General features: G+C 39.3%; 6 protein-coding genes and 1 pseudogene across 9 annotated transcripts; 4 read left to right on the top strand and 3 right to left on the bottom strand.

Moving 5' to 3' along the window:
* Positions 1 to 6,348: 6,348 nt before the first annotated feature.
* LOC18012459 lies at positions 6,349 to 9,192 on the top strand. 3 transcript variants are annotated; one of them, XM_024151708.1, is made up of 5 exons: positions 6,349 to 6,548; positions 6,669 to 7,887; positions 7,999 to 8,191; positions 8,305 to 8,377; positions 8,753 to 9,192. In XM_024151708.1, the coding sequence occupies exons 1-5, from the start codon at positions 6,495 to 6,497 to the stop codon at positions 8,963 to 8,965; spliced, it is 1,752 nt and encodes a 583-aa protein (XP_024007476.1). In that variant the 5' UTR covers positions 6,349 to 6,494; the 3' UTR covers positions 8,966 to 9,192. The 3 variants fall into 3 exon arrangements, with proteins under 3 accessions (XP_024007476.1, XP_024007477.1, XP_006395961.1); XM_024151709.1 differs by having other exon boundaries at positions 8,023 to 8,191; XM_006395899.2 differs by having other exon boundaries at positions 6,669 to 8,191.
* Positions 9,193 to 9,485: 293 nt separating this feature from the next.
* On the top strand, positions 9,486 to 12,323 carry LOC18012460 (uncharacterized membrane protein At3g27390). 2 transcript variants are annotated; one of them, XM_024151641.1, is made up of 6 exons: positions 9,486 to 9,599; positions 10,316 to 10,424; positions 10,509 to 10,838; positions 10,916 to 11,204; positions 11,556 to 11,662; positions 11,784 to 12,323. In XM_024151641.1, the coding sequence occupies exons 1-6, from the start codon at positions 9,506 to 9,508 to the stop codon at positions 11,797 to 11,799; spliced, it is 945 nt and encodes a 314-aa protein (XP_024007409.1). In that variant the 5' UTR covers positions 9,486 to 9,505; the 3' UTR covers positions 11,800 to 12,323. The 2 variants fall into 2 exon arrangements, with proteins under 2 accessions (XP_024007409.1, XP_024007408.1); XM_024151640.1 differs by having other exon boundaries at positions 11,788 to 12,323.
* Positions 12,324 to 23,631: 11,308 nt separating this feature from the next.
* Positions 23,632 to 23,732, bottom strand: LOC112083722 (annotated as a pseudogene).
* Positions 23,733 to 33,958: 10,226 nt separating this feature from the next.
* LOC18012455 (serine/threonine-protein kinase RIPK) lies at positions 33,959 to 35,996 on the bottom strand. Its single transcript, XM_006395901.2, has 4 exons — positions 35,589 to 35,996; positions 35,363 to 35,498; positions 35,146 to 35,282; positions 33,959 to 34,763 (listed from the first exon to the last, which is right to left on the bottom strand). Exons 1-4 carry the CDS (start codon positions 35,994 to 35,996, stop codon positions 34,098 to 34,100), a joined length of 1,347 nt encoding a protein of 448 aa, XP_006395963.1. The 3' UTR covers positions 33,959 to 34,097.
* Positions 35,997 to 38,143: 2,147 nt separating this feature from the next.
* LOC112083462 lies at positions 38,144 to 38,893 on the bottom strand. The gene has a single exon (XM_024151490.1). It carries the CDS (start codon positions 38,891 to 38,893, stop codon positions 38,144 to 38,146), a length of 750 nt encoding a protein of 249 aa, XP_024007258.1.
* A 6,099-nt stretch (positions 38,894 to 44,992) lies between these two features.
* On the top strand, positions 44,993 to 47,081 carry LOC112083464 (uncharacterized protein At3g43530-like). Its single transcript, XM_024151491.1, has 4 exons — positions 44,993 to 45,886; positions 45,962 to 46,409; positions 46,558 to 46,884; positions 46,984 to 47,081. The coding sequence occupies exons 1-4, from the start codon at positions 44,993 to 44,995 to the stop codon at positions 47,079 to 47,081; spliced, it is 1,767 nt and encodes a 588-aa protein (XP_024007259.1).
* A 3,062-nt stretch (positions 47,082 to 50,143) lies between these two features.
* LOC18012563 (ubiquitin-conjugating enzyme E2 11) lies at positions 50,144 to 50,467 on the top strand. Its single transcript, XM_006395902.2, has one exon. The coding sequence runs from the start codon at positions 50,144 to 50,146 to the stop codon at positions 50,465 to 50,467; it is 324 nt and encodes a 107-aa protein (XP_006395964.2).
* Positions 50,468 to 71,569: the final 21,102 nt, after the last annotated feature.

Below are 71,569 nucleotides of genomic sequence, written 5' to 3' on the forward strand. Positions count from 1 at the left end.
CCGCGTCTTCCATCCGCTACTCGTCACTGCTACCTGGAGGGTTGGAACGATGGTGAAGGAACTCCTCCAAGCGTTCCATGACATGCTGCTTCACCCTAAGGTGGAGGAAGAGGACAACTACCTCGCAGACGTCGCACGCATGTGTGTCTTGGAACTGGAGAGGTTCAAGAAGGAGGCCCGCTTGATGACCGAGGCACACGCCATGAATTATATCATGGCGCTTTCACAATAAAATAATAAATTTTATGTTTTATTATTTTTCCATTATAAAATATTTTATTGTTAAAAATTATGCCTGTAATATATTTATTTACAAAAAAAAATATTATTAAAACTACATGTATTATTCTATCCACTATATTATCTCAGTCAATACATAAAAAAACCCTAATAGACCTATGTTATTCTATCCACTATATTTTTGGGAAACTGAAACTATGTAATACTCAGTATCATTTGGTGTAACAAAATGTTTTCGGAAAATTGAAAATATGTGATACTCAGTATCATTTGGTGTAACAAAATGTTTTCGGAAAATTGAAAATATGTAATACTCAGTATTATTTGGTGTAACCACATATTTTTCCAGAAATTGAAAATATGTAATACTCGGTATCATTTGGTGTAACCACATGTTTTTCCGAGAATCAAAAATATGTAATACTCGGTATCATTGGTGTAACCACATGGTTTTCCGAAAATTGAAAATATGTAATACTCGGTATCATTTGGTGTAACCACATGTTTTCCAGAAAATCGGTGAAACCACATGTTTTTCGAAAAATTGAGTAAGTCTTGGGTAGAACCATGAATCGTAACTACTAAAAGAAACCGAGGCCACCTCAAGAACAGATAGAACAACCATGTCCTTAACTTCCTTAAATATCCTAGTTCGTCGCCTCTGTTCCAATTCTCTATCCATTTCCTTTAAAACCCAGTCACAAACCACCTCATAAAGGAGAGCATGAGACCTCTTTGCCTCAACCATTTCCTCTTTCAGGTTGTTTACCGATTCCTGTAGTTGGGAAATCTCCGTCGAGTGAATCCGGTTCATGGTTCTAGTCCAACCACTCCGGCCTTGCATCTTGGTCAAATCATGTCGAACATCTGCAATCTCTTCTAGCATCGCCTCATCACACCACTTGAAGAGATGATATCCAAGATTCTACAGGACACAAACCGTATAAATATTTTTCGTACAAAATTAAAAGATTAACAGCTGAAACTTGCCTTACATATTCCTTATTGCAAGTGAAGAATCTTCTTCCCGGATCCAAAACGGTGTGGGAAGTTTTGATGATTGGTTTACGATGACAATAACAGAATCGCGAGATTCGAGAATCTTCGTACAATTTGGGTGGAGGGCTCCCGCTTGAAATCTTTGAGTCGGACGACGAGCCGAAACTTGGCATTCTTGCAAGAAATTGTTATTTTGCAAAAATTGAGTGTTCGTGTTTTGGTTGTTTTGTGCTTAAACCCATATATTTTATTGAATTTTGATGTTGGAGGGGAACTCAAATTTGGAAATTTTTTTTTTGGGGGGGGGGGGGAACTCAAAATTGGAAATGTCTGTATTGGGGGGGGGGGAAACAAATTTGAGTTTCGTAGATAAACCCGGGAAATAATAAATAATTGTAATGGGGTCTACTTGTTCCACCCAATAAGACACGTGTTCAAGTGAAAACACATGTCGTTTATTGTAACTGTGAATTTAAAACGTAGTTGTACCTTGTTTTTCAGTTATACTCATCGTCCACATAGTTGTACTTTTGGTGGATATACCGTATTCGCAGTAATACTGAATTTGAAAGAATATATTCCGGTTATACGATTCATTATTGGTTATAAAATCAAATTATCAACTTGTTCATCAAACAAAATACGAGGAAAAGTATGCTACGTATTCTTTCCATCATTGATGGCATAATCTTGACAATGTGACTATAGAAGGAGATTGACACTTAAGTGTCGGGTGTGGTGAGATTCGTATTATTTCTTCATTATTTTTAGTATTTTGAAACCCTGTTTACTAGTCTCTGAAAGTGTTAGCATAAAAACGACCATATTTTAAAATACTGATTATTATCGTGATTGTATTTTGCCATCTCCAAATTATGAAATCGGTTTAAATTAGTCTATTGGTGGTTAAGGGCTGGTTAACCTATTCAAAACGACGTCACTTGGAAATGGGTCTCCTTTTAATCTTACTTCCTATTATTAAAATAATATTCTACCTGACACATAGACATGTGTTCATATAAAAACACATATCGTAACTCACGTGTGGTTGACATAATTTATTTTATTATGGACACATATCGTTTATTGTAACTGGGAATTTAAAACGTAGTTGTGCCTTGTTTTCCAGTTATACTCATCGTCCACATAGTTGTACTTTTGGTGGATATACCGTATTCGCAGTAATATTGAATTTGAAAGAATATATTCCGGTTATACGATTCATTATTGGTTATAAAATCAAATTATCATCTTGTTCATCAAACCAAATTCGAGGAAAAGTATGATACGTATTCTTTCCATCATTGATGGCATAAGCTTGACAATGTGACTATAGAAGGAGATTGACACTTAAGTGTCGGGTGTGGTGAGATTCGTATTATTTCTTCATTATTTTTAGTATTTTGAAACCCTGTTTACTAGTCTCTGAAAGTGTTAGCATAAAAACGACCATATTTTAAAATACTGATTATTATCGTGATCGTATTTTGTCATCTCCAAATTATGAAATCGGTTTAAATTGGTCTATTGGTGGTTAAGGGTTGGTTAACCTTTTCAAAACGACGTCACCTGGAAACGGGTTTCCTTTAATCTTATTTCCTATTATTATAATAATATTCTACCTGACACATGATCACCTTTCTCTTCTTCCGACGAACATTCCATCGGGTTTTTAACTTTTACACGACATTCTCTGACCTTAAAGTACTACTTTCACTTTTTTTTTACACAACTTTTTCGCTCTTGCTTCTCCTCCCCAATTCACAATTATTTGTGTTCGGCAACAAATGTCCATACTAAACATTATAACTGGAGCGTAGTTATACAAAGTTTTTCTGACCAAAACTAAACATTTACATTGTTGATACACTTAAAAGCACCACATCATTCAATTTTATTTTTTAGCATTGTTTACAAATTGTCTTATAGAAAATAAATAGTATAGTTAACATCAAACACTTCGATTTTCCATTGAAATTCTGAGAACATCGATTTGATCTCCAATTAAAGGAGTTCAGAGTAACTAAACCACGTTATCACCTGCAGTACTTTCAGAGGCACATGCAGTACTTTCAGAGGCACCTGCAGCATTTTCAGCTCCAACATTTTGACCTGCAGTAAAATAGGAATTAATTCCATAAGATTCAGGGCAACGCTTATTATTCGTCTTCGCCTTCTTAGACTTCGGTCGACGCTCTCCAACGGATGGATGCCTTTTCTGCTGTTTTGCCCCCCACTTTTTCTCGTGTTCCGGGGGCAAAGCACTCAATTGCTTTATATCATCGGGGACAACCCAATGTGACTTGTGTGGGACTGGATAGATCGTTAAGTTATAAGCAAAAGCCCACTGCTCGGTTAAATAATACTTTGAACACAAGTCCTCTACGTATATATCCTCTTCTCTGTCTGGCCGCTTCATGTAATGCTCAAGTGCGGCTAAGGCATGCACACAAGGATATTTGTCTATATCAAACCACTTACACGAGTAAGTTTTACTTTTCAAGTTCACCGAGTAATTCATCCCATCGCTTTTGATTACACTGTATTCAATTTGACTGATGTTTAACTCGGTGACATTTAGCCTATTCCCTTCAGCACATCTACTGTGAAATATATTCTCAACATCCTGGTGGCGTAGAAGCATCCTCATTCCTATGCTTGTTAAACCACTCACACAACTTCGCAAAAATCTTATCCACCATAGGTAATAAGCATAGCCTCCTTGCATCGTTAAGTACACTATTCAAGGACTCCACAACGTTACTAGTCTCTAGGTTGTACCTATCTCCTGAAAAATAGCACCTGGCATATTTTGATACTTCTACACGCCTTTCTAGATACTCGGTCACTTTAGGATACTTTAATGCCATCCTTCTATAATGATCAAGAAACTCGGCCTCCGTATACTGTCTTGCGCACTCCATGAATGTCTCTCCAACTATTTATCTATCACATGAAACTTGCAATTTCACATTCTGGCTCAGATGCCAGATGCAATACCCATGTTTAGCTTCCGGGTAAACCTCAGCTACTGCATTGATGAGGCTTACATTTCTGTCAGAAACAATAACTAATTCAGGACTATCGGGTATAACAGTTTTCAACTCCCTGAAAAACCAGCCATAACTGTCATTTTTTTCTGCATCAATTACTCCAAAAGCAATCAGATAATGGGGACGATTACCATCCTGACAAGCAGCAAAGACTAGCTGACAATCCATTCCGGCTTTCAAAAAAGTTGCATCAACATTACCACTTTCCTCATTGCTACAAACCCGTCAATGCAAGCTCCCAAAGTGACAAATAAGAACTTGAATCTTTGTTGTCCGTCCAGTAACACATTGTGTTTTGTACCTGGATTCACCTGCTCTAGCATGTACAAATACGAGTACAGATCTCTATACTTGTCTTCAAGATAACCAGGAATCAGAGATTTAGCTTTCTGTATTCCTTTCCATGCGGTAGAGTATGACACACTCACAGAAGCATTATTTTTAACCATAACCATGACATCGTGAGGAGTTAGTCTATCTAATCGACCTGGATACGCTTCCTTAACAACAGATGCTACTAATCCTGGTGTTCCTTTCCTTTGTTTGCTGTTTGTACTCGCACTGGCCCGAGAAAACCTATGCATCTTCCGGTATACTATTACAAAAAAACAGGGTGTATTCGCATCCTTCCAAGCTCGTAAATACCAATAACACCCCGTTTCACCGTATTTCACCATGTATCGCTTCTTATTTGAATTCTTTATATTCAGAACAAAACAATTCAGATGTGAAGCTTTATACAATAAATCTATCAAATCTTGTTTACATGCAAATTGTTGTCCTACTCTCAGATTCATACCATCATCCCATTCAAAATGTTGTGTTTCTACTTCAGCACGGGGACCATCATCAAAATCAAATCGTCTGTATTCTTCCTCCTTGTTATCAAACTTCGCTTTATCATCATCTACTCCATTGCCATCATCTACTCCATTGTCACGTGATACATCATCACCACCTTCTTCATTGTCACGTGTTACATCATCACCATCTTTTCCCTCGTCAACATCATCATCATCAGCTTCCTCTATCACCGAGACATTCTGTTGATGTTGTTATGCTGAACAGTTGCCTATGTAAATAGCAAGTACACCATTATTTAATCCACCATTACCTAAACGCAACCCCCCTAATTGATACCAACTAAACTTACCCTCTCAACTCTTGAAAATTTCTCTCCAACTTCAACACCTTTGATGACCTTTACATGAATAATACTTTTGCGTCTCTCTTTATCCAATGAGGTCAGGAACAAAGCTAGGTCATCGTCATTCGAAATATAGAATTGTTTATGAGTTTGCACTAGTACCGGAATGTAACTCAGTTTCAGCTTACTCGAAGATTCGACAATCCTAACCTTCGTGCATATTTTATCCACTAAACCAGAATAAGTAATCTCCTCCAAAGTTGATGACTTAAACATTATACCATACATGGAAGCTGGTGCTGAAATCCATTTATCCTCCGAAGTTGAATAATATCCCTCGTAATCGAAAAAATAAAGCTAGTCAAAGATGGTTTAAAGATGGTCCACAAAGCCCCTGTTACTAATCTCTTCCTGATTGGATAAATTTTTAACGTTTAATATTTTTCTACACCTTTATGATTGGTCAATTTTTTAGACGCTCGTTTTTGATTGGCTAATTGTGCTTATATCTCATTGGCCGAAATTTGGTAAACCGCTTTTCATTAGTTTATTAACGCTTAATTATCATTGGTCGAATTTTTATTTCTAATTTTTTTCTATAGAAAATTACAAGGATTATTTTGACATTTCCAAACTCATTAAAAGGTGAGGGATTCGCGAGGGATATGAAAAATGAAGAAATGTACGTCTAAATAAATAATTTTTTAAAGGAATGTTTCATGTTAGTCCTCAAAATTTGTGCACGGGTCCATAATAGTTTTATTGAAAGGAAAGGGTTTGAGAGAATAAAATGGATGGAGCAGAGTTATTATGAATTTGAAGAGCAGGCTAGAAATTCGCTATTCGCAAAAGAGCGTTAAACTTTCGTATATTACAATAAAATCCCTCAAGTTGTAACAAATTCAGTTCTCATCCCAAATAGAAAAACAAACCTTTTTTTTTGAAATTCGAACGTACGAACTAAAACCTAACACACTAATCTCGCCGATCTCTTCAGCCTCATCTTCCCCTTTCCGTTGAATTCGTGAGTTTTTTTTTTCTGGAGAACAAGAAGTATGACTATTGTCAACAAGAAAAGGGTTCGAATTTCATCTCCTGCCTCCGATTCGGTAAAAGGCATTTTGATTTTAGATACCCACTTGGGAAACCATCGAAATTTTCTGCTTCTTGTTGAAATTGGATACTTTTGAAAGATTAATCGACGGTTTAGTAACTATTTTTCTACACAGGACGACGAAGATGAAGGAAACCCCAAAACTCATGAGAATGGTATTATTGGAGGAAAGCGGCGAATGATAGGATACAATAAGGCTGGTGATACTGAGAATAGGCTAAAGTCTAATACTTGTTACGTGTGTGATGGAAATGACGACTGGCTTTTGGTATGTCACGGAGAGGAATGTCCTATAGCCATTCATCAAAGCTGTACATCTGATGAGCCTGATTTTGATGAATTCCGAAATTTTTATTGTCCTTACTGTTGCTATAAGCGTGTAATTGCGAAGTCTGTGAATCTAAGAGAGAAGCTTTTGGTGATTGAGAAGTCTAGGAAAGGTAGAGAGACTTTAGGAGGAATAGATTTGGGGTCAATGATGGATGAAGTTAGTGAAAATATAGAGAATGTAGTTGAGGTAAATGTTTCAGGAAGTAGAAGAGTAACAAGTGTTGATCTTAGTGGGAATAGAAGGGAGAGTGATGAATCATACGAGAAATTCATGGCGATGGAGAAGGAACAGCGAATGAAAGAAGTTGCGGCTGAAACTCAGTCTCGGGAATCTTCTGAGACTGGTGATGATGATGATGTGGAAGAGGGAAGACTGCAGCGAGGTAGATTTAGTGAGAGCAATGAAGAGACTTCAGAGATGTGCATTACTTATGCCGGTGAGGAAAGAAAGGAAAGGGCAAGAGGTTGTGAGAAAATCAATGAAGAAGTACGAATGCAGAATTCTGGTGTAGATGATGAAACAAAGAAGCAGAGACGATGTGATGTAAACCATGAAACAGCGCAACCACGCAGTTTTGTTGCTGGTGTCGATACAAGAAAGCAGAGGATATACAGTGAGAAGAGCCAGCAAAACAAAAGACTTGCAGGAACTGATGAGAAGGACGTCTTTATCAATGATGAAGAAACACAAGCGCGCAATTCAGATATGGGTGAGGGAACAGGCAGGCAAGGATGTTGCCATGAGAATAACCAGCAAAAGAATGCGTCAGCTACTGAAAGTTGTGAGCAGGAAGTCCGTAGGCCTGATAAAAGATTGTCGCACGGTTCTGGATTTGGCAACATGAGATTTCGGCAGGGAAAACATATTGAAAAGAACCAGCATAACGAAACTGAAACTCAGGAGAAGGAAGTTTTTAAGGATGGGAAGAGAAAGCGGGAAGGAACAGTAGTGAGAGATGGAGATGAGTTTGACTTGGCGGAGAATCAATACAACCAATTGCAAGGTAATATGAGAAATGATGATGCGACCTTCAACAAGGAAAATAATGGTTTCGGAAAGGAAGAGCAAATAGAGCGTAACTCTACATCGTCTATATTATCTCCTATCTCTACAGACAATGTTAACGACTCTAATGCAGCTTCCCAAGAGTTAGCTTTGATCATCCACCCTGGTGTACAAGAACGACCAATCGAAGCACAACCTTTTCGCTCCGCAGCTCCAAAGAAACCGTCTTTTCAACATGAAAAATACGGACACAAAAGTTACCTGGAGAAGAATGGATCTGCATCTGATGATCCCAGACACAGGTTCCCATTCTTTTGGAAATTCGTTGAATTTAAATTGTCTTTTAGCTTAATCGAGGTTTTTTCGTAAGAAAACTAAGCAGCAGCTAAGAAACTTGCTTTCCTTTGACGCGCAGGAAGTTTGTTTCATGCAGTGACAAAAAACGTAAAAGACTGTTTTGGACGCAGGCAGAAGAAGAAATGCTTAGGGTATGAAACTACCAAATTTCTTCCCATCACACGTATATTTCAAATTTCTCTTTCTTGCTGCAGACGTCCTGATTATTTTTTTTTTTGTAATTTGGATTTTACACATTCTCTGTCTCTTTGAGCTCCTCATGAATGTTTATTACCGGTTAAGTTTTATCAGCTTTCCAACAACACCCAAGGATAGCTAGTCTTGTATAATTTTTCTAATCTTGAATGAGCTCTCTAGCTTCTCCTCAGAGGCTGTTTTTCTTTTTCCGTCATAATGCAATTGTTTTGTAGACCAAATGAAAGTGTAAATAGCCAAGGGTTAACATGAGCTTATAGTCTTCCTGTGTAGTGCATAATTGTGATATGATGACTCTTCTTGTCCTTTAGGTTGGTGTGCAGAATTTTCCAGGCTTCCGGAATATTCCTTGGCGGAAGATCTTGGAATTTGGTAGGGATGTGTTTCACGACGACCGGGTTCCAAGCGACCTCAAGGACAAGTGGAAGAACATGAACAAAATGTCATTTCAGACCGGAAAATGGGTAACCCTCTCAACTGAAAGGCAACCAAATCACCTTGTCTCTGAAGCTTGTTCTGAATGAGAAATATTCCAGTAGCCTTAGACTTTAGACTAGTAGAGGAAGAAAATCAACGCCCCATCGCTTTGCAGTTTTTGTACAACCTTGTTGGCTTTTGTCCATAAGACTACGAGTGATGATTTGTTGACACTTGTAAAAAAATGTGAATTCTAAAACCCTACACCAATGCTCCTTTAATGTCTCGAAGTTGTAGTAGATAAGATTCTGTTGTGCATGTCAAATGATAGCTCTTTTAATGTGGGAACATCGGCAATTGCAAGGTACAGTTGTGGGAATAAACACAGCGTTCCAATTACTAACCAAACCACTAATAACTCCAGATTGAGCTTAACCGGAGTTTTTTAGTTTACCTTTACCATTACTGTGGAGAAAACAAACATTGTTCTCCACATCCAAGAGCGTAAAGGTAGTGGGTGGGTCCCACGATAAACCTTCTAGTCGCCACGTGTTAAGGGGAGTGCCACGTACACCCACCGACCTCCATTTTCGGCTTATTTATGTCGCATTTTTGGCTGGTCACTGAATCGCCAAAAAACGAAAGTAATGGAGGTTCCAATAGGGTTCCTGGAGAAACTGTGGAGTTTCGTCTCTTTCCTTCCCTTCTTCTTCCTCTTGCTGCTTCTCGGCCTCGCCAAGGGTACGTCATGACTACCCTTGATGATCATATTGATACCAATCGGTCGTTCCATATGATCGCAACTTGAAGCAAGTTTTAACGATCTATATTAAGTCTCTGGAGTTAGGTCCAGAGTAGTTGCAACTCAAGTTTTCCATTTCATGTTCAGATTATAGTTTTTTGGAAATTTCCATGGCCAAATGAGATAGTTGCTGTTTTGAATTTAGACTTTCTTTTTTTTTTTTTGACGTCATTTAGACTTATCATCCTGTTAATCTTTTTATTGGAACTAGTATTAGAGGATGGCTTTGATTTGGATGGAGGTTTAGTATGATTAAGATTTTTAAATGCGAGAGGAAGTTCTCATAAATGTGAAGTAAATATCATTGTGTAAAAGAGAATATGCAGTAGACATTGAAATTCTTTCTTATTATTTGCAAAAATCAGATGGGAAAATCGTTAATAAGTAGGTTTTTGTCAAGTGTGTTATATTTGAATTAACATGGATTTCGTACGTTTTTTTCGTTTTTTTATCAAAAATATCATGTTACTTTTTTCCGATAAAACGCTATTTCACATGACATATCATGATCTGATTAACTCGCAACTCGCAAGCGAGAAAACGCACCCCTTTAATCCAATGACAATAAGCCCTTTTTTTCATGGTATTTAAGCAGCACTGGAAGTTTGTATTCGTTGTAAAGTTCTCACTCTTCTTTTGATTTGTGTTTTCACAGCTCTGATTGTTGGTCCGATCTCATCTGCTATAATTCTGATTGGCAATTCATCAGTGATCATTGGTCTTTGGCCAGCACATTTCGTTTGGACCTACTACTGTTTAGCAAGGTTTAAATCCATCAAATTCAAAACCAATTTTCCTCGTATCTTCTCTGTATTTTCCACTAATAATCTTGTTTCTGTAACCTCTAGAACCAAGAGAATCGGAGTGGTTTTGAAGACCGTGGCATTAATATTGTTTCCAGTGCCTTTGCTCCTCTGGCCTGTTGCTGGTATAGCAGGAAGTCTCTTAGGTGGAATCGCTTACGGGTTTTTCACGCCCCTTATGGCTACATTCGAGGCTGTAGGAGAGTCTGTTACTAGCAAATGCTACCATTGCTTTGTTGATGGTTCATTCTCCACTATTAAAGGTAGTTGTACTGCGGTTACGGACTTCACGGATTTTTGCTTCCATTCTTACTTCTCCTATATGGATGAGTTAAGAGAAATGGTTTCCGCCGATGCTAAACCGTTAGAGATAAGGTTAGATATTCACTTTCATTGTTTTTAAAAAATTGGTTACAGTTTATAGCGACGGGGTAATCTCATATTTCTTCCAGGTTGTCTCGGGTACCAAGTTGTCTTCTTGCTAGTCTCATTGGTGTGGTTGTAGATGTCGTTCTGATAACAGCTGTTGCTCTTTACAAAAGTCCGTATATGTTACTCAAAGGATGGAAGAGACTATTAGAAGACCTTGTTGGAAGAGAAGGCCCATTCTTGGAGACTGTATGTGTTCCATTTGCAGGTCTTGCTATATTGCTATGGCCACTAGCTGTCGTGGGAGCTGTAATAGCTTCGGTTTTCTCCAGTTTCTTTCTAGGAATGTACAGTGGAGTCGTCGTTCATCAGGTTCGCAGCTACTACTAAAGTTTATTCAGTGGTTTCATAGCTTACAGAGTTGGTTATTAGGGATGTCCTTTGGATTTTGGGTGAATCTATGGCAAACTGAATTATTCCTTGACTCCATCTGGTTGTGATTTTGCAGATCTTTATGATTTAGTTTCTGTACAATAAGCCCTGGCTTCTTTATGTTAGTTTAGTTGAAGCTTAGCCATGAAAGCTCTTAAGACTTTTCATTACTTGGATATTGAAAATGTCTCGCTTGTAGATATTGGATTTTCTTTATAGTTTGCTAGACATTGATAATTTCAGATCCGTTAGGATGTTCTATATTGTTTAATCGTTTGAGAATCTTTTCAGGAGGACTCATTCAGAATGGGACTTAACTATATAATTGCTGCGGTCTCACTGTTTGACGAATACGTAAATGATTTACTCTATATAAGAGAAGGAACTTGCCTGCTAAGGTACATAGTGGGCGCTCTGTTCCATTGGTGTCTCATTTCCATGACATAAGCCTTCTGTGTCTCTATTCAGCATTGGTCAGTTACAAACTTATGACTGTAAAGTACATGCTAATTGTGGCAGCCAGGCCTTGCTATAGGACGAATACAGACGCTGTTCATGTGAAGAGAATATTAGGAGAGAAGACAAACGTTGATCTCAAGAGCAGAAGAAGCAGTTCCTTGGGTTCAAGGCTATATTCTCTCGTATTTACGTAAAAATGTCATGAATGGGTTCCCACATGCTGATTCAGACAATTTCTTTTAAGAAACTGAGGCTTTTAGAGCAAAGTTTCCGATTACCCTTTACGTGATTATGTTGGAGAATGATATCACTGAGGCAAGTGCTGTTGTTTTCATGGAAGGCTGCAGGGAATGGTAGCATCAATGTCAAGAATACCGACATTTCGGCGCAGATTCATGAACTTGGTCAAAGTGTTGTACATAGAAGCTCTTGAAATGGGCGCGTCGGGTAACCGAGCGGGTGGGATCCTCAAACCCGAGAGCGACCAAACGCGAAAGCTGGATCGTACTGAACCAACGGATGTCGATGTTGTATAAATAGCTAACGGATCTCATATTTTTCTTTTGTTTTTTCCCTTCAATAAGTTTTAGTATTTTCTGTAGGACCAAAATAAATTGAACACTATAAAATAGCGATTGAAATACTATAAAATAGTGATTGAAATATGAGATTAAATAAAAACATTAAAAATAAAAAAAATGAGTGGAGGCGAGATTATGATTTTTTTAATTGATTGTCAAATGGGTTTTTGTGATTTAAGAATCACATGATAAAACTAAACTTATCCGTTTTCAGAGTACACGGATATAAACCAATTAGTTCTACTACATTTTTGCGGTAGAAGATTTACGAAAAATAAAAAAAGATTGTTGCAAAAATTTCTGAGAAAAAAATGAGAGGTGTAAGGTGTGAAAAATGAGAGGAGAAGTGTGTATATATAGTGGAGAAAGAGACTTGAAGAGTCTTCAAAATTCCACTAGAACACGAATCGCGACCATAAGCGAAGTCAAAGGTGAAAAATCAACAATCTGTGATTAATCATAATCTGTTACGTTTTTTTGGGGATAATGAATATCTAATATTCTTTTGACTGAATAAAAAAATATATACAAAAAGTCAACATAAAAACGTTGACCAAATGCTCATAAAACTATGGCCCAAAAAGAATATCAGCCTGGCACGAAGGCCCATTTGACCAACACGATCAGCGTCCGCGTCCGGTTCAGCCCGGTTTGGCTTGGTGGAGGCAGCGGCGGCAATGCGCGCGTGGGACTTCCTCTTTTCTCTCACATGTTATTCAAACATGTATGAAAACTCTTAATATATAGTAGAGCTTTTCACCCTTAATGGTCGATATGGGACAAATCTCATTTCCTCTTCACTATTTCCTTTTTATCCTTACTGGGCTTAAAAAAATTTCGGCCCAACAGTTCCCCTATATGAAGAGAAATGACTCTAAACATATGAAGACACAACTGACTCGATAAAACTTAACTCGACTAGACTAGACACGACTCTGACTAGACTAGACAGACTTTCGAGAGTATGCAAAAATGCAACTGTATCTGAGAGGTAGCATTTTTCAGCTTTGAACCAATCATTTTTAATATTTGTCGGATTTACTCGGCCAGGAGGTGTACATGATGTCTTGAACCACTCAGACTTTGATGTAAACCGAGACAACAGTTATCGCGCAACAACATTTTCTTGTAGAACTTGAGTTCTGTATTGTGTTCATTTTGGCCTTGAACATCCTGGTTTCATGAGTGAACTTGGAAAATATAACTTTCTTTTCATTCTCCTAGAAACAGCCCCATTTCACACTCATTAGGTGATCTCCTATTAGTTTTGTTTTGAAGAAGTAACATGTAATACTTCACGAATATCTCAAAACTATGGAATCATTAAAAGCGACAGCTTAACCTTAACACTCACAGGTAGCACTGTTTATCATCTTAGGAACTGGAACAAACATAGTTTCACAGTGCTCACTTCTGAATCCGCTTGATTTCATTTTCCCTTTGAATCTAGATCTTAGGATCTCCAGTCACATAGGTAGGATTATTATCAGGCGTCACTTTTATCTATAGGCTTTAAACCCATTCCTCTTAATGATTTAACAACTTGATCTCGCGCCAGACTTTCCGTAAACGGGTCTGCTAGATTTTCAGCTGATTTGATGTAGTCTATCGTGAGTACACCAGTCGAGATCAAATGTCTAATGGTTTTATGTCGTCTTCTAATATGACGAGATTTACTATTATATAGCTTATTCAGTGCCCGAGATATAGCTGACTGACTATCATAGTGTACACGTAATGTTGGCACTAGCTTTTCCCACATTGGGATATCTTCCAAAAAATTCTGAAGCCATTTTGCATCCTCTGCGTCTTTGTCTAGCGCTATAAACTCAGATTCCATGGTTGATCTGGCCAACAGATTCTGTTTGGAAGATTTCCAGGATACTGCTGCACTACCAAGTGTAAAGACATATCCACTTGTTGATTTCGAATTCTTAGAATCTGAGTTCCAATTGGCATCACTATAACTTTTTAAGACTGATGATTCTTTACCGTAGTGCAACCCATAACTTTTGGCGTATCGAAGATAATTCAATACTCTAGTTATGACTTTTCAGTGATTATGACTTGGATTACTTGTATAGCGACTAAGTACAATTACTGAGTGCGCTAAATCGGGTCTCGTACAGTTTGTTAAGTACATAAGACTTCCGATCACCTTTGCATATTCCACTTGTGACATTGGTTCACCCGAATTTTTTTTCAAGTGAAAATGAGGGTCAGCTGGAGTTTTTGCAACTCCATTTGAGTAGTTTTTATCCCATGTCCTTCATATCAAATTTACTACTTAGCAAATGTTTAGTTCGATTGATCATGTCATTATTGCTCCCAATAATGAGCATGTCATCAACGTATAAGCAGAGGAAAACATACCCGTGAGGAGTTTTTTTATGTATATACATTTATTACATTCATTAATACTGAAACCATTTGACATCATTACATTGTCAAATTTTTCATGCCATTGTTTTGGATCTTGTTTAAGTCCATACAATGATTTAACAAGTCTACAGACTTTGTTTTCTTGTCCTGGGACAACAAACCCTTCAGGTTGTTTCATGTAAATTTCCTCTTCTAAATCACCATTTAGAAATGCAGTTTTCACATCCATTTGATGAATTTCTAGATCTCTCAGTGCTGCAATTTCAATCAGCATTCTTATTGAAGTTATTCTCGTTACCGGAGAATAGGTGTCAAAAAAATCTGAACCTTCTTTTTGTCGATATCCTTGCACTACAAGCCTAGCCTTGTACTTGTCTATCGATCCATCGGTTTTCAACTTCGTTTTGAAAATCCATCTACACCCTAGAGCTTTAAACCCTTGTGGTAGATCGGTTATCTCGTAAGTGTGACTCTGTCTAATTGAGTCTATCTCACTATTGACAGCTTCCTTCCAAAGAGGACCATCTGGCGTTGACATTGCTTCTGTTAATGTTCTTGGTTCATTTTCAGCTAGGAAAAGTACTAAGAACTCAGAACCAAATGTTTTTTCCTTACGAGTTCTTTTACTCCGTTTAGGTTCTTCTTCTTTTTTTCTCGTCATTAATAGCAGTGCCCGAAGTGCTTGCTTTATTTCCGGAAGTAGAGGCATCTCGTTGATCACGAGATCATTTATTGCTTTCTTTATCCTTGCATGGAAACACATTTTCAAAAAATGAAGCATTTCTTGACTCCATTATTGTATTCACATGAATATATGGTATATCTGATTTATGTACCAGAAATCGATAGGCACTACTATTATGAGCATATCCGATGAAAATGCAATCTACCGTTTTAGGTCCAATTCTGATCTTTTTTGGAGGTGGAGCTGCAACTTTTTCTAGACACCCCATACTTTTAGTTATTTATACGAAGGTATTCTACCTTTCTAAAGTTCATACAGAGTTTTTCTCGTAAGTTTATGCGTTATTTTGTTCAGGATATAATTTATGGTAAGCAAAGCTTCCCCCCCCCCCCCACATGTTCTGGGGTAACCCAGATTCCTGCAACATTGTATTCATCATTTTTTTTAGAGTTCTATTTTTTCGTTTTGCAATTCCGTTAGACTCTGGTGAATAAGGAGCTGTAGTTTGATGAATAATGGCATGTTCCCTACAGAACACATTAAAAGGTTCATCATATTCTCCTCTTCTATCACTTCGAACTATTTTAATAGTTTTATTAAGTTGGTTTTCTACTTCCAACTTATATTCTTTAAATTGCTCCAAAACTTTATTTTTACTGCTTAGTAGATATACATAACAGTATCTTGTGCAATCATCTATGAAGGTTACAAAATACTTCTTCCCACCTCCACTTTTCACATATTAAGTCACATAAATCAGTGTGAACTAAACTTAGAGGTTCAGTTGTTCTTTCCACGTTATGTGATGGTGTTTTAGTGAGTTTAGCTTGAACACAAATCTCACATTTGTCTTTACTTATTTTGTGTTTAGGAATCATATTCATGTTCATGAATCTACTCATAGTTTTGAAGTTAACATGTCCTAAACGTTCATGCCATAAAGTTAAATACTCAGACAAATAAGCAACTGGTTTCTTATTCTCATTCTTCTTCGAGGTGGAAGCCTCGGTTACAACATCGCTGCAAATAACAGTTTCAACACACATCTTAAAAAGACCATCAGTAACAAACCCTTTACCCAGATACATCACATTCTTGGATAGCACCAGCTTATCCGCATCTAATTTAATAGTAATTCCATGCTTACTCATGAGAGATCCAGAGATCAAATTCTTGCGCATGTCCGGCACATGGACTACGTTTGTCAGGGTGAGCTCACGTCCAGAGGTAAGCTTCAGAACAACTTTCCCATAACCTTCAATCTTTGATGTCGCAGAGTTTCCCATAAAGAGTTTTTTCGTCTCTCTTATTCTTGGTGTAGGAAGAAAACATTGACCTGTCCAAGCAGATGTGCCTGGTTGCACCAGTATCGAACCACCAAGTCTTTGGATGGCTCTCAGCAACATTTGCCTCAGTGATCATCGCGCACATTTCTGGATAGGCCATATTTGCTTCATTCTTCTTTTGAGCCTTTTTGCTGCGGCACTCAAAGGATTTGTGGCCTGTTTTGCCACAATTGTGACATGTTCCAGCGAACTTTTGTGAGCTTTCACCACCACCAAATTTCTTCTTTTTGAACTTCTGTGAGTTCTGTGGTGGTACTTTGCCCTATCCTTTGTCTTGGCGTCCTTTGTTCTGGCGCCCTTTGTGTTGGTGTTCCACCACATTCGCATTGGATTCGCAAATTTCCACACCTACTCCACGGAGCTTCATGATTAGGTCTTCAAGACTCATCCACTTCTTCTTCAGCTTCAGATAGTTTTTGAAGACCGTCCAATTAGGTGGAAGCTTCTCAATGATGCATGCAACCTGATAGGTCTCACACAGCCTCATCCCCTCAGCATGGATTTCATGGAGAAGAGTTTGTACCTCTCCCACTTGATCCATTATTGGTCTGGAATCCACCATTTTATAATCTAGAAATTTCCCCACAGCATATTTCTGAGATCCAGCATCTTCCGTGCGATACTTTTTGTCTAGAGAATCCCATAGTTCCTTAGACGTCTCAACATTGCTATACACGTTGAATAGTGCATCAGCAAGACGACTCTGAATGTATCCTTTGCACAAGAAGTCTCCGTGTTCCCATGCTAACTTGCTCGCAAGTGCATAAGCATCATCATTATCTGATGAGAGAATAGGTTTCTCTTCACGGGTGTACTTCAATTCTCCAGCTACTGCAGAACATCTTCTTCTGCCACATCTTAAAGTTGCTTCCATCGAAATTTTCGGGAAGGACAGCTACTGGAGTTACAGCTGGCATCTGAACCGATTGATATTGTCCAGTGACCGCAGTTTGGACAGTAGAAGAGATCGGAGGCGGAATAACCACAGTCACTAATGGGAAAGTCCCAAACTGGATATGTTCAGTCCCAAACTGAATATGTTCAGTCCCAACAGTGGTAGTCTGATCAACTGAGGAGACATTGAGAGTTTTGTTTTCCATTTCTGAAAAGAAACACAATCCGCAGATTAGAAACGATTTTAAGAAGTATACAAAACACAATCCGCAGATATAATATGTTTACTCAACACAATTTTCAGATTAAAAACGAGTTTAAAAGTATACAATTTAAAATATTATATGTATACTATTTATAAAATCCAACTCAAATCGCTATCAAATAAGATCGATAAGCACCACAACCATGCGTTTATTATTTCAAACCTCCAATGAGAGTTCGATCACAGGTGGGTTACAATTAGAGATGGAGAGTAATAAAAAAACGTTTAAAGAAAATACTCGTATCCAATCCGTTCAATGTTTATATAGCAAGAACGGATTCAAAGAGTTAAGAGTGTAGGACCAAAATAGATTGAACACTACAAAATAGCGATTGAAATACGAGATTAAATAAAAACGTTAAGATAAATAGAAACGAGTGGAGGCAAGACTATGATCTCTTTCCTTAACTCTTTGAATCGCCCGTAGTGCGACGAGTTTCTGTGATCCAATAGTCGCATGATACAACCAATCTTATCCGTTTTCAGCAGCACTAAGAAACACGGATATAAACGAACTAGTTCTACTATACTCTCGGCAGAGGACTTACGAAAAATAAAGAAAGAGAGGGGAGAGATTGTTGCAAAAATTTCTGAGAAGAAAATGAGAGGTGTAAGCTGTGAAAAATGAGAGAAAAAGTCATGTATATATAGCGGAGGAAGAGACTTGAGGAGTCTTCAAAATCCCACAGAATCTGCGAGTCAAACACGAATCTCGGCCATAAATTTAGCGAAGTCAAAGGTGAAAAATCAACAATCTGGATATTCTTTTGACTGAATCAAAAACATATGCAGAAAATCAACATAAAAACGTTGACCAAACACTCATAAAAATATGCCCAAAAAGAATACCCGCCTTAGGTCCGAAGGCCCATTCGACCAATACGACCAACACGACATGCACCAGCGCCCCGCCTGGCCCAGCCCTACCCGGCGGCGGCGGCACGCGCGTGGGGCTTCCTCTTTTCTCTCACATATTATTCAAACATGTATGAAACAACTCTTAATATATAGTAGAGCTTTTCACTTTTAATGGTCGATGTGGGACAAATCCCATTTCCTCTTCACCTTTACTGGGCTTAAAAAATTTCGGCCCAACACTTCCTTTGTATACCTGAGTTTCAATGGTAGTTTACTATTTGCTGTACATTATGAGTTGCTTTCTCTAGCTTTTGGTGTTTGGTGTTTATATTCCGACTCCAGCGATGAATTGGTTCATACTCAGAGTTAGGCATGGCCATTCGTGAGCATCGATTCGGTAAGGTTTGGTATTTTGATAATTCGTTTTGTTCGAATTAAATAGTTTAGTTCGGTTTGGTTTATGTTAAATTTATTGGTACCAAAATGAAACCAAAAAATCAGGTTTGGTTTTTTTGGTTAATTTCTTGTTTTTATTTCAGTGATTTGGGTATATATATTTTTTTATTATTGGAAGTATAGTTTTGTTCATTTGGTTCGCTTCAGAAGTTCAGTTTAAGCCAAAAAACAAAAATGTTTTCTAAGTAAATTGAAAACAATTATGAAACTTTTTTTGAAAAAAAGAGATTGCACTCTATAACAAAGAAAGATGTCATAATTGGCAAAGTAACAAAAAAATATTTTACTGTTGATATTTTCAAATTTTAATCATGTTTATAAAGTATGTTATATTATAGGTGAGTATGTAATGTATGTTGATATGTATATATTTTATATCTGTATACTTATTTGTGTAATGATTTGCTGATATGTCGTGTTCACAGCGAGTTTCACATTGTTTCGCTTATATGTCATCGCCATAATGAGTTTCGACTGCAAAAATATATTTTTACCTCATTTTGCTATTACATGTCATTTTTTGATTGGTTCTTATGTGATAATGTGTTTAAATAACTTAAAACAAACCGCTATAAATTATTATGGTTTAATACTTAATTTTGCTGTCAAAATCAAACCGTTTTAAAAATTTTATAAAACCGAAATTGAAAAAAAATCTAACAAAAAGTGTAAAAAGAAATCTATATATCTAACTAATCTATATGCTTATTTGTGTAGTGATTTTCTGATGTGTCGTGCTCACAGCGAGTTTCACATTGTTTCGCTTACATGTCATCGCCTGAATGAGTTTCGGCTGCAAAAAGATATTTTTACCTCATTTTGCTATTACATGTCATTTTTTTATTGTTTCTTATGTGATGATGTGTTAAAAATAACTTAAACTAAATTGCTATGAATTATCATGGTTTAATGCTTAATTTCGCTGTCAAATCAAACCGTTTTAAAAATTTTATAAAAACGAAATTTAAAAAAAATCTAACAAAAAAGTAAAAATAAAGGAATCTATATATCTAACTAACCGTTATGAAACTTAAAAACTTTTTTCTCTAGACTTTTGTGTTTATGTTTATTCTCTACATATTTTTCTCTAAACTTTTGGATTTGGTATTTATATTTGTTCTAATCAGACATTGTTTTCTAATCTTTTAGATTTGGCGTTTATGAATCATTGTCTATAGAACAAAGAAAAAAGCAAAACCAAAAAATATGTTAAGTCTATGACCAATGGACACCCATGGACAGCCCATATGGACATGGTCTTTAATGGACATGATCTTTAATGGACATGGTCTTTAATAGTCATGGTCATTATTTGTCCATAATCAAAATGGTCAGTATTGGACAGGTCAAAATGGACATGGACAGCCGCTGGAGTTAGGAGTTCTTGTGAAGGTTGACACTTGAGTTTGGTTCACTTGGTGATGAGCATGGCTAGTTTTTATGAATATACCAGTTTGCATTGCAATTTAGACTTAGTAACTAGGACCATGAGTTTAATTCTTTTGATGATTACTCTCTCTCTTTAAGAAATATGAAATCCCAAAACACCATCCCTCTCTCATGTTTTGTTCTTTTTTTCTTGAGGACAAGCAAAGAACAAGTGTGGGGGAGTTGATGTTCATAAAATGCATCATTTAGCTTGCATAATTCTGTCCAAATCATGTCTTATTTCATGCATTTTAGGTCTTTAGGCATTGTTTTAGGACTTAGGAGTTTGCATTAGGTCCAAGTGAGTCTTTGCATGGTTTGGAGTCTTAAACAGGTACTTTGGGGGCTTTTGGAGTGGAAGAGGTGAAATCAAGTGTTGAAATGGTGGAAAAAGGATCAGAAATGGTGAAAATGAAGATTTGGAATCCATCGGCAAAACTGTGTACCGCAGGAAGGAAATCGTCGGCCAAAAATGCTTACCGGGTGGATCTTCTCGGCCAAAATGTTATATGATAACATCGGATTTTGACCATTTTTATGGAACACTTTAATGTCTTTTACAGGTGTTTTTACTCCATTTTCAAAGGTTTTCAAAGGATTTCTATGTTTTCGGATTTTAAAAGACTTTTCAGATAATTTGGGATAAAGAGGCACAAATTGGAACAAAAAGACTCTTTTGGATAAATACAGACCATCAGAACTCTCATGGAGAGACAAAGACCTTCTCACCGTGTGATCACCCTCAAAATTGGAAAACTTATAGAAGAATCAACCAGCTTTCAAATGCACTTGGTTTGGAGACATTCCAACGGTAGGATCTCAAGATATTCCATTTGCCCCGGAGACACTCGAAGATGGCCAACAAGTCACGCGACCGCGGCCACCAGCCTAATTCCCGCGGTCACAAGCTTCACGACTGCGGCCAAGCCTCTATTTCCCACGGTCACGTTACTCCCAACCGCGGTCGGCCAACTCCGATTAAAAGCCCATATTTCTGAAGCCCAAAGTCATTTCTCAGGCTCAATTCTGGAAGCCTAGAGAGACCATGGAGTATTAAACACTATAAATACTTGTCATTTAGGTAATTTTTAGACACCAACCTTCATACTTTTACAGAAACCCTTTTCCTTTAGCCGTTTTATGCGATTTGTAGAGAAGATTGTTCGACTCTGAGTTCTTCAATAGTGAAGCTTTCTTTCATCTCTTTTCTCTACTGTTTTTGATTACTTTTATTAAAACCAATGATGATGTCGATCTCAGCCATGTCTGAGTAGATCCCGAGTTGGGCTTAGGGTTCCCGAAAGGGGCTCTCATAATCGATTAAGACATCTAGGTTTATAGATCTGGGATTTTAACTTTGTTCTCTGTTTATTCTCGTTCTTATTGCATGTATGCTTGATTGATCACCTAGTATCTGATCTAGATAGTTAGTGTTGCAAAATTTTTCATTAAGTATCAGACCTAGAATGAAACAGGCGATTTTTCCGTAGGAGTGGAAACCTACCTGCGGCGAGATCGTGAGTACTGACGAGTTTTGTGCAGCTCTTGCGTTCTCTCCCTTCCAGGGCCAGAGTGGAAACCTACTGGTCAGGGTTGCGAAAAACAGTTGGTTATGACCACGACAATGACGTAGTCATACCGCCGTACTCTAGCTTTAGAACCCTATAATTCGATTTCCGTCAATCCCAATCTATAATCCCTAGTATTAAAACCGATTATGATCCCTGTAGAGTTCCCCAAAGCTCAGCGTTTTTAGCCATAGTTTACAAACCAATCGATTTTTACTTGCTTATTTAGATCTGCATTCATTTGCTTTAGTTCGATATTTCGCTTGCTTCGTTTGCTTTCCATTCGATTTTTCTACTTGTTCTTTAGGATAGATTTATTTTCTTTCTTTAGTTTTAGTAAACTCTGTGACAAATAACCAACCCCTAAAACCAATATAGTCTAGACATAAAGTTAGAAACTGTAAAAGAATACCAGGCACACAAATCTATGTGGATTCGATCCCTAATTACTACAATTGATTAGCTGCGCACTTGCGGCTTTAATTTTGTTTTTATTAAGGGTAAAACTTGTTCCCTCACGTAGTAGACACACATCAAGTTTTTGGCACCGTTGCCGGGGATTTGTTTCGCTGCCTTTGTTATTTTTCTTGTTCTAATTTCTGTTCTAGACACCTGATCTCTAGTTCTTTCTTAAAGTTTTCTGAATTATCTTTCCCTTCTTTTGTTTTTCTCTGAATTGCATGAATACCAGGCGCAGACCTGTAGAAAACATTCTAATTCTAGACGAGATAGACAGACACGAAAAAGAACTTCGAAGACTTAGACAAACGCAAGGAATGGCCAACGACGACCAGCCTGGATATCCTGTTAACTGAGCTTTAAACATGGACCAAGACGGGTCTGAACATGGAGAAAATGAAGAGAACGATCACAGAGAAGGTGATCATGCTCGACAAGATGGCGAAGAGGATGAAGTTCCTCCAAGAAACCATCAAAACCGTGAGAGAGAAGAACTTGAAGACCTTGATGCACCTATCAATGCAGCCGATGGTGACCACCAGGGGATGAAGCCGAATGGACGCGTTAACCGCCCTGTTCATCAAGCAAATCAACACCGAAGACAAGCTAGGGACCATCGCATAGCTGATTTCGATGCACCTACTCAGAATTTTCAGAACCGATCCGCAATTCAAGTACCATTTCCGAACCGGAATGAGTTTGACGTCAAGCCTCAAATCATCTCATTGGTGAAACAAAACCAACTCCATGGAGTTCCTTCTGAACATCCAATGGATCATATCGAGCTCTTTGAAGAAATCTGCAGCATGATGAGAACAAACCAAGTTCCAGCAGACTATTTAAAATGTAATTTGTTCCCTTTTTCATTAGCAGACAAAGCTCACTGTTGGTTGAAATCTTTGCCTGCAGGATTGATTACTAATTGGGAAGAATGTAAAACTGCTTTCCTAAACCACTTCTATACTAAGTCAAGGTCGAACTTGTTGAGAACCAAGATCTCAAGTTTTCAGCAAGGACCGACTGAACCTTTCTATGAAGCCTGGGAACATTTTAAGGAGTATGAACGTGATTGCCCTCACCATGGATTTCCCGGATCAAGCCTGCTGAGCACATTTTACCGAGGTTTGCAACCAAAATACAAACTTTCGCTTGATACAGCTAGCAATGGAGATTTTGGACAAAAGACGATAGCACAAGGAAGAGCCCTCATCGAGAATTTGGCTCAAGCCAATAGCAATGATTGTCCTGAATACGATCGCTCGACAAAGAAAACCGGAGCAGACAACAAGGAGATAACCGAGATGAAGAACATGATGAGCCAGCTTTTGAAAAGCAACAATCGCCCAATCCATGCTTGTGAGACCAACAATGGCGCAGAAGACGAAGGACCTAGTGATATCGATCACATTAATCCAGCCTTTCAAGAAGAAGAAGAAGTGAACTATGTAGGAGCACAAGCACCATATCCAAATCGCTTCAACAATGGCTTCAACAACAACTTCCTGAATGCAAACTACAACAATCTCTCTTACCGCAATCCAAATGTGGAGAATCCTCAAGATCAGTACTACCCACCACAGCAAAAATCCTTCCAAAACAAGTTCCAAGGTGGAAATTTCGGAGGGACATGAGCTTATCAACCACGACAGCCATATAACTATTAAGGTACGAGTTTTAACAATCAATTTGTACAACAGCAAGGAGTCACAACGAACCAGCTAGCTTCACAAATCGGAAGACTTGAACAGTCCATCCAACAGCTTGTTATGACAAACGAGAAAGCATCTAAAGACATGAACGTGAAGGTTGACTGCATGTACAATGACTTGAACGGGAAGTTTGAAGCTTTATCTTTGCACGTCAAAAAGCTAGACGTACAAGTTGCCCAAACAGCCGACTCTATGAAGAGGCAAAGTGGAGGTCTTCCCAGAAGAGTAAAGGATAACCCCAAGAGATATTGCAATGCCATAACCACGCTGCCCGAAGAAGAAGCCAGAGCCGATGGAAAAGATGAAGAAACCCCAATCTTTGTACCACTTTACAAGGATGTCGATGCCAAGCGGCCACCATTCAAGGTACCTCAACGTTCACCGTTTCAAAGGCTTACAAAAGCTGACGATCCGGGACGTTTTGTTTTCCAATGTTTCATTTCAGGAATCAAGTTCATAGACTGTCTATGCGATTCCGGAGCCAATGTCAACATCATGTCAAAGACATTTGCCGAAAAATTGGGCATACAAACCTTAAGGACATCGATGGTCAAGGTTATCTTTGGAGTTTCATCTGAAAAAGATATTGAAGGGGCAATTCATGATCTACAAGTTCTAGTTGGGGACAAGATTGTTCCAGCAGATTTCCAAGTCCTGGAAATGGATCAAGACAAGGATAGACCACTCATATTCGGGAGACCATTTCTAGCTACTGTAGGAGCAGTAATCGATCACGCGAACCGGCATGCTGTCTTCCTCAATATAGATCGCCGAAGGTTTTATCCGACTGTCCTGGATGATTTTCCAAGCAAAGGAAACCAGACAAAAGAGAAAGAGAAGGAGAAGCCGAGAGCTTTTGCAAAGATCAAGATCATCATTCCACCAGATGCGACAGAGACTAGTGAGGACCAAATCCAGGAGCTGATCGAAAACACAAAAAGAGTTTTAAACAACGTTAAAGTCCGAAAGAAGAGTAAAGGAAAGAAGACGGCCCCTCAAGGAGAAGAAGTTAAACCTCCAGTGACCGGAAATGATAAAGGCACATCAAGTGGAGTGCCATTTAAATCAGCCTGATTTTTCATGCCTACGTCAAGCTAAATGACTTAAAACAAAAGCGCTTAATGGGAGGCAACCCATTTAGGTACTCTTTCTTTTAGTTTTCTTTTCCTTTTTACAATTTATGTTTTCTTTTTCTTTTAAGTTTCAGGTATTCTTATAAAACAAAAACACAAAAAATCAGAAAATTAGAAAAACCGAGAAAAAAGGAGAGGTTTTTAGCTGCTCGGCCTGGCAGAAACCTGAAAGTTGGACGAAGGCTGCAGGAAAAAGGGCCGCGGTCGCGACCAACCAACCCACGACCAAAGCATCATCGACCGCGGCACCGTGAATGTGACCGCGGCCGAGCTTATGATCACCGCGGTCGCGCGTGTCCTGACCTTGGCCGTTGGTCGTGGAGACGGGAACTCGAACTTTCGCCACTTTTCAAAAGTTCCCATTGTTACCCGGTGTTTCCCGGCGATTCCTGGTATTTCCCGGTGATTCCCGGCGATTTTCGGTGATTCCCGGTGTTTCCCGGAACATTCCCGGTGATTTCCGGTGTTTTCCGGAATATTCCTGGTGATTTCCTGTGATTCCCGGAACATTCCCGGAAAAGCCTGTTAAGATTTTTCGTAAGTTTTAAACCCCTGTTGCGTATAAGACAAGAAATCAAGGAAAAATGGAACAAACCAGATCCCGAAGAAGCCGTCGCGCTGGTGACATCTTTGAGGACATCCTCGATGATAGTACTCTTGGAGAGTACATGCTCAACCAAGCCAGACCGAGAATAAGAAACTACGTCATGAGGCTGCTCCAGCACTCAAGAGAAACACGAGCAATTCCCGAGCCACCACAGATCTGATACATTGGGAAAGAGACCAACCCGAGAGTGGACTATGCAAGACGTTTCAAGAAGCTGAACATCAAACTGACGCCAAGCATTGATTACCATACACTCGAGATGCTTGGGATTAGAGAAGATGTGATCCGGTACATCGATGCACTTAATCTGAGACCCTACATGGAGCTGAACCTTCCAAATTATCCCGAGCTAGTCCGCGAGTTCTTAGCAACTGTCACCCTCCACCACACGAAGAGGAGGAACCCCAGAGCATCTAACAGCGCCTTGTCGTTCTCTATTCGCAGACAGACTTACTCGCTCACCATTTCTTCACTTTGTGAAGCTCTTAACCTTCCATACACTGATGGCATTCACCTTGAAGAAGAACCCGATTTTGACTTATGGAAAGAGATGGGTCATGGCGTCTATGATAGCGGGAGATCCAAGTCAGCCATTTTTACTCATCCTGCAGTGAGAGTTGTGCACAAACTCTTAGCACACACGATTTTTTCTAGAGCCAACATGGGATGTGTTTTGAAGACCGAGCTCATTACACTTCAGATGCCATTTATGGACGACCCATGACTTGCCTGCTTTGCCTGAATCATTGCACATAACATGGTGAAGGTGAAGCATGATTTACATGGTTGCGAGGACGCTACTCCAGCTTATGGGAGCGCTATTACAGCGATACAACAGGTTGTAGGATTCGATTTCTCATCTGATGATCCACTTCCCGACGTCTGGTATGACCTACTCTATCTCTCTCGCGATCACACTATCTCTCATGCCGCTTTCGATCCAGACAAGTTCGGTTACAAATATTTCACTGGCACCGAGGAGCACTGAGTCTTCTTACCTTCAGCATCAGTCCCGAGATTGTGTAATGGAGAACGTCCGCAATGAACTCCGGAGCCTGATGAGTTTTTACCATCTGTGCCTCGTCTACCACTCACCATCCGCCAATACATAGTGGCAGAGACAAAGCGCGATGCAGCTGCAGCCCGTGCTCACTTTCAGCCATATGTTTCGACCGGCCACACTTCATCATCGACATTGTCACTCACACATTCTGCTCTGGAGCACAGAATTGAGAGACAAGGACGACGCTTTGAGCGCGTTGTCACCTTCCTACAGGAGCAGCGCCAGTTCGAAGTAGACACATCGGAGGATGAGTGATTGATCAGCACTTCACTGTCATTTGACAGCCATCACGGTTCTATCATCATTTTCTTTTCTTCTATCTTATTTTATTCTCGCTTTTATTCACCATCTTCTCACCAACTTTTTCACACTGGGGACAATGTGATTTAAATCTGGGGGAGGATGTCTATCCATACTAATCATTTTCTTGATTTTGCTTTTAAAATTTCAAGTACTTTTTAAATTTTTATGTAACCTATTCGACCTTAAGAATTTTCAGGAATGTTTGACACAAAACTATGATGATTTAGACCTGCAAGCTTCTACACTACGCATGATAGCTCATTTGTGGTTAGCACTAGACTAGGCGGTAGCTAGAGTACTTGCACTACGAACTCCCACCAGAGAACTTCTATTCATAGAGATTCTTTCTGACAGGATATACTAGCTCATTTTATTTGACCTTAATATTGATATCTAATTTTCACATCATTGATTTTAGGCAGGCATCGAGATATACATCTAGGACATCTTTTACCCTCATTTTTACTACTCTTTGTCATCCTAGATGGCCAGTTCATCTTTATCTAGTACCATACCCTAAATCCAAAACCCTTGTTTTCAAACCTCATGCATTCTCTCTTTAGTTTATATCAGCAGATATGTGCAAAAACGTCGGAGAGAAGAGGAGCGACGCACTTTTCAGTCACTCACAAGGAAGACTGAATGGAATTGGGAAGGAAGAGTATCAAAAACCTTATTAAGTTTTACAAAACTGATTTTAATTGGTAATTCCGTGCTCTCTATGGCTATATATCTAAAGGTGTTCTCTCTTTCTTTCAAAAAAAAAAAAAGAGAGAGAAAAGAATAAAAGAAAGGGAAACAAAAAGCCTAATGAGTCCTAGATTGTCAAAAATTTTGGAGCAAGAAGCAACCACTATTCGTTTGAAGAGCTATGGTTTGAAAGATTTACAAAAATCTAAGTCTGGGGGAGTAAAGAGAGAACGTGAGGAAGAAGACCAGGAATCTATGGCAAGAAGAAAGTGACTGAAAACTGTGGATACCAACAGCTTCACTCTCTCTTGCGGTTTTTCATAATATCTTGCATCCTCCAGATCTTCAGGTAACCCATAAACACTTTAAGCCTTACCCCTAGAATAACTCTTTTCACACCTAGCCTAGATTGCCTTGCTTAATCTTTCTTTGATGAGAACCACCGAAATTTTTAATGAATGTTAAGAGCTAGTTGACTGGAAGTTAGATCTTAGTGAAATAGATTTCCGCATGACGGATTAATGGACTAGTTATGCCCGTATTGCTAGTGAGAATTTTCTAGGCTATTCCCGATTGATGCATAATGATTGATATTGGTCTAGAAGCTTGGTCTCTGAGATTTTTTTTAGTTCCTGCGTTTTCAAACCTCTCACCGAGAATTGGCCTTTGTTTTGTTTGAGGACAAACAAAAGACTAAGTCTGGGGGAGTTGATAACACCGGATTTTGACCATTTTTATGGATCACTTTAATGTCTTTTACATGTGTTTTTACTCCATTTTCAAAGGTTCTCAAAGGATTTCTATGTTTTCGGATTTTAAATGACTTTTCAGGTAATTTGGGATAAAGAGGAACGAATTGGAACAAAAAGACTCTTTTGGATAAATGTAGACCGTCAGAACTCTCATGGAGAGACGAAGACCTTCTCACCATCTGATCACCCTCAAAATTGGACAACTTATGAAGAATCAACCAGCTTTCAAATGCACTTGGTTTGGTTCCAATAGTTGGATCTCAAGATATTCCATTTGCCCCGAAGACACTCGAAGACGGCCAACAAGTCACCTGACCGCGGCCACCAGCCTATTTCCCGCGGTCACAAGATTCACGACCGCGACCAAGCCTCTATTTCCCGCGGTCACGTTACTCCCGACCGCGGCCGGCCAACTCCGATTAAAAGCCCGTATTTCTAAAGCCCAAAATCATTTCTCAGCCTCAATTCCGGAACCCTAGAGACCATGGAGTATTGAAGACTATAAATACTTGTCATTTAGGTCATTTTTAGACACCAACCTTCATACTTTTACAGAAACCCTTTTCCTTTAGCCGTTTTATGCGATTTTTAGAGAAGATTGTTCGACTCTGAGTTCTTCAATAGTGAAGCTTTCTTTCATCTCTTTTCTCTACTGTTTTTGATTACTTTTATTAAAACCAATGATGATGTCGACCTCAGCCATGTCTGAGTAGATCTTGAGTTGGGCTTAGGGTTCCCGAAAGGGGCTCTCATAATTGATTAAGACATCTAGGTTTATAGATCTGGGATTTTAACTTTGTTCTCTGTTTATTCTCGTTCTTATTGCATGTATGCTTGATTGATCACCTAGTATCTGATCTAGATAGTTAGTGTTGCGAAAGTTTTCATTAAGTATCAGACCTAGAATGAAACAGGCGATTTTTCCGTAGGAGTGGAAACCTACCTGCGGCGAGATCGTGAGTACTGACGAGTCTTGTGCAGCTCTTGCGTTCTCTCCCTTCCAGGGCCAGAGTGGAAACCTACTGGTCAGGGTTGCGAGAAACAGTTGGTTATGATCACGACAGTGACGCAGTCATAACGCCGTACTCTAGCTCTAGAACCCTATATTTCGATTTCCGTCAATCCCAATCTATAATCCCTAGTATTAAAACTGATTATGATCCCTGTAGAGTTCCCAAAAGCTCAGCGTTTTTAGCCATAGTTTACAAACCAATCGATTTTTACTTGCTTATTTAGATCTACATTTCATTTGCTTTAGTTTGATATTTTGCTTGCTTCATTTGCTTTCCATTCGATTTTTCTACTTGTTCTTTAGGATAGATTTATTTGCTTTCTTTAGTTTTAGTTTAATCTGTGACAAACAACCAACCCCTAAAATCAATCTAGTCTAGACATAAAGTTAGAAACCGTAGAAGAATACCAAGCACACAAATCTCTGTGGATTCGATCCCTAAATATTGCAATTGATTAGCTGTGCACTTGCGGCTTTCATTTTTTTTATTAAGGGTAAAACTTGTTCCTTCACGCAGTTGACACACATCACTGTACAGGATCAGGAGATTATCGGCTAAAACTTTATGCCAAGAGAGTTGATTTTTATCGGCTAAAAAGGTTTACCGTGGCAACAGTTTATCAGCCAAAACCATTGCATCAATACGTGAGCCCAAAACTAAAATCTGTTGTGCTGATACGTCTGAAAGATCACGTGTCCGAGGAACCTTCCCATCCGATTTAGCTTCCGCAATCTTTGGAAACATTGCAGAGCATTGAGTCATGGTTCCAGAAAAATTGGAATTAGTGGATTCGGATCAGTGAGTTGAAAGTTATGGCTAACAGAAGACGTACCATTCTCGCTCACATTCCAAACCGATCCGATGTGCTTCAAAGATTACGCCGGACGATGCCATTCTAGACTGATTCAGAATCCGGGGCCTTCATCAAGATTCAAGTGCTTCGAGTTTTCTTTCCAGAACGCTTGAGATCACCCGATTTGGAGCTCTGAGCTGGGAGATAATGCAATCGGAGAGAACACGGTGTAGAAGTCTTTTCCGGATCATTTCGGTGCACTGCAAAGATCAGCCGTCCGGGAGACCTTCCATTCCCCGGATGCAATTGGGTTTTTCAAAAAAGTTTGAGATGGTTTAGTTTTATTTCCTATGGATCTTGTTTCAAGTCATTTGGGGTTGTGAGCTAAAATTTACTAGGAACAGAAGACAAGCGGGTCAAGACAGGTTTTCAAGAGATGCGCTTGATGCTAAGTATTTGGTTAGGCCTCTGTGTGATACCCTCGACATGTTTTGATACCGAGACCTATTTGTGAAGCTTTTGGTCCAAACCTCGAGCTGACACCCCGGTGTGACTGATGCCGAGGCATGCTTGTTGAGGAAACTAGTCTGAAAACGACTAAGTATTAAGCTGAGCATCTATGGGGATTGATCTGAAATTTTTAAAGTATGGGATCAGACCTCGGCATGAACCCCTCGCCTTCACACCCTCGGGTTCCTCCTTAACATGACCCCCTCGACATAAGCCCCTCGGTATGAACACACTGAGGTCATTGCCAAGTGAATGAAATGCCCAAACCTCGGTTCAGCCCCACGGCTTGTTTTATGCCGAGGTTATATATCCAAATGAAATGCTCCAGACCTCGACCTGATCCCCTGGTATGACTGATTCCGAGGTCCTCTGTCATGAACCCAGATCAAGAACAAGTCTTCTCCAACGGTCATATTCAAAGATGGATCAAAGACAAGGTTTCATGCATGTTCTTGGGTGTTCTTCATTTTTAACCCATATTACATGAGCCCCTCGACATAAATCCCTCGGTCTAGGATCTTTCACATACTGAGGTGCTCACCCAACAGCCCAAGAAGACCGGGTCAGTATCCGGTTTGTTCTGGGTATACCCGATTCGCTTACCTTAACTAGAAATAGTTTTAGGGACTAAAAACCCTACTTATCCTTTATCTATTTTGAGAACTTGCCTCTTTTGTGTAAAACTTGGTTCCTTTATAAGAGATATCTCGTTTTCCATCTTAAAAGTCTTGTTCTTATCATTTCTTTCCATCAAATCAAGCTTCTAATCATGATTAACATCACCTCTTGCAAAGGAAATGGTGTGTTCATCATGATTAGTGAGTAGTCTTCTCATAAAGTCTTAGATAGGTAGATTAGGGTGCAAAGATGTTAGATTAGGGTGTTTAGGAGTTAGATCATGCATCTTCCATTCTCTAATTAGCTGTTCTTAAGGTTAGATCCCTGATAATCACTTGGGTCTAGATCATAAGCATTTTATGTACCAAAAGTGTTTGAAGAAATGCTTGAACCACGCTAATTAAAGGTTTATGTTTTGTTCATCATGAGAATGATTGTTTAAAGTATAAATGACATTTTAGAACTGATTCTTAATGCTCATTGAGTCATATTTCACAAATGAGAACTTGGTTTGAAAGTGGATTAGTGTAGAGGTTAATACCTTCATGAAAAGATTAATTTAATGTTGACTTCTAAGTTGAATGGTTTTGTGTGATTGTTGTTCATTAGCTCCCTGATTTGGTATTGATGGACCCTAATCCAATATCCTGTCTAAGGTCTTTGCCTCATCATATTACATTCATCATCAGCTTGTCTTTGTTTGCTTTGTTTATCTATTTAGACTTGTCTTAATCTAGTTTAGTTTTCTTGTTTACTTGTTTGAAACCAAAAACTGTCTACTTTGCTTGAATTAAGTGGAAACTTGCTAAAACTAGTGCCTAATCTCACCCATTATGGATTGATACCTTCTATGCTGCAATTATAGAGGGATTAATAACCCATTAAGAGTCTTAAAAACTCTTACTTATCACTCATCAGGGATATGGAAAAAGTATGAAATATTTTGTTACTTTCATGTAAAGAGTATGCATTTTCTTCCTCCTAACATATAACTACAGCACAAATTAGTTCCACCAACGAATTGGAACATTGGCAAAATTATCCTGGGATTCAACACTGTTAAATATCAACTTCAACAATGTAAATAAATATAGAATGGAATCAATAAATCATGTTTTATTAGCAAATTTGGCGAGTACAAGATTTAGATCGTCGAAAAAAGAGTACAAAACTAGAAAAGGTCTGAACTCGTTTCCCTTGGTTTTCTGGTCAAAATTGTGGATCCTCTTGAATGAAGAGAAATCACTTATTTATACTACTAATGTCTGCCTAGATTTTTGGGAACTTACTAATTTTTTCGACTCAAGATTGGAAAACTTTCTCTTTTCTTCAGAACCGATTTAATTTGTTGAGCTTTTCTTTGTTTTTTGGGATTTTCCACCAACTTAGTTGAACTGGGCTTAACGGGCTGAAATAGATTAAGGTTTTGTTAAAAATATACTAAATCGAGGTGGGTTCACAAAATTGAACCGGAAAAACCAAAAACACCAAATTAAGTCGGTCCGAACTCGGTTTGAGACGAATCTTTTTTATGGAGTGCATAGCTCACTTCCAACAAACACGACTTGATCTAATTCAAAAATGGTAGAAAATTATAATTGGCGGATTTTTAAATTGGGACATTTTCTGAATTTAGGGTTTCTATAACTTTGTCCTTCAGGTAGGATGATGATTTTTCCTTCATCTCTTAAACGTTTTTGACTATTTGGTTATATTGCTATGGACACCAGCTCCAACACTATCATTAAAAAATGGAGTATATGTGCATCGCCGACCAAAAAAAAAAAAAACATGTGTACACCACATAGGTTCGTGTCAAGCATTACAGTCATAATGATTGCAATTTTGGAAGGACAATGATTGCAATTTTGGAAGGACTATATCCATTTCCAACAACTAGACGTGTACATTATGATGTAAACTTTCATAAGAATGAATTAAAAAAAAAAATAGAAGTGATCTATAAGTTATAACGCGTTTTTCTTAAGACCAAAGGTTTTCTTTAATATAAATTCTTTAGACCAAAGTTGTTACAATAACATTTCTTCTTGCTTTGAATGAATCAAATAAAAGAAAAGAAAAAAAAAAAGACAAAGAAAATCAACATAAGCCCCATGAAAAATATACGCTTCTAAACAAAACCTATAAAGGGTTAAAAAAAAAGCAGAATCTACTCTAGAATTTTGTTGGTTTTTTTACGACCGAAAAATATAATTACATTTGTTTTTTGTTTTTAATTTCGAAATGGACAGAAGAGAAACTCAGTACCGTTCCCCTCCGGCCTCGTTACGCATCGGTGAATTTAATCCGTTTTTCAAAGTTAACCGGTGGTTTCGTGCCGTATGGGCCTGCGACCGGAACTTATGATGTTGATCACTCTTATGACCGTTACGAGGGTTGTCGCAATTTTGAACACTTCTCTCTTTAACATCAAGGGTTGCCTTGGTAGGCGAGGGAGCGACCGTGTAAGTGAATGTCCCAATGGGAATATCATCGCTGTAATCTTTAATCTCTTGTAGAACTGAGACAACGTTGCTGATGCATGGCCTGTTCTTTGGTCTGTAGCTTAAACATTGGTAAGCCAAGGCCGCTGCTTTTCGTGCTCCCGTCTCTGAGTACTGATCTTCTAGCCTTGGGTCCATTATTCTCCCGAGTTTTCGTGGGTCGTTAAGCATTGGACGAGCCCAATCTACTAGGTTTTGTTCCCTTGATGATCTCTTTTTGTCTACCGATCTCCGACCCGTCAAGAGTTCTAGCAACACAACCCCAAAGCTGTACACGTCACTCTTAGCCGTTAGATGACCTGTCATTATGTACTCTGGTGCCGCGTACCCTTGTGTTCCCATCACTCGTGTCGATACATGCGTTTCATCACCTTCTGGTCCGTCTTTGGCTAGCCCGAAGTCTGAGAGCTTTGCGGTATAATTCTGGAACAAATTATTCAAATCAAAATAATCAGGTTTTGAAACAGCGGATGATAGTGACTAATCCACTTGAGGTCAAACACTTTGCGTTCACCATTCAATTTTTTTGATCAACTATCTACAAAAATCTTTGTGTTCCTTTTGGCCACTATAGACGTCTTAAATATCATTTTTCCACATTCTTCGAGTTTAGTATGGATTTTGGTCTAAGTTTTGGTCCAGGTCTGAGTTCCGGTCGAGAATCTACCTTGTGTTGATCGAAAAATACAGATATGCCCCAATGGAAACATATTTGATGAAGAATAAAACGGTCTAGTTTGCTATCAGCACTCAAACCCTTTAACATCAATAAAGAAAAGAATCATGAGATAACTTAGTTGCTTACAGAATCTAACAAGATATTGGAGGCCTTGAAATCGCGATAGATGACGGGTTTCTCTGCTTCATGGAGAAACTGCAAACCCTTTGCAGCTCCGTGAGCGATCTTCATCCTCGTTAACCATGGCAGCGATATGGAACACCCTGAAAATTAACCATTTTCATCATTTCCGGTTATAATAATGAATCCAACCATTTGATGGCTAATAATAAGTCAAACTCACTTCTGAATAGTTGAGACTCTAAACTACCACGAGGCATGAACTCATAGACAAGAAGTCTATGTTCTTCCTCGCAGCAATACCCGATCAGCTTCACGAGATTCGGATGCTTTAACTTCCCTAGAAATATAACCTCCGTCTGAAAAAATTGACCCCCCAAAACAATTAGACACGTTTAGACTTAATATTTTGACAAGGAACACATGATTAGGGAAATGAATGTACGAACCAGCCACTCACGGTGACCTTGAAAACCATCAAGATCAAGAAGTTTCACGGCGACTGGCTGAGCCTTAAGACCAAGACGAAGTTTGTCGTCGATGAACCCTTTGTGAACCGGACCGAACCCTCCTTCGCCAAGGAAGTTGCTGGAAGAGAAGCTTTGTGTTATGACTTTGAGCTCACCTTGTGTGAACACGTGGAGATCGGAGCCGGCGAGAGAGATTGAGAGATCTTCAGACAAGGTCGTTGAACTTGGATCACTTATGTCTAGAACTGACAATCCAAGGAATGATTTCTGTTTCGTTATTACACCACCATCATTTTTCTTTGCTTTTTTTGATGAACATATGTTGTCTGGATCCTGGAAACACGCAACCATTATTGATTTCCAAGATAATTTCTTCTTCACCGCCATTGTTTTTGTTTTTGTTTTTTTTTTTCTAATGGTTTTGGTTTGTAATGAGAGAAAAGAACTTTTAAAGTAGATGAGGAAGAGACCAAGACTTTATATTATTTCCAAATTTATATAAAATCTAACTACTCGGTTTCTTTTGTCAAGAACAAAACAAGTGTTTAATATGGAAATAATAGTTTTATAAGAGCAACAAGGCGACGACTTGGTGCGGTGGGTTTATACTTCTTTTTAAAGCTTTAACAGCGCCTGACACTGTCATTTAATTCATATGTAGACGAGTTAGTTCATCATAGTCGTGGGTGGGTGGCCGAAAGGGTGGATGAAATTACAGTTTTACCCATTTTCCTTATCGATTTCTAGATACAATTGGATGATACCTTTTTAGCTGTCACACAGAAAGAGAGATAATACCTTTTCATGCAATGATAGTTTTAGTTGAAATTTTATGGTCAATCCAATACTTTATTAATAATGTATCTACGGGGTTATGTAATTTAAAAGTGATATTGAGAATTGTATCCTCACAACTTTTATCGGGGTTAATTGGATAAAAGCTTATTTGTTAAAACATGAATCGTTCTGGTGTGAGAAAACACGTTTATGGGATTTTGGATGTGGAAACACGAGTATGTTGGAAAACGTGAACCCAACTTGGTCACATAACCCAATATATTGTTTCAGTTAAGGTATCTCTATACATACTCTTCTCATATATTTGTGGATATAAAGATCAGCTATTCATTCATAATTAAGTGTCATCAAGATTCAGTCTCTTTTCTTCCAACTTCTCAATCACTCAGCCTTTCTTTGGTCTCTGAGACCTATTTGTTAGTGTTATGCTGACTGATTTTAGAAAAAATGTTATAGCCATAGGAACATGAAAAATTACAGATGCATTGAATCATCTAGTTGGAAGAAGAATGAAGATGCAATTGTTATACCAGTTGGAAGTAGTACATAAAGTGGTACAAGGGAGAATCGCGTACCAACTGATGACGTGAAGCTAAAGCGTGTGCTAAACTGGACTTCATAGCTGAGCTGGATGAGCCAAGTTGAAGGACGAGGGGCAGCACCTTAGCTGGACGAGTATCTTGGAGAGGATATTAAAGTTTGGGGGAGTTTCTATATAATTAGGAGAAGAAAAATGAAATATGATTTATCTATGAAGATTTGCCTTTATCTCCAAGGATGAGTTTGACTTTGGTCTTTCACCTAGTGTGTATAAATAAGAGTAATGAAGCATTGTACGTGTTTAACAAGATATGAGAGAGAATTATTAGCAAAAGGTTTTTTGGTTTTTTTGAATAGAATATTAAATTTTATTCAAGAAAAAAATAAACTTTTTTACAATTTTTAACTAAAAATAGGTCTCGAAAGGAGTCAAATATCTGGACTTTTCAAGGTATCCGGATCCAAATCCGTTGGATAATCAATTTTACTATCCGGATCCGGATCCGAAAATATACGGTTTTGAACCGAATATTTATGGATATCCGGTCGGATATCCGATTTCGTTGATTTAAAAAAAATCTTCAATTTTTTAAAATTATAATGAGATAACATAAATAATTAAAATGTATCATCATACCAAAAGTTACAAATAGTAAAAATTAAAAAGCATTCAAATTGCATTCAAATAACACAAAGTTTAAAAATTTACATAGTAAAAAAGAAAATAGTAATAGAGAAGTTAATTTATCTTCATGTCCATGTGCTATTCATTTTCATGTTCTTCTCTCACAATCTGAAATAGAAAATTATCATGCAATATGAATTTCAATCATATGTAAAGGAGTTAAACCAAAAACAATTTTAAAATTAATTTTCAAAAATGAATAAATATTATCAAAAATAAATAAATAATTAACAAACGGATAACGGATAACGGATATCCGGTTTCAAAATTTTTATTATCCGGATCCGTATCCGAATAACCGAATACTTAATTTCACTATCCAGATCCGGATCCAAACTATACGGATATTCGGTTTTTACAGATTGGATAGGACCGGATACCGGATCGGAGACCGGATACCGGATCGGAGACCGGATACCGGATCGGAGACCGGATACCGGATAATAATTCCAAGCCAACAGAAAGGTGCTCTTTGGTGCCAATCAAAGAATTACATTTTGCTGGAAAAAAATTAAGGATCTTCTCGCAAACCAAACCAAGTTTGCAATCCATCGCCATATTTGTTCCTTGTTGTGCTGAGCCTGTTCCGCACAACCCGATCAATGTGTCTGAACATTACATCCCTTGGAGTGTGCCTTTCTCCATGACGTCTGTTGTTGCGTTCACACCATATGGAGTGTATGGCTGCATGAAACACATATCGGAGAATGAAAGAGGTGGTCGACTTGCCGAGTGGTTGAGACATACCTTCAACGAAATCAGCCCACTTCGTCGTAAAGCTAGTACCCATGAGTCTTCCAGCTAGAGCTTTCCAAAGAGTCCCAGAGTAGGTGCATTCAAAAAACAAGTGATCCCGAGTCTCCATCAGATCACCACAAAGAACACAAGCAGAGTTGACATTTGTATTCCATTTTGCCATTCTGTCTCCGGTCGTTAATCGGTTTTTTGTCACTAGCCATACAACAACAAAGGAATATTTGGGAGTTGCAGAGGAGAACCAAATGCTAAAATAGGGGTCCCATTTTGCATTTGGTATTCTCATGTTGTCCGAAGTGTTCTTTGAGCTGAATTTTTCCTTGTAGTTGTCCCTTTTTCCATGCCACAAAGGGGTATCTTCCTTGTCAAGAATGCGTCCGTTTCTCTTTGCACGTATTGCTTCTTCTACTTGTCTTAGCTGGGTATTGCAGTGTCTTCTGCGTCTTATGTTGTGCATGACTGAGCCTAGAGTAGCGTGGATATGGATCCCCAAACGATGCTTCATCTTGCTCCAAATGTCTCATATAGACAACCCATAGCACTCCATTGATCGAACCAAAAGGAAGTGCCATAACCGTTTCTCACTTCGACTCTGTATAAGTCCTTAGCTTGTTCTCTATACTTGAGAATATTTTTCCAGATCCATGATCCCATTGTCGTGGTTTCACTGACGCGCCAGAGAGAACCATGCCGAATCAAATACCGCTGAACCCAGTTTACCCATAAGGAGTCTTTTGCAGAGAGAATTCTCCATATGAGCTTCATGATGTAGACTTTATTGACCGATTTTAAGTCCTTAATCCCTAAGCCCCCTTCGTTTTTTGGAGAATAGACCTTCTTCCAAGAGACTTATGCTTTCTTCGCACTTAGATCTTTGCCAGACCAGAGACATGATGCACAGATTCTATCAATCTCCTTGATGTAGGATTTTGGTAAGCGAAAGGCCATCATCCAGAAGTTTGTTAGACTGAAGATTATAGAGTTCAGGAGTTGTAATCGGCCCCCAAAGGATAAAGGTTGAAATGTCCAGGATCCAATCTTGTTTTAATCTTCTCAAGCAATGGTAAGTAGTCAGCTTTGGTCATTCTCCGAGACAATAGAGGCAGCCCTAAGTACCGAACTGGTAAGTTCCCATAAGCAAAAGGAAATTTCCAAAGAATATCCTCACGATCATCCTCTATAATCCCTACCATATACAAAGTAGATTTCTCTATACTGATATATAAACCAGAATGTATTGCAAAGTCCTCAAGTACCTCAAGAGCTCCCTCTATGGATCTTTTGTTTCCTTCTACAAAGATCATTAAGTCATCTGCAAAACAAAGATGTGTCAGAGACATGTCTTTGCACATAGGATGATAGCCGATTTTGTTTTCCGCAGCTGCCTTATTAAGCTTTTGCGACAAGATGTTCATACAGACCACAAACAGATATGGAGATAAAGCACAGCCTTGTCTTAATCCCTGTGAACTTCCAAAATACCCAGCTAATTCACCATTGATTTGCACTAAAAAGGACGCAAATGATATACACAGCCGAATCCAATGGATATACTCATTTGGGAAACTCATTGCTTTCAAAGTGTTCAGCAAAAACTGCCACTGCACTGAATCAAAAGCTTTGGCTATATCAATCTTCATTGCACATCTAGCTGAGAGATTTTCTTTGTGGTAATCTTTGACTAATTCAGTGGCTAGAAGAACATTTTCCATAAGCAATCTATTTTTGACAAAGGCCGACTGATTTGGTAAGATGACCTTGGAAGAATGATCTTTAGCCTATTAGCCAGGATTTTGGAAATAATTTTGTAGAGGACATTACAGCAGGAGATGGGTCTGTAGTCTCTCATGGTTGTAGCTTCTTTCTTTTTTGGAATCATTGCCAAAATAGTTGAGTTCACTCCTTTGGGTATGAACCCCAGTTTAAAGAGATATTGGACTGCAATAGTTAAGTCTTGTCCAAGTATCGACCATGTTTCTTTGAAGAACTCTATAGTGTAACCATCAGGACCTGGTGTTTTTTTCTTTTGGCATTGAGAAGAGAACACGCCTGATCTCTTCCTCACTAACCACATGAGTAAGAAGCTCCTTATCAGCATCAGTGCATAGGTAATCTGTAATGTCCTGCAGTTCTTCAACGTATAATGTAAATCCCGTAGCGGATCAATTCCAACGAGAAAAGCATATTGGCTAGTGATTGTGATCAAGAAACCACCGGTTTCGCTTGGTGGGCCGGGAATGCCCGACTTATCAATTTATCTGGTAAACTATTGGGAGCTCATGTAGCCCATGCCGGATTAATCGTCTTCTGGGCCGGAGCAATGAACTTAGTCCAACTAGAAGATCCCTCTGGTTGTTCATTTAGAAAACCATTGAAATATCTAATCGCTTCCTCTTTTATGTCCTCTGCACTTGTTTTAATAGATCCGTCAGAACCTTGAATTTCTCCAATATTGTTCCTCAGTGCTCAGGCTTTGATTGCACTGAAAAACACTCGGATTTTTGGTTATCTTGTAATTAAGAAATCAAAAGCTTAGATGCTAAGAGGTTTGTCTATGAGGTTCTTGGATCGTGTATAAATCATTGAAAGTATGAGCATAGTTAGACAAGTCAAAGTATGTCTTGAGCTTGTCGTCATAGATGGTATTACAAGAAACCTGTAAGTGCATTTAAAAGATTGGCTAGTAATACATTATTTGTAGTAAAATCTCTATTGTATACTGTGTTCCAGTTATTGTTGGGATAGCTTTTACGCTTTCACTATTTTAACCCTTTTTCTGGGACTCTCCTGCCATCTCTTTTTAACCAACATTTATTCTCAATCCAAAATTATCTCTAAATCTTAGTATATGCGGATTCATTATTTTCTTTAATATCCGAAGTCACTTAAACCATTTTTTCTCTTTATCTTCCTATTCTTTTTGCTTTTCGATGAGTCAACAAATGTTATTTCTTGTTTGGTTACTAAATTTAGGTGTTGATTGGTTCACCCGCTATCACCCGCAAATGCTGCAAACGCTGCGTTTACGGGTGATGGCGGTTAATAGCGTTTTATCACAATCATAAAAATCGCTGCAAACCGCTCCGTATCGTTTTATACCGCTGAAATCCAAAAGCTGCTTCCCGCCAACGTTTGCGGTTGCGGGCGGTAGCGGTTGGATAAAAAAAATAAAAAAAATAAAATCATACTAGAAAAAAAAGATCATGTTAAAAACAATTATAAAACCCTAACCCTACTAATCTTCTTATATATATATAAACTCTAATCTCTCACTTTTTCTATCAAGTTTTAGTCTCTAATCATGGCTTTCATATCAGTTGAAGAAAATTAAGATATAAACATAAGTGTCATAATACTTTAGTTTAATTTATTTATATTAATTATTTTATTTCCACTTTTAAATTTAAAGTAAGAAATTATAAATATGTATCTTATTAATTATAAAATTAGTTTGTTATAATTCTTTTTTTTTGTTCTTCAGAAAATTACATGATCAAACGAGATGACATGTGCGTTAATTCAACGGATCATTGTGGAAAAACAAAATTAAGATAAATATCCTAGATTTTTGAGTGCACTCCAGAAAGAACGTATTTTGAAGAATACTAATGAGCAATTTGAAGTTGATTTGAGTTGGGATCGTGTAAAAAATTGATTAGATCAATTGAAGAAATTTTACATCATGCATTAGACAAATTCAGAAGATCCACGTATTGGAGCAACCCAATAATTGAAATAAAACATATTATTATAAAATTTCTTAATTTTTAAAATAATTATTTAGTATTGAGTTATAATTTATTAATTATTTTAAACTATTGATTTTGATATTAATCATAATAATATAGTTTTCTGTTTTTTTTATAATTATATATGATGTTTATTTTGGTAATTTTATATTTAACCGCTAAAACAATCGCTGGTTTGCCAGTCAAAATTGTCCCGCAAACAAATCCGCTTTAAAAAATTTAACCAGTCGTGCAAACCGCTGAATAACGCTCAAAACCGCAATCGTCCGCTTCCGCAAACTTTTGCACTCGCAACCGCAACCGCTGCGTTTAAACCAGTCAAACCCTTAGTGTCAGAGAGTCCTCCAAATACACTCTTCCATCGTGTTTTATAAATTTGGACATGTTTGTTGAAGAATTGAGTCCTAAGGGACAAAAAATCTCGGAAACAATAACCAATCATACCCTAATATGAATGTGTCATATTCATCTAATATACCACCAATTGACACTATTACGAACGGGATAATTAGAAATGAAACTTACCAAAAGATCTAGAAGAATTGTAAGAAATAGTAAGCGACATTTGTATGGTCAAAACTTAAAAAGAAAAAAAAAACAATTGGGAAAAGTTGCAGAAATTTCATTTAAATAAATGTTAGTTGGTAGAAAATGCAGTGTACGAGTGAGTCAATCTTCTAGAACACTTGCTAAATTATTAAACAAATTATGTCATCCCTTAATGAACAAAAAAAACGTATGAAAGCGACTTGCCACAGTGTTGGCGAAGAAGGCGACTTGTTCATGTTCGAACAAGAGTTGACTCAATCAACCAGTTTAAGTTGACATTTCCTTGGTCCCACAATACTGCCGCTATATCCTTTAGAATATTGTGAATCCAAACCGGTTTTCAAACAAGAATTAATAGATTTTGCTAAAGTCGACTTTTCAATTTTAACTTTAGTAGTGTCTTCGATTTTAAAGATTAATAAATTATTTCAGAGATTAACTAATTTTAGAATTTGATTTTGATGTTAGTTTTTTTGGCGTTTAAATTAATGGTAATCTTTTATGTAATAAGTTACTCAACCTTGAAATAAAACAAAACTAAAAAATAGCTATGTAACCTTATATTTTTTTTTTTGACAAAAAAAGCTATGTAACCTTATATGTTGCCAGGAAAAAATTGTCTATCAATTTCTGAAAACAATTTATGTTTCTATATCGTAATATAATTATATGTTCTTTTTTAATTAAAATATATTAGATTAAAAATCTCCAAATGAGCATCGAGAGATTACAAACGGTTGGTGGACTGAACAAAAGTCCGGCAAAGGTGAGGAAATATACTAGATTAAGAAACGGACATGAAAAATACAATGAAGAGAACTAATAATTATATGTTCATTTTCCCATACTCAGATTCTCTATACTTATATGTTCATTTTATATGTTTACATGCAAGAACTAATAAAAAAGATGTCGTAAATCATATGTTCTCTCATTTCGTGATGGTTATGCAACGTTTTTTTTTAAAACGATATATCAACAAAAGATCAGAAATGAATCTTTGTTAGTTAAAAAAATTTAACACCAGTTAACATTTTATCTTTCAAAAAAAAAAGAACAAAGAAAATTAACACCAATTAACATTTTATCTTTCAAAAAAAAACTCAACTCTTTTCTATTAAAAAAAAAAATCTCTTTTTTCTTTGTTCTCATGTCAAACTTAGATTTTTTTTCTTTGCTAACGGTTAATTTGTATATACTTCTCAAATGGGGGGATATCGGTTTAGAAAGACATCTGTGTCATACGGTGACGTGACATTACATAAAACACGTATTTAAACAGATATTTAAGAAGCACAATGGACATTATTTTGGAGAGGCTGAGTAATAGTGACCCCTTATACTCTTCCCACGTCCTTTGTGTGATAATAATAAGTTTATTATCGTAGATAAAGTGTAGCACCACTTGTGTATAAGTGAGGATTTAGGCCAAATAATCATATATGGTATAATCAATGAAATTGGTTAGTAAAACTTCTCTTTTAACTGATAGGATAGTGAAACCTAGAATTACAAAAGAATCTAGAGATACAATACAAATAGTAAATAATGACGTGAAAATATGTTCTTATTTATGGAAGAAGGCAACAGAGTTGACGAACCAAACTTTGAAACATAGAGATTTTTTTATATGTTAGACGCATCTAAGCAACTAATATAAGACAGTTGTAAAGAGGAAAATTATCCTCTATCAGTGTAACCCAGTTAATGACCATAAAGACAGATTTAACGGTGGAAGATTGTGTTGATGTAATTGTTAGTTTTGCGAAAGACTTGTTACCACAAAGATAATTTGTGCCTAGCATTCTTTTGAGAGATAATTTCGCGTATTCCTTCCGCCCGCATTATAGAAATTCTCAAATCTCCTTCTCATAATATTTAATTTGTTTTCAATTTATTTTAAAGCAAGAAAAAGAGAGAAAAGCGGTGAAATATTGGCAGGTCCTTACTAAAGTTTCATATTTACTAATCTAACTACGAAGATCCACACCCAATCTATCATATAGGATTGAATCCGAAGAAATCGGGTTTAGGGTCAAAATTGTGGTAAGTCTAAGAAAAAAAAATTCAAATTTCAAAATCGTCCTCTCGTCGTCGTCTTCGCCTAGTATTCTCTGGGACAACTACGAGTGATTTGCTGATGCCTGTCTTGAATCAACACCTCGCTAAATCAGGTTCGTTCGTCTTCGTCTTCTGATTTCTAATTTCTATCTAGATTACTTTGTAGATTTCAACTCGGTTTTGTGTAGAATCCAAAATTTGATTTATATGTTCTCTATTCGGTTGGCAATTACAAAACAAGAGTCATGGATTTAGGCAACGAAACAGTGTTTAGATATGCTAGACCAGAACTGTACTCAGATTCTGAATCGCTGCAGGAGAAAATGGTAGAAGGAGTTGCCGAATCAGAGACGGGTAATAATCAGATAGTGTTGTGGATGGGAACTGAGGCTGAGGCTGAGGAGGAGGAGAACCAGCCATTGCCACCCGTGAGAATGTTCTTCGAGCCCAGTCAGTATCATAATGCAATAAAGCTGGGAACAAGATGTTATATCCACAAAGCTGTTGCGAAATTGGAGTTCCTAGACCTTGAACCCCATGAGCTGTTATGGTTTACAGAACACCCACAGTTCAAGCACTTTTGGCATATGCATAGGGCCATGCATGAGGACACAACACACAAGATGATGGGAATGTGGTTGCTTCTTCTTCGGACAGCAAACACAAATAAGAAGAGGGAAGCTTGGTTTGTAGTGAATGGCGTACCAATTCGCTATCCCCTTAGAGACCATGCCATTTTGTGTGGATTAAACTGTCTCCCGTACCCAGAGGACTATGAGAGCATAGGAAGTTCTTCGTTTAAGAATAGATATTTCCAGGAAACCGTCCCCTCCCTTGCTGCTGTTGAGAAAAAGCTAGAGTCGATGCGAGGACTAGTTAACCCTGATCGGTTGAAGATGTGTGTCGTCTACGTCTTATCCTCTATAATTAGTGGGAAAACGAAAACCAGTAAGGGAGCACCATCTGTTGAACCCTTATTCCTGAGGATTGTGGATGATCTCGAGGCTTGTAAAAGGTTTCCTTGGGGTAGGTATTCATTTAATGTAAATATGAAGGTGATTGAGCACACAATGAGGCATTTCAATGGGGTCGTCGGAACAGATGCCTGGACATTTCCAAGCTTTGTTACTCCCTTGGAGGTATGTCACATTATAAAGAATTTGTAACTATGTAATACTATGAGCGTAAGTGTAATTTGTTGGGTTTATGTGTAGTTGCTAGCCTTTGAGGCCATCCCATGTCTGAAGAATAAATACAGAGAAGATGTTAGAGGAGCAGGGAGGGATTGTCCCCGGATGTGCAGGCAGAAGTTCCAACCATTCACCGTAAAAGGTTTCCCTTTGTCGGAACTCTATGAAACACTGGGTAACACTAGGGTCATCGAGAGTATATTGCAACCATCTGAGGATGAGGTAATTATGCTTGCTGGAGTCATGGAGAGGAATGAAGAGGAAGATATCGGTGATATCGTTCCTGAAAACTGGACGAGGCATTTAGTTGAGGAAAAGAAGCCGATATTCTGGAAAGAGATATGCAAGATCGATATTGATGCCCGAGATAATAAAGAGTGGTTAAACCATCCTGCAGCAGCTAAGAATAATTTGGGGACAGAGAAGGTGGCGCCTCTTGGATTTGTGGAACAGCTTCAGAGCTTGAAGAAGAGTATGGATGCTCAGTGTCTCCGAATCAGTGCCCGAATGGATGGCTTTGATACAAGACTCTGCTCTGAAGAACAATATGTAAAAGAGACAAGAAGAGAAAGGGAAGGACCAGGAGATGAGGGAGGAGAAGTTTTTTCGAAATGATGTAGAACATGAACATGATCAAGCTGGAGAGAAACTTGAAAGTCTGGTGAAAACTGAGAAAGCGAGGAAGCAGAAACAGCCGAAGAAGAAACAGCCGAAGCAGAAGCCGAAGAAGAAGCAGAAGGAGCCGGAGCAGAAGGAGCCGGAGCAGAAGGAAGCAGAGCAGAAGGAAGTGGAGCAGAAAGAGGCAGAGCAGAAGAAGGCGGAGCAGAAGAAGGCGGAGCAGAAGGAGGCGGAGCAGAAAGAGCCGGAGCAGAAAGAGCCGGAGATGAATGAGGCGAAGCTGAAAGAGGCGGAGCAGCTTGTAGACCGATCTCCATACCTGCTTAGAAGTAAAGAGGTATTGAAGTTTGAAGAATAATATCCATTGTTTTGGTAATACTTAATATTTCGTGGTACACTATGTTGTATTACTTGGTATGTGTATGTAGAACCAGACGGTGCTGACATTGTGAATGCAGAAGTGGGTTTAGGTAAACGGAAACAAGAGCAATCGAAGCTAGGGCCAAACACAAGGCAGAGACGTTAAGTCTCCTATGACATTTGATATATGTATTTGTATTTGGATTAAACTGAATTAGGGTGTGTACTTCTATTTCTATTATTGATTTTGGATTATTGAAAACCAAATATTGGGAAAACTTTGTATTATTGGTGAAACAACATATAAATGATATAACCTAGTATTATTAGGTGTAACCATCTTAGTATTATTTGGTGTAACCACTTGTATATGTGGAATACTAGACCTAAACAGTTCAAGTTAAAATTATTAGAATAATGTTTGTACACAACATAAGGGAGTACTAAACATTACGAAATGTGCACATACGGAATCCAGAACATAAGAAAGTACAAAAAACAAAAAAACATAAGACAGAAAACATCAGACACATTCACCAGTCTCCCATATCAAGAAAAACCCTAACTACCCGGTACACATATAGGAAGAACCTTCCGCATTCTCGAGTTAAGAAGCAGTAGTCGCAGATGTTCCCTAGTTTATACTCATCATTCCACCAATTCTCCCATCGGTTAACTGTACCGCACCGACAGTGGATAAGAGTATTGAGGCGCAGTAAAGAGCGACTGTGGCCTTCATTGAATAACTCTGGCAATCCCATTGGCCAACCAAGATATACTTCTTCAACGAGGTCGTGGGTGCACTTCCTTATTGTTTCCTGGCTTAGTTTTTGAGGTACTCATCATTCTCGGGATTTTCCATAACAAGTTTCACGAACATCCCGTAGACATATACTGCACACGTGTACCCTCTATCCGCCGCTTCCTTGATCTGTAGAATCCCTCCAAAATCTTTTCGACGAAAAAAGAGTTGCATACCTCGCATGAAAATAATGTCTGGATTTCATGCATCATAGAACTCTCTGATAACATCGATGATGAGATGGACATCTTGATCCTCTGGATGACCCATATTAAAGGGATCAACTTCAGCGTAGAAAGCAGGGCCTCTGGTGCAGTCATTGAACCTATGACAAATCGAGTGAATCCGTATAAGGTCACCAATTGTGTTAGCCGACTTCGCTAAAACCTTTTCCAGTAGTTCGTCTGGTAGGGCTAGTAGGTAGGAGTACTCTGCCATGGATTTATATATGAAAGTGGTCGATGCCGAGTTTTGTGAAAGTTCTAAAACCCTTAGAGAAAATGATGGATTTTGTAATATAAAAGGAAAATCTGAGAGGAACTCTAAGAGAGAGGAGGAAGGAAAAAGTGATGGATTTGGGAAAGTAATGAAGAAGTAGAATGGATTTCGGAACTTCTTTGCGAACTTAAATAATAGAAAATGGAGGAAATAAGAGGAAGTGAGTAGTCACATCGAATAAACACGACCGTATGAGAGAGAGAAGAATATCGGAATAACTGCTACTCTCGTTAATGCGTTATTGAAAATATACAGTAAAAACTCTATCCTCTAAATTAATAACATTGGGACTCTTATATTTTAGAGAAAGTTATTAATTTATAAAGAAGAAATTAATTGAACAAAACATAAATTTGGGACCAAAGAAATTTATTAATTAATCGAGATTATTAATTTATCAAATATTAATTTATAGAGTTTCAACTTATTGATTTTTACTCATATACTTCGATATTCAAACATTATGTCTGGATTACTAAAATGTTGGCAAGTTATATATCATCAAGTTATCGTCAAATTTTCTTATTAAAATTTTAAACCAACCATAAATAATTTCTCCAAAGATAAATTATCAAATTACCATAAATATCAAGGTTCTTAGGAAAAAAAAGGAGATTACATATATGAATTGTTCAAAATAAAAAAAGGCTTCATTTGAATTTCGATTACATTCCAGACCTCTTCCTCTTTATCTTCTTCATCTCTCCCTTCGAACAGAAACGTACAAAATCTCATTTATGTTTAAAAATCATATAGCCTAAATTTGTATTCAATTTATTACTTAATCATGAGTTATGTCTACAATTAAAATTTAAAAAACCAAACAACATCAACTGAATATTTTCCAGTCATATAGATTTCAACGTATTTTAGATTTGTTATAACCAAAAAAAATGACTAATTACTTACCCATTCGGATGTGTCCATGTTTCGAATTTCTCTTTCCACGAATCCGCAATGCATGCACTTCAATCCTATCTCCAGATCCAGAATCAATTCGTGTTCCGGTTTTGTACAACGTGTGTGGGAAGGTTTATCGACTGAGATGTGTTTGTCCTTCTCCTCAAGAAAAAAAATATATATAAATTTTCACTCATGATCAGGACATATTTTATAAACCATTAAACAGAGAGAATATATTACATTTGGAAGATTTTGCTTGAATTGTTCCCACAGCTCTGCTTGCTCTGCTTGTTCCCACACCAAATCTCATGTTTAAAGGTGGAGGGTTGATGATTAGCAGACCATTCTCATCATATTTTTTTCCATCTGATTTCTCCATTTTGTTTATGTATTGTTAGAAACGATTATACTACTTGAAGAATTCTAGAAGTACAATATCTCAAGTGTCTTTTTATAGTGTGGGCAATAGTATTCAGTTTTTACGAATTTCAAGTTTTGTGGGGAAGACTACTAATATTTTTAGTGTATAGAAAATGTTCCCTGGATGATATTTGTCTACTCAGCATTTACTCACATGAGAGGATTTATTTATTGTATAGACGCGTTGCCTGGACGAAAAACGAGTGAATAAATAAATATATAATAATAACTGTCTAAAAGATAATCACGCCGCGTGTTTAATCGTTGCATTAGTGTTGGTAGTTGTACCAGTCTTACGGCTGTTAATGAGAAAGCATTAACAGCCGTAAGACTGGTACAACTACCAACACTGTATTTGATTTTTATCAATACATTAAGTAAATAAATATTTTCGGGTTTATTAGGGGAGAGAAAGATGTGACTTTTAACTGCTCTGCACGATAAGCCTGAACGGTTTTGAAGGATATTTATTATATGAGTCGCACCCTAGGGTTTTCTTTTCTCTTTCCATAAATATAACTCGCTCACTCTCTCTCACTCGAATCTATCTTCTAAATCCTCTTCTCTCTATTTAGTGCTATCGTTGCTCTCTTTATCACTTCAAAATGGCCCCTAAGGCGTGGATCATGACTCATCTGAGGGAGTTGGTGTGGTTTCCAGCGAGTGGGTTTAGTGAAGGGCCGGTGGCGGAAGACATTTACGAATGGCAAGCAATGCTGTTGGGCCCCTCTAGTAGTCCATACGAAGGGGGCATCTTCTTCATCTCCATCCGTTTCCCACCGGATTACCCCTTCAAGCCACCAATGGTGTCATGGAAGACGCCGATTCTGACCCCAACATCGACAAACCCGCGTCTTCCATCCGTTACTCGTCACCGCTACCTGGAAGGTTGGAACGACGGTGAAGGAACTCCTCCAAGCGCTCCATGACATGCTGCTTCACCCTAAGGTCGAGGAAGAGGACAACTACCTCGCAGACGTCGCACGCATGTGCGTCTTGGAACCGGAGCGGTTCAAGAAAGAGGCCCGCCTGATGACCAAGACACACGCCATGAATTAATTCATGGTGTTTTTCACAATAAAATAATGAATTTTATGTTTTACTATTTTCCGTTGTAAAATATTTTATTATATAAAAATTATGACTGTAATATATTTATTTACAAAAAAAATTATTAGTAAAATTCCTTGTGTTATTCTATCCACTATATTATCTCAGTCGATACATAAGGAATCCCTAATAAGGAATCCCTAATAAGGAAACCCTAATACTCGGTATCAATTGGTGTAACCACATGTATTTCCGAAAATTGAAATATGTAATACTCAGTATCATTTGGTGTAACCACATGTTTATCGGATAATTGAAAATTTGTAATACTCGGTATCATTTGGTGTAACCACATGTATTTCTGAAAATCGAAAATATGTAATACTCGGTATCGTTTGGTGTAACCACATGTTTATCGGATAATCGAAAATATGTAATACTCGTTATCGTTTGGTCTAACCACATATTTATCGGATAATCGAAAATATGTAATACTCGGTATCATTTGGTGTAACCACATGTAATCCCAAAAATTGAAAATATGTAATACTCAGTACTATTTGGTGTAACCACATGTTTTTTCGGAAAATTGAGTAAGTCTTGAGCACAACCATGAATCGTAACTACTTGAACAAGTAGATAGTTAAAGAAATCGAGGCCACAACAAGAACAGATAGAACAACCATGTCCTTCACTTCCTTAAATATCTTAGTTCGTCGCTTCTGTTCCAATTCCCTATCCATTTCCTTCAAAACCAAGTCACAAACCATCTCATAAAGGAGAGCATGAGACCTCCTTACCTCAACCATTTCCTCCTTCAGGTTGTTTACCGATTCCTGTAGCTGGGAAATCTCCGTCGAGTGAATCCGGTTCATGGTTCTAGTCCAACCACTCCGGCCTTGCATCTCGGTCAAATCATGCCGAACATTTGCAATCTCTTCTAGCATCGCCTCATCACACCACTTGAAGAGATGACATCTGAGATTCTACAAGACACAAACCGTATAAATATTTTTGGTACGAAATTAAAAGCAATCAACAGCTGAACTTACGTATTCCTTATTGCAAGCGAAGAATATTCTTCCCAGATCCAAAATGGTGTGGGAAGTTTTGATTATTGGTTTACAATGACAATAAAGAATCGCGGGATTCGAGAATCTTCGTACGATTCGGGTGGAGGGCTCCCGCTTGAAATCTCCGAGTCGGACGACGAGCCGAGACTTGGCATTCTTGCAAGAAATTATTATTTTGCAAAAAAACTGAGTGTTTTGTGTTTTGGTTGTGATTTGTGCGTAAACCCGGGGGGGGGGGGAAAACAAATTTGAGTTTCGTGGATAAACCCGAGAAATAATAAATAATTGTAGTGGGGTCTATTTGTTCCACCAATAACACACGTGTTAAAGTGAAAACACATGTCGTTTATTGTAAATGGGAATTTAAAATGTAGTTGTGCCTTGTTTTCCAGTTATACACATTGTCCACATAGTGCTACTTTTGGTGGATATACCGTATTCGCAGTAATACTAAAATATCAAGAATATATTCCGGTAATACGTTTCATAATTGGTTATAAAACCAAATTATCAACTTGTTCATCAAACAAAATTGGAGGAGAAGTATGATACATATTCTTTCCATCATTGATGGCCTAAACTTGACAATGTGACTATAGAAGGAGAATGACACTTAAGTGTCGGGTGTGGTGAGATTCGTATTATTTCTTTATTATTTTTAGTAGTTTAAAACACTGTTTACTAGTCCCTGATAAGTGTTAGCGTCAAAACGACCATATTTTAAAATACTGATTATTATCGTGGTCGTATTTTGCCATCTCCAAATTATGAAATCGGTTTAAATTGATCTATTGGTGGTTAAGGGTTGGTTAATTTCTTCAAAACGACGTCACCTGGAAACGGGTCTCTTTTAATCTTATTTCCTATTATTATAATAATATTCTACCTGACACATGATCACAGTTTACTACAAGAAAAACATCATTTTACAACGGCCGAAATGGTCGTTATTTTGTCGTAATAGGGCCATTATGACGGACTACCGACGATTTCGAAATCGTCGTAAAGTCATCGTCGTAATAGACAAATCGTCGTAAAATCGTCGTATAATATACAACGGTTTTGTTTCGTCGTAACGTCGAGGGAAACAAAATCGTCGTAAATGCGTCGTACAGTTTACGACGAGTTTACATCGAATTGCGTCGACTTGGTCTTCGCCTGGACCGTCGTTAAGTGGTCGTTAATTGTCGACGTAAGATCGTCGTAAAATGTACGACACATAAATCGTCGTAAATCAATCGTAAAGTATTTCTTCATGCGTCGTAAAATCGTCGTATCTCTCGGACGTATAATCGTCGTATTTATCATCGTACATTGTAGTCGTAAATTCGTCGTAATATTTACGACGAATGTACGACGGTTTTAATAAATCTATTACGACGATTATACGACGTTTAATATAATTGAAATTTTTTTAAAAAAAATTCGAATTAAAATTTAAATAAAACAAATAATTTACAATTTAAAATTTATGAAAATTTGAAATTAAAATTAATTGTAATTTACAAAAAAAACTCTACAGATCTAAATCTAAATCTAAATCGATCCCGTCGATCTCGTCACCGGCCTCCTCCCCATCGTCCTGGACGTGTTCCTTGCCGGGTCTTCGGTTTGATGCTTCCGTCGGCGCCTGATCTCCGGCTCTAGGAGGCTCAACCCCGAGAGATCGGAACATCTCCTCGTCCGTCTGCACCGGCGGTTGCGTCCTAGTGGATGACCCGACGGCAGACGATCCGACAACCCCATCAGCCCGCAGCTTGTCCAACTGCGCCATGAGTACCGGGTTGTCGGCTCCCAAGATCTCGAGGAGACCGTAGAGCTGGTCGATCCTCGTCTCGTACCGGGTCCGCATCTGATCGATCTCCTAGCGGATAACCGGATCCGGGACCCGGACGTGTCCAGTCGCCGTAGCTCTCGGGGAATCACGGATGGACCCCATCCCTAATACCTGCCCCTTTTTCTTTGGGGCAACCTACAAATATTTAAAAACATTATGGTTAGAAATATAATTTAAAACTAAAGTTACATTAATTAAATTTAGTAATTAAAATTACCTCTTCGAAGATCTGGTCCATCTCCGCCACCGTCAGCGCCGGGGTCGATTGGACCGAGCTACCTCCGGGAGACGTTTGACGCGCCTGCTGAGTCAGCTGCGTCTGTCGCTCCTCGATCGCCGCACAGGCGGCGTTGTAGATCTCCTCCGCCCGAGGATCCGTGAATTCGCCGTTACGCTTTTTATGCGTCTCGGCGAAAACCTTCGTCATCGGAGGAAGTTCTCCTCTGTTATCTTCGACCTACAAAATCAAAATGAAAAAATTAATTAGTATCAAGAAATAAGAGTTAATTATTTGAAAACAAAAAAAATTAATAATTTTAATTTACTTACCATCATAAGCCGTCTTCCGGCAAAAGGAATCTGGCCGGAAATGTGCGGGACGTTCTTCCGATTTCCCGCATCGTCAGTAGCGTTCCTGAAAAATATTTTGATTAGAATCTATTATAAGAAAAAAATAATGTAAATATTATTGAAATTAACTACGACTTACCTAGATCCGGAACACTTGGCGACCGTAGTCTGGTGGTGCGGATCCAACCAGTATTGGACAAGGCCCCGCCAGACAGTATTGGACATAGGCGCCGGCTTGGCCTTGTCGCCTTCAACCTCCCACTTCCGTTTCCAGTCGGAAACGGTGTTGTTGAGGCGGAATTTGACCTTCTCCTTGAAGGCCGTCTCCACACGTCCGTGTGCGGATGTTTCCCAATACTAGTTTTGCTAGGAAAAAAAAAAGAAGTTAGTAATTATTATAAAAAGTTAAAATTTAAAATTAAAATTAAAATTAAACGAAATGGTAAATTACTTACCGCAAAACACTTGAACCAAGTGTCAAGTGTGGCCTGATCCAGCTTCTTCCAGCTGGTATGGGGTTGTACGAAAAACCCCTTGATGATATCCGCAACGTTACGACCGACTACATTGTCGGTCGTAAACCTAGTCAAATGGAAAGAGAAAAAGTAAATTAATATCAAATATATAAGAATAAATATTAATTAATTTAAAAATATTGTAGGAAAAAAATTATGTACCAATAGGTGCCGGGGGCTCAATCCGGGTCGAGTTTGTTCATGGTCTCACGACCGGGTTGCGCCAGAAGATCCTGTACTGTAAACTGGGCATACAGTACAGGCGGGATCGAATCAACCTCAGGCTCGGCCTGTGCGGGAGCCGCTGGTTCGGCTGGTGGTGGTGGAGGCGGTGCCGGCTGCGGAACAACGACCGGTTGGGAAACCGTCCGTTGTGTTCCCGAGGACTCCGGGATGGCTGATCCGATCGCCGAGGTAGACGGGGCCGTACCGTCAGAATTGACGAGCTGTCGGTAGTGAAATCTCTTAGCCCGAGGAGCCATCGAGATAGAATCTACAAAATTTTAAAAAACTTGTTATTAATTTTTCAAATATTTATTAAAATTTACAAAATCCGGGTCTATCTAAATTCCGAAACCTAAATCTAAATTCCGAACCTAAATCTAAATTCCGAACCTAAATCTAAAATAATATGTAATGAAATTAATTTAAAAAAAAACTTACAACTTTTGGCTGTGAGAGTAAGGAGAGAGGGAGTGGTTTAGGGATCAGAGAGAGAAAGTATTGTAGTGAGAGAGGGGAGAAGAGAGGAATGAGCGACGAAAGGGGGAAATCTCGCGTCCCTTATATAGATTTTGTGATCGTCGTAAAATTGTCGTAACTTTACGACGGTTTTACGACGATTTGGTTGTAGAACAGTCGGTCCACTGCAGGACATGACACGTGTCGTGATGGGAGCATTTGACCGTTACGACGGTTTTACGACGATTTAACCATAAACCGTCGTAAAATCGTCGTAATGGCTAAACATTTATAACCTCGTACCTCGGATCAAGAGCATATCCGGTGCAAACGTTACGACGGTTTTACGACGGTTTAGTCGTCGTAAAACCGTCGTAAATTTACGATTATATTACGACGGTTTTACGATGTTTTTTAAATAAGTGAGTAAACCCTAAATCTTATAAATGTGATATTGCATAAAGAACAATGCAAAGGTTATTGTATCCTATCATATAATAAAAGGTTTACAACTTTGCATGTATGATGGATTTATGACACGAGATAGTAAAAAATGAAATTCCGTAATCTAATATATAACCTTTCACTTAACATTTACGAAAACATGCATGAACTTGTAAATATGTATCTTTTTTTTCAAATTTTTGATTTTGATCAGATTGATAGCATTTCATATAAAATAAGATAACCAATCAAAACCAATTTCGGGCTTTACAACGCTTTCACGACGACTTTTTACGACGGTTTTACATTCAACAATAATATTACGACGAGTTTACGACGATTTTGCGATAAAATTTTTCATCTACAATTGTTAGGTAAACATGTTTTAAATGTTTTTCACCTAACTTCTTTTTCGACGTACAATCGTCGTAACATGTACATCAAAATGTAGTCGTCGTATATTCGTCGTAATTTTGCGACGAATTTACGACGATTTTACATTTACTAGCAAATCTCTCGTTATCGATGTATAATCGTCGTAATTCGTCGTAAATTGTACGTCGAGTTTACGACGATTTTTATATACGACGGTTTTACGACGGTTTTAAAATTAGACGTTAAATCGTCGTAAAATCGTTGTACTCTTGCGACGATTTGAAAACCGTCGTAATGGACCGTTGGAAAATGATTGTTTTCTTGTAGTGGTTCTCTTCTTCCGACGAACATTCCATCGTGTTTTTAACTTTTACACGACATTCTCTGACCTAAAAGTACTACTTTCACTTTTCTTTTTCACAACTTTTTCGCTCTTGCTTCTCCTCACCAGTTCACAATTATTTGTGGTCGACAGAACAACAAATGGCCGTACTAAACATTATAACTAGAGCGTAGTTATACCAAGTTTTTCTGACCAAAACTAGAGCGTTTATATTAACTGGGTTTGTTGAACGTCGTTGTACTAATAATTCTAGTTATACTCATCATCCACGTAGTTGTCCATCTTATTGTTTTACAGTATTATAAGTAATACTTATATTAAAATGAAAAACTTTCGGTTATACGCTTCATCATAGGTTATAAAAGCTATAAACAAACGTTCTCGTGTAATGTCTATATCATTTAAAAATTTTAAACACTGCTCCGTAGTTCCTTTAACATAGTAGCTTGACCACGAACAAATTTGCGTAGACTGACTCATTTTATGGTCAAATTTCGTTAGAGTCACATTATCAAATCGGTTTCTCTTGGTTTACGGGTGGTTTAATGGGTGGTTTACATCTTACTAAACAACGTCGCTCCGAGACGGGCCCACTATCTGTCCTTAGTTTTTTATTCTTTATCTCCCTTTTACTTTGTTTTTACTTTTTGAGAATAACTTTTTCCCTTTCCCGAGGAACATTCTCTGACTTTTTGAGAATAACTCATATTATATCTTCTTGATACGAGGTACTTTTACTCTTTACATACACGAGAAAGAGAACTTTGAACTTTGAACGAGAATGAGAACTTTGAACTTTGAACAAAAGACTAAGGAGAGAAAACAATACGTTGTTTTACAAAGTTATATGAGTAATACTTAAATAAAACAAAAATAAATTTTCACTCGGATGGATCAAGTTGGCCACTCTTTCACGAAGCAATTTCTAATATCCAACTGGAATTTTGCCGCCTCCATTGTCCAGTGGCAAGAATCGCACCAATCGAGGGGCACGTCTACATATCCCATCATAATTATTAATGGGTGAATGTCTCCACTTCCACAATACAAGTTATTAATTTTGTCCACCACAAATGTAATGGTCTCTCCAAACTGTGCTGGAGTGACATACGGGGGTCCTCTAGGGCTTGCTCTTTCAATTCGTAATGGCATTTCTTCTGATTCCACCCGTGTAAAATCAGGACAGATGTTAAGCTCACGTCGCGTCCGGACATGATGAGGACAAGCATTTGGTGGCAATATTTTGCCAACGAGAATCCCGCTTCCAATGACGCCTTAAGCATTGCCATCCTTGCCTCTATATTATGGTCATAGAAAAAAATTGAAAGACTTCTTTCAAATAGAGCCGTAGGATTACCTTCTGCCAAACATCTGTCCTTGAACATTCTCATCCATGCCATATCAAAGAACCAAGGTGTGGGCACGCTTAGCCAATCCACGGTCCGAAGGAAGATTGGATCCTTAGAGATCTGGTAAAAATCCCTACTTGCCACTAAAGCCCTACAGTAATCGCGAGTGCTAGAACTGACTACATTCTTTAACATTTCGTTTTTCATCTCTATGGGCAAATCAGAAAACCCGCTTTGCCTAGCCATATTAGATGAATGAGATTGTGTTTCAGAAACTTTTTAGGTGTACGTTAAATAACAATCCATTTTGTCACGTTTGGGGGAAACGAGACATCGTTTGAAGATATTGACCGCATCAAGTATTTCCGAGTAATACAACCACAACATAAACCCTAAATCCAAAGTTGTACTAAGTATTTCCGAGTTATACAATCACAATAAATCTCTCCATTTTCCAAACTAAACCATGTTATCACCGGAGATATCTCCTCCAGCATTTTCACCTCCTGCATTTTCACCTCCAGCATTTTTACTTTCAGCATTTTCACCTCCAGCATTTTCACTTCCAGCATTTTCACCTCCAGCATTTTCACTTCCACCATTTTCACCTCCAGCATTTTCACTTCCAGCATTTTCACCTCTAGCATTTTCACTTCCAACGTTTTCACCTCCAGTAAAATAGCTATAAATTTTGTAAGATTCCGGCCAACGCTTATTACTCGTCTTCGTCCTCTTCGGCTTCGGTCGACGCTCTCCAACGAATGGATGCTTTTTTCTGCTGTTTTGCCCCCATTTTTTGCCTCATAAACCAGGGGCAAAGCGCTCAATTGCTTAACATCATCGGGGACAACCCACTGTGACTTATGTGGAACAGGATAGATGGTTCTGTTATAAGCAAAAGCCCATTGCTCGGTTAAATAATACATCGAACACAAGTCCTCCACGTTTATATCCACTTCTCTGTCTGGCCGCTTCATGTAAGCTTCTAATGCGGCTAAGGCATGGACACATGGATACTTGTCTATATCAAAAAGCTTGCACGAGCAAATTTTATTTTTCAAGCTCACCGTGTAATTAATCCCATAGAATCCAAGCACGCTGTATTCAATCTGAATGATGTTTAACTTGGTGACACATAGTTTCTTAGAATCAGCACATCTACTGTGAAAAATATTTTCCACAAAGGCAACCAGTTTGCATCCTGGTGGCGTTGAAGCAGCCTCGTTCCTATGCTTGTTAAACCATTCACACAACTTGTCAACAATCGCATCTATCATAGGTAATAATGGCAGCTTCCTTGCATCTTTAAACACACTATTCAAGGACTCCACAACGTTACTAGTATCTAGATTGTACCTCTCTGCTGGAAAATAGCACTTGGCCCATTTCGAAACACACTATTAAAGTATCGGTCACAGCAGGATACTTTGATGCCATCCTCGAATAATGATCAAGAAACTCGGCCTTTGTATACTGTCTTGCGCACTCCATGAATGTACCTGCAACTATTTCTCTATCCCTTGATACTTGCATTTTCACATTCTGTGAAAGATGCCAGGTGCAATACCCATGTTTAGCTTCCGTGTACACCTCAGCTACTGCGTTATTGAGGCCTAAATTTCTGTCCGAAACAATAACCAACTCAGGACTATCGGGTACAACCGTTTTTAACTCCAAAAGCAATTGGATAATGGTGACGATTACCATCCTGACAAGCAGCTAAGACTAGCTGACAACCCATTCAGGCTTTCAAAAAAGTTGCATCAACAACTACCACTTTTCTCATAGCTACAAACCAAGCTCCCAAAGCGACAAATAAGTACTTGAATCTTCCTTGTTCATCCAGTAACACCTTGTGTTTCGACCTGGATTCACCTTCTGTAGCATGTACAAATACGAGTACAGATCTCTATAGCTGTCTGCAGGATAACCACGAATCAGAGATTTAGCTTGCTGTACTCCTCTCCATGCGGTGGAGTATGACACACTCACAGAAGCGTTTTGTTTAACCAAAAGCATGACAGCGTGAGGAGTTTGTGTATCTAATCGACCTGGATACAACTCCTTAACAACAGATGCAACTAATCCTGGTATTCCTTTCCTTTGTTTGCTGTTTGTACTCGCACTTGCCCGAGAACAAGTATGCATCTTCCGGTATACTGTTATAGAAAAACAGGGTGTATTCACATCCTTCCAAGTTCGTAAATACCAATTACAACCTGTTTCAGCGCATTTCACGACATATCGCCTCTTATCTGAATTCTTTATAGTCAGACCAAAACAATATTGATGTGAAGCTCTATACACTAAATCTATCAAATCTTGTTTACATGCAAATTGTTGCCCCACTCTTAGATTCATACCATCTTCCCATTCAAAATGTTGTGTTTCTACAACTTCAGGAGGGGTACCATAATCAAAATCAAACCCTCTGTATTCCTCCTCCTCGTTATCAAACTTGGCTTTAGCATCATCATCTACTCCATCAGCATTTTCACGGGAAACATCATCACCATCTTTTCCATTGTCACGTGTAACATCATCACCATCTTCTCCATCACGAGTAACATCATCACCATCTTTTCCCTCATCACCGTCAGCTTTCTCTATCAATGGGACATTCTCGTGATGTTGTCCTGCTGAACAGTTGCCTGTGTAAATAACAAGTACACCATTATTTGATCCACCATTACCTAAACGCAACCCCCCATAATTTATACCAACAGAACTTACCCTCTAAACTCTGGAAAATTCCTCTCCAACTTCAACACCTTTGATGACCTCTACATTAATAATACTTCTGCGTCTCTCTTTATCCAGTGAGGTCAGGAACACGGCTAGGTCATCATCATTCGAAATATAAAACTGTTTCTGAGTTTGCACGAGTACCGGAATGTAACTCAGTATCAACTTACTCGAAGATTAAACAATCCCAACCTTCGTGCATATCTTTTCCACTAAATCATAATAAGTAATCTCCTCCAAACTTGATGATTTAAAAATTATACCATACATGGACGCTGGGGCTGAAATCTATTTATCCTCCGAATTTGAATGATATCCCCCGTAATAAAAAAATAGGTTTGTTATCATTATCACCTAAAAAAATAACACATAGACCATACTCAACCGCATAAAAAAAGTTTCTAGTTGTTTCCAGTTATACACAGGTAATACCGATTGTTACTCTATTTCTCTCATTTAATTAGATCTAATTGTCAACTCGTGGAGAAACTCTAATCTAATTTGATTTACAGCATCTAAAACTCCAATCCAATAAAGACCTAGTCGATTAACAACCAATTACCATTTCCATAGTATACCATTGCCTATTCAATAATCGAATTTAATCCCAATCGTGGTTCTAGGACAACGACTTTCCAATAACGAAATGAAAAAGAATATCCAACGAAATGTCAAATACCTTGATTAAGCTTCAATGAGGGATGAGTGCAGCAAAATGTCAAGAATGATTCGAGTTCTGAGAATTCGTTCTCTAGCGATCGCTAGGGTGAAGCGAGCGAGCTGGTCAAAAATGGTTTCTCTTTCAACCCGGTCCCCGACAAGAAGACAAAGCCTGTTCTGATTGGCTAAAATTTTGGCGCCTAAAAAATGTCGACACGCTCCTGATTGGTTAAAATTTGAGAAGCTCGCTTCTGATTGGCTACTCATGCTTATATCTCATTGCACGAATTTTTGTTTCGCCGCTCTTGATTGGTTTATCTCTGCTTATTTATGATTGACCGATTTTTCAATTTTCTCTTATAATTTACTTCTTCCAAAATTACAAGGACAAATTGGAAATTTTCAAGCTCATTAAAAGGTGAGAGACCTGCAAGGGAGACGCTAGAATAAAGGATGAGACGAGATAATAAATAATTTTTAGAGGAGTGTTTCAGGTTATCTCTCCATTCTTTTACATGGTAGACAATTGACAGTTGTATAATTTATTGGGGAGTAAACGTGAATTACTTGACATGGTGGTTTTCTAGCAAACCTCGGTTTCTGATTACCACTAGGAAATTTGATTACGTATAAGCGTAAGTGGTACTAATTGCTCTACCAGATAGCTTAAAAAAATTATATCTGAACGAACAGCAATAATTATGAGATGACATGCAGAACATTGTACATCTTTTTCATGTAGAGACATGACAACACTTTCAGTCAGATTATCCAATTTTGCATCGGATAGCAGAAATATCTATCTTGGATTATGTACTGATGGTTTTAACCTATTTAAAAAAATATGGAAGTTATTTTCACACCGTACAATTTGTCACAGTCATATAAAACAAAAGTTTTTGTTTCTTGTTGGAGGTAAAAACCGCACCCCGGTTTTCTCCGGTACAAACCGAGATCGGCGTAACATAAGCCCGGTTTACGAAGGGATGTACCGGGAAAGATGGGCCGAGTGAAACATTGGGCCGAACACAGCCCATTAGGCCGAGATCGGTGAGAAGCCTCTCGAAGGAATGGAGGGTTTCCCTGAGCTCGGTCGAAATAGGAAGGTTTCCTAACGGAAAAAGGAAACCTTAGAGGAAAAAGGAAAGGAACCGAGAGAAAAGGAAAGTACTCTCGGTCCCATATCGTCTAAGGTGTGCTTGAAGACCGACTTAGAGGATATATATAAAGGGAGACGAATCGACACCAGAGAACACAAGAGATTCCCGAGAAGACTTAAAGACTGAGAACTCACTACGCTAGCTTCTTAGTCGCCTTAAGTCTTAGTTCGTTATTGTCTATCTGAATAACCGAACTCAGTTGTATTTTACTTGACTCAATCTAATAAAAACCGAGCTTCCGATCTAAAAGTATTGTTTTGTCCCCTGTCGATATTTACATATCAACAATTGGCGCGCCAGGAAGGGGGACTTAAACAGATTTCTTAAACTTTAGATCGGACTTCGAAAAGATTGAATCAACGATGACGGATCAAACCAACATTCATGAAGAAGAAAACTCTCTCGGAGGAGAGAATGCCAACGCCCCAACAGGGCAAGGAGGAGGAACTCCTGGGGAAAACGCTGGAACTATAGCCGGCCAAACCCCCGCAGGAGGTTATGGAACCGAACTGCTACTTCAAGTATTTAATGCCCAATTCGAGGCCATCAACAAAAGAAGCGAGGAGCGTTTCAGTCAGATGGCGGCACAAATCACCGAGCTCAGTCAAACACAAACTCCTCTCCGAGTTCGGAACATCATTGACGATCTTAATACCGACGGAGATCCCGCCGGAACTATGAGGTCTGCCGCAGACGGGTCAGCGAATGCACCAGCATCGGATTTGAGCCGAGACGCCGAGTTCGAAGCAATGAAGGCACAGCTTCGTGATATCACTTCAAAGATACATCAAGCCACAAGCGCAGCTCCGGAAATCGAGCGCGTCATTCAGGAAACACAGAAGACACCCTTCACGCCGTGCGTAGCAGGGACGCCGGTCAAACACATGGAGAAACTGAAGATAAAAGTCTACGAGGGCAATACCGACCCCCGACACTTCTTGACATCGTTCGGCATCTGCATGAACCGATACCAGTTCAAATCCGCCGAAGAGAGAGACGCAGTTCAGTGCCAGCTATTCGTGGAAAGATTAGGAGGAGTAGCTCTCGATTGGTTTTCGCGACTCGAAGCCAATTCGATTGATAACTACAAGGAGTTAACGACGGCGTTCGTCAAACATTTCTCCATGTTCATTGGGCAGAACAACAAGAACTCCGAGCTCTGGCAAATACCCCAAGGACCAAGCGAGAGCCTTCGTGATTTCATCCAGCGCTTCAAGACGATCGTCGCTAATTGTACGATTAGCGATGAAGCCGCTCTTTTATGCCTTCAGAAAGGAGCTCAAATAAAGACTAGCTTCCGGAGCGCGATCACGCATAACCCTCCGCAGACATTAGAAAACGCGTTGCACCGAGCTAATACTTACATCGCTGAAGAGGAAGAAGAAGCCGCTTACGAGCAGAGTTATTCAACGAAGCAACCCGAACGTGCGAAAACCGCGACTAATGAGCCGCAACCAGGATACGGTCGAGGGTATTAGAATCGCAAGAAGTTCTATGCTAACGCAATCCAACAACCGAACAAACAGTGGAACAAAAAGTGGGTCCGCGGCTAAGAAGATCAGGACGAGTCATTGTTCTGCGAGTTCCATAACCGTAGAGGCCACAGCACTGAAAAATACAGACATCTGTGAGAATACCTACTCGGCCTATATCGAAAGGAACCGATTTCAGTCGACGATCTCCGACGCTCGAACGCGTCTAAAAGCGGCGGGCAACTTTCAATTGACGATCTCCGTCGTTCACACATGCCTCGACCAAACAACGAACAACTTGAGAAGGCACTCGCCAAAGATCCACCAACTCCGCCGGCTTTACCGACGCTACCACCACCACCACCGAATCCGCCTGTTTTGCCCGAGCAACAGAAACGGAATCGTGATGACCGAGCACCAGAGAATCACACTCCCAAGGCGCGGAAACGTGTCAACATGATAATGGAGGCAATCGAAGCTTGCAGTTATTCGGTTCAAGCCATCAAAGAGTACAACAGACAGGCCGCCAGCGCGCCCAAAGCCCCGCAGGATCCGCCCAAGGGAACACCCTTGGTATTTACCGAGGCCGATACAATCGGGCTGCATAAACCACATAACGACGCCCTCGTTGTCGAGCTGCTCCTCGACGACGTCGAAGTTAGCCGCATTCTGGTCGATACGGGCAGCTCGGTTAACATTATCTTCAAGGAAGCACTTGACCAGCTCGAGTTGGCATCAGATAGGATTGAGCCGTTTATCGAACCACTTACCGGATTCGATGGAGAACGTTGTATGACGGTCGGCATGGTCAACATTCCGATCTACCTCGGCGGAGTCGCAAAGATTATCCAGTTCCTTATCCTCGATAAACCGGTGATCTACAACGCTATTCTCGGAACACCTTGGCTACACGCGATGAAAGCAGTCGCCTCGATGCACCATCAATGCCTAAAGTTCCCGACTCCCGATGGTGTTTACACTCTCCGAGGAAACCAAGCTGTTGCTCGATCGTGCTACATAAACGAGTGCAGACTTCATTCGGCCAACCAAGCTTGTGTCATTAGCTCGTTAGGACCAACTGACAAGCTCATCGTCCAGAATACAAAACCTAAACAGGAGTCGATCGTTCAAGTTTGCATCAACGAACTAAGGCCAGAACGTCAAGTCGGAATCGGCGCCGAGCTCGACCCAGTCATCCGCGAGCCACTCATTCACTTTCTGAAACAGCATTCATCAACCTTCGCTTGGTCGGTAGAAGATATGCCCGAGATTGATCCACAGATCGCGTGTCACGAGCTCAGCATTGATCCAACGTATAAGCCAATCAAGCAGAAACGCCGAAAGCTCAGATCAGAGAAAGCACAAGCCGTGAACGATGAGGTCGAGCGTTTACTCAAAGCCGGATCCATCACCGAAGTCAAATACCCAGACTGGTTAGCAAACCCCGTGGTCGTAAAGAAGAAGAATGGTAAATGGAGGATCTGCGTCGACTTTACCGACCTCAATAAGGCGTGTCCGAAAGATAGCTTTTCGTTGCCTCATATCGACCGCCTCGTGGAAGCAACTGCCGGGAACGAACTACTCTCGTTTATGGATGCGTTCTCCGGGTACAATCAGATTCTTATGCATCCGCAAGATCGGGAGAAGACATCGTTCATCACAGACCGTGGCATCTACTGCTACAAGGTCATGCCCTTTGGCCTGAAGAATGCTGGAGCACACGACTGGTAAACCGGATGTTCGCGAGCCAGCTCGGGCGAACTATGGAAGTTTACATCGATGATATGCTCGTGAAGTCACTCATCGCTTCCGATCACGTCGGCCATCTTTGCACATGTTTTGATATCTTGGATCAGTATGGTATGAAGCTTAATCCAACTAAGTGTACGTTCGGCGTGACATCTGGAGAGTTCCTCGGATACATCGTTACACGGCGAGGCATTGAAGCTAATCCAAAGCAGATCGCCGCTATTCTCGAGCTCCCGTCACCGACAACCAAACGTGAAGTTCAGCGACTTACCGGACGTATCGCAGCACTTAATCGATTCATATCCAGATCGACGGATAAGTGCTTGCCTTTCTACCAACTTCTTCGCGGTAACAAACATCTCGAATGGAATGAGAAGTGTGAAGAAGCCTTCGCCGAGCTAAAGAAATACTTGTCCACTCCGCCAGTTTTATCCAAACCAGAAACCGGCGAGACACTTTATCTTTACATCGCAATTTCGGAGTTCGCAGTCAGCAGTGTTCTTGTTCGAGAAGATCGCGGCGAGCAGAAGCCAATTTTCTACACAAGCAAATCCCTCGATGGATCGGAGTATCGTTATCCGACTTTGGAGAAATTCGCCTTTGCCGTGGTCATTTCTGCACGGAAGCTACGCCCGTACTTCCAGTCTCACGCGATCGTGGTCCTAACCGATCACCCTCTTCGTACTTTCCTCCATAGCCCAAGTCAGTCCAGACGACTCGCTAAGTGGGCTATCGAACTCAGTGAATATGACATCGAATACCGAGGCAGAACAGCAACGAAGTCTCAAGTCCTAGCAGATTTCTTGGTCGGACTCCCACCGGAGCTCGTCGAAGATAATCCGGTCGTACAACCCTGGATTCTTCACGCCGATGGTTCATCATCCCATAAAGGATCCGGAGTCGGAATTCGTCTCAAATCACCCGAAGGAGAAGTTATCGAGCAGTCATTTCGACTCGGCTTCCCGGCATCCAACAACGAAGCCGAGTACGAAGCATTGATTGCTGGATTACGACTCGCCAAAGGCATCGGCGCCGAGCACATACACGCCTACTGCGACTCTCAACTCGTGGCTAACCAGTTTCACGGCGAATACGAGGCCAAGAACGACCGCATGGACGCATATCTCAAAGTTCTTAAGGATATTGCTTCGGAGTTCTCTACCTTCGAGCTTACGAAGATACCTCGAGACGAGAATGCAACCGCCGACGCCTTAGCCGCTCTCGCGACTAATTCCGATCCTGATCTTCGGCAAATATCCCAATTGCAGCAATCGAGCGACCAAGTATCGAGCACGCTCCGAACTGCAACATCATTACGAGACGACGCGATTACGAAGCCCAACCCAACCTTGCTCCGCCCCTCACCTGAAAGACGAAACCTAAAGAGGTCATCCCCGATCATAACGACGACACGGACGAGCTCAATGACAACGAATCCGAGCCCGAGGACGAATCCGAAGGCCAGCATGTCCCAATCGATATCAAAGCCGAAGGAGAGGACGAACCCGAAGATTGGACCTTAGAAATTGTGGGATACATTGGAAATGGAAGTGAAGTATATGATATTTTTACCTTATTTGTGACTGGTTTAGAACATCCTAAAAGGTCTCTTGATGTGTTCTTACAGCCATTGATTCACATGCTACAAGAGTTATGGGAACCGAAAGTGAAGTATATGATATTTCATGCTAATAAAATTTTAGGGTGCATGTAATGCTATGTGAACAGTCAGTGATTTCCTGCATACAAAATATTATCTGGATGAACAGTGTGTTAGTCTTTTTTATGGAAATAAGGTGTGTAAACTCATGGAAGCTTATCATATTTTTATTTTTTAGATAATCACAATAAACAAAATATATATATATATATTTTAAATAACTCTTTATTCACCTTTTCTTATCCTCTTCTCCTTAGAGGAATCTTTTGAAATTACATCCAAATATGAGCTAGGTGAGAAAGAACTACAAAAGAAGAAGCAAAACACTAAAAAGTAGTATAAACGCAAGACAGTAGAAACGCAGTGACACGGAAACACCTCGCGGCAAGAAAACGGCAAGAAGAGTGAACTTATGGCTGGAAACCATGTCGATAGATATGACTCAGGCGGCTGCGAAGAAGCCGTCGCCGTGCTTAGCTTTAAATGATCCATAGAGTCCAGACCTGCATGCTTAGCACGCAACAATAGACGAATCTCCTTGACAATAACATGGGCAGGCTTGGAGGCTGAATTGTGGTGTCTAGAGTTGCGCTCTTTCCACACATAATAAACCACCGATTGGAGAACCAAATTGCAGACAACCTTCAATTTCCTAACACGAAAGGGAGACTGAAGCCAATTAACCAAATCCTCAAGAACTGTTGGAGGCGAAAGATCCTGGTGGAAGAATAAGGAATGAAAAACTTCTGAAGAGAAATCGCATTCAAAGAAAAGATAAACTCGGCTTTCACCCACAACGTCGCATAACAAGCAATTCTCGGAAACATGGAGACCCCAACTACTAAGGCGATCTCTGGTGGGCATACGATCACGAAGAACAACCCAAAAGAGAAAGGAATGCTTTGGAATTCTGAGAGAAGGCCAGACAGCTCTAAACCAAGGCACGAGAGGAGGAGAAGGATGAAGAATTATCCAAGTTTTGGAGGAAGAGAAAATCCCTGGAGGCTTACCAGCCGAATTCCTCCAAAGGAAGTAATCATCTCCTGATGACAAGGATCCTGGAATATCAGCAGGAAGGCAATCACGAAGCAAAGACAAGATTGAATGCCTGCCATGAGAAATAGACCAAGCACCGTCCCTACAAGCACCTCTAACCAAACACACAGAGGAATTCCTGAGACCATTGGACCATTAGGGCCAGTGATATCGATCTGAGGACCTAGATTAGTCCAATCATCATGCCAGAAGGAAGTTGAGGAACCAGATTGACCACAACAGAATAAAAAGGGACGAGCTAGTGGACGAAGCTTCAGAAGTCTTCTCCATATCCAGCTTCCCGACTGATGAATGCCAGATTGCTAAAATAATTTTCCCCTAAGAACCTGTGATTTGAGCCACGCGACCCATAAGGATCCTTCAGCAGCAAACAAAAGCCAAATGAGCTTCAGACCAAACATCTTGTTTAAATATCCAAGCCTTTTTAAACCCAAACCTCCAGCAGATTTTGGAGAACAAACCGACTCCCAAGAGATCTTAGCTCCTTTCGCAGAATTCAGAGCACCAGACCACAAAAAAAGCGTTGCAAATTCTCTCAAGAGCTTCCAAGCAGCTTTTAGGGAGAGGAAAAAAAGACGACCAGAAATTTATAATGCTGTAAAGAAAGGATTGGATGAGCTGAAGTCTTCCAGCGAATGAGAGTCTCCAAACTGTCCAAGAAGAAACTCGTGCCTTCACTTTATCCAAAAGAGGTTAATAGTCCTGAGGTCTGAGCTTATGCGGCAATAAGGGAATACCAAGATATCAGACAGGCAATGAACCCACCTGCAAGCCAAATCTTCCAGCCAATTCCCTAGAGAAAGGGAGGTTGTTGCCATCTATGAAGAGAAAAGATTTGGACAGACTTAGAGATAAACCCAAAACCTTCTTAAAAGAGGACAACACTTCCAGAATTCCACCCAAAGAGTCGGACGAGCCATCAAAAAAGATAAGAACATCGTCGGTGAAACTCAGGTGGGTAATAAGAGGGTCCAAGCAGAGAGGGTGAGGCTTAATCTTCTGATCCAAAACAGCCTTATCCAAGAGCTTTAAGAGGATATCCATTATGAGCACAAACAAAGACGAAGAGATGGGATCTCCCTGACGGAGACCCTTCCTCCCTTGGATAAACCCAGCCAACTCTCCATTTAGAGCAATGGAATAATAAGGAGAAGTAATACAAGACCGTATCCAACCAATGAATTCGCGCGGAAGCTTGAAGATTTTGGAGAACAAACCGACTCCCAAGAGATCTTAGCTCCTTTCGCAGAATTCAGAGCACCAGACCACAAAAAAGCGTTGCAAATTCTCTCAAGAGCTTCCAAGCAGCTTTTAGGGAGAGGAAAAAAAGACGACCAGAAATTTATAATGCTGTAAAGAAAGGATTGGATGAGCTGAAGTCTTCCAGCGAATGAGAGTCTCCAAACTGTCCAAGAAGAAACTCGTGCCTTCACTTTATCCAAAAGAGGTTAATAGTCCTGAGGTCTGAGCTTATGCGGCAATAAGGGAATACCAAGATATCAGACGGGCAATGAACCCACCTGCAAGCCAAATCTTCCAGCCAATTCCCTAGAGAAAGGGAGGTTGTTGCCATCTATGAAGAGAAAAGATTTGGACAGACTTAGAGATAAACCCAAAACCTTCTTAAAAGAGGACAACACTTCCAGAATTCCACCCAAAGAGTCGGACGAGCCATCAAAAAAGATAAGAACATCGTCGGTGAAACTCAGGTGGGTAATAAGAGGGTCCAAGCAGAGAGGGTGAGGCTTAATCTTCTGATCCAAAACAGCCTTATCCAAGAGCTTTAAGAGGATATCCATTATGAGCACAAACAAAGACGAAGAGATGGGATCTCCCTGACGGAGACCCTTCCTCCCTTGGATAAACCCAGCCAACTCTCCATTTAGAGCAATGGAATAATAAGGAGAAGTAATACAAGACCGTATCCAACCAATGAATTCGCGCGGAAGCTTGAAGGCTTCTAAAATGTTCAGCACAAAGGTCCAATCAACATTATCATAAGCCTTAGTAATGTCAATTTGCAAGCATCCTCTAGAGAAAAAAAAAAAAACCAGGCTTATGAAAGTCACTACCAGCTCAGATGCTAAAAGAATATTTTCACACATAAGTCTGCCTTTTACAAACTCCACTTGGTTCCTTTGAACTGCCTCCGAGGTAAAAATCCTTAACCAAGAAGCTAATATCCTTGATATAACCTTGTACACAATATTACATAAGGATATAGGCCTGAATTCCGTGAGCTTAGACGCCCCCACAAACTTAGGAATCAAAGCAATAACAGTCAAATTAACCTGTCTCAGCATCAAAGATGATAAGAAAAAATCCCGCACAGCATTAATCAAATCCTTCCCAACCAAATCCCAAGAAGTTGTGAAAAATTCCACAGAAAACCCGTCAGGACCAGGGGCCTTGTCACGGGGAAGAGCAAAAAGGGTAGCCTTGATCTCATCATCGGATGGAATACTTGAAATCTGAGCACCCAACTCAATACCACATCGGAAGGGATGTAAACTCTGGATTTACGAAATGGAAAAAGGCTGCACACTAGCATTTGCCATTCCAAGAAAGGAGGTGAAGTAACCAGTCGCCAGACTTTTCATTTGAATAGGATCTGAAACCTTGAAACCATCGGCATTTCTCAGAAAATGAATAACATTTCGAGAAATATTAGCAGCCACACATTTGTGAAAGACCGCCGTATTTGCATCCCCTTCCGATAACTACCTTATTCTGGATTTCTGTCTAAAGAAGGATTCCTCCGCAGAAGCAAGAAATTGCCAAGAATCTCTCAGCGAAGCTTCCTCCTGAAAAAGAGGAAGTTCTCCCTTGCTTCTCCCAAATGGGGTTCAGATCTTGGAAAATTTTTGCTGGGGAAGGAGGACATCCATGGAAATAAGCGACCAAGTGATTTTTCCAGATCTGAGAAGAGCCAAGAACAATCGAATCTGGAGCTGAAATTGAGGGAATACCATCTGAGGAAATAATCGGAGTCGTGACTTTAGAAAGATTCTGGAATGAAGATTTAAATTTGGAAACCCAAAGAGTAAGAACTGGAGCTGGATCCCGAGAAACAACACAGGGATCACTCGCTACAGGCTGAGCCGCAGATGCAGGAGGAGCTACTTCTTCCACATCAGGAAAAAGAGAATTTACCGACCAAACAGGTTGAGATGAACAGAGGGGAGGCCGCTCAGATCGCAAGAAACACAGACCGTCCGAAGGGTCAGGAGGATGAGGAAGAAGGGGAACCGAAGTCGACATAGAAGGATGAAGGAGGATTCTCGCCGGCGAG

Source organism: Eutrema salsugineum, unplaced genomic scaffold (assembly GCF_000478725.1).
Source record: "Eutrema salsugineum unplaced genomic scaffold, Eutsalg1_0 scaffold_6, whole genome shotgun sequence".
In the NCBI taxonomy this organism is placed as follows: Eukaryota; Viridiplantae; Streptophyta; class Magnoliopsida; order Brassicales; family Brassicaceae; genus Eutrema; species Eutrema salsugineum.

Bases quoted from the DNA above. Each gene is read 5' to 3' on its own strand.
- LOC18012459 (XM_006395899.2), top strand. From the start codon at position 6,495: ATGACTATTGTCAACAAGAAAAGGGTTCGAATTTCATCTCCTGCCTCC. The intron at 6,549-6,668 runs GTAAAAGGCATT...TTTTCTACACAG, and splicing joins CATCTCCTGCCTCCGATTCG to GACGACGAAGATGAAGGAAA. The intron at 8,378-8,752 runs GTATGAAACTAC...CTTGTCCTTTAG, and splicing joins CAGAAGAAGAAATGCTTAGG to GTTGGTGTGCAGAATTTTCC.
- LOC18012460 (XM_024151640.1), top strand. From the start codon at position 9,506: ATGGAGGTTCCAATAGGGTTCCTGGAGAAACTGTGGAGTTTCGTCTCT. The intron at 9,600-10,315 runs GTACGTCATGAC...GTGTTTTCACAG, and splicing joins GCTTCTCGGCCTCGCCAAGG to CTCTGATTGTTGGTCCGATC. The intron at 11,205-11,555 runs GTTCGCAGCTAC...GAATCTTTTCAG, and splicing joins GTGGAGTCGTCGTTCATCAG to GAGGACTCATTCAGAATGGG.
- LOC18012455 (XM_006395901.2), bottom strand. From the start codon at position 35,996: ATGGCGGTGAAGAAGAAATTATCTTGGAAATCAATAATGGTTGCGTGT. The intron at 35,283-35,362 runs GTGAGTTTGACT...GTTAATTTTCAG, and splicing joins AGAGTCTCAACTATTCAGAA to GGTGTTCCATATCGCTGCCA. The intron at 34,764-35,145 runs GTAAGCAACTAA...AATTTGTTCCAG, and splicing joins CCAATATCTTGTTAGATTCT to AATTATACCGCAAAGCTCTC.
- LOC112083462 (XM_024151490.1), bottom strand. From the start codon at position 38,893: ATGAAGCATCGTTTGGGGATCCATATCCACGCTACTCTAGGCTCAGTC.
- LOC112083464 (XM_024151491.1), top strand. From the start codon at position 44,993: ATGGATTTAGGCAACGAAACAGTGTTTAGATATGCTAGACCAGAACTG. The intron at 46,410-46,557 runs GTATGGATGCTC...GAAATGATGTAG, and splicing joins GCTTCAGAGCTTGAAGAAGA to AACATGAACATGATCAAGCT. The intron at 46,885-46,983 runs GTAAAGAGGTAT...ATGTGTATGTAG, and splicing joins ATCTCCATACCTGCTTAGAA to AACCAGACGGTGCTGACATT.
- LOC18012563 (XM_006395902.2), top strand. From the start codon at position 50,144: ATGGCCCCTAAGGCGTGGATCATGACTCATCTGAGGGAGTTGGTGTGG.